This window comes from Hibiscus syriacus, unplaced genomic scaffold (genome assembly GCF_006381635.1).
Source record: "Hibiscus syriacus cultivar Baekdansim isolate YM2019G1 unplaced genomic scaffold, ASM638163v2 tig00113725_pilon, whole genome shotgun sequence".
Taxonomy (NCBI): domain Eukaryota; kingdom Viridiplantae; phylum Streptophyta; class Magnoliopsida; order Malvales; family Malvaceae; genus Hibiscus; species Hibiscus syriacus.
The window spans coordinates 3,157,893-3,229,981 of NW_024063471.1; the positions used below are offsets into that span (position 1 = coordinate 3,157,893).

General features: G+C 34.3%; 1 protein-coding gene across 1 annotated transcript; it reads left to right on the forward strand.

Moving 5' to 3' along the window:
• Positions 1-30,926: 30,926 nt before the first annotated feature.
• LOC120187572 lies at positions 30,927-33,466 on the forward strand. The gene is made up of 4 exons (XM_039191269.1): positions 30,927-30,950; positions 31,658-32,402; positions 32,512-33,016; positions 33,116-33,466. The coding sequence occupies exons 2-4, from the start codon at positions 32,241-32,243 to the stop codon at positions 33,145-33,147; spliced, it is 699 nt and encodes a 232-aa protein (XP_039047200.1). The 5' UTR covers positions 30,927-30,950; positions 31,658-32,240; the 3' UTR covers positions 33,148-33,466.
• The last annotated feature ends 38,623 nt before the right edge of the window (positions 33,467-72,089 follow it).

Sequence of the window (72,089 nt, forward strand, 5' to 3'; positions counted from 1 at the left end):
CTTGCGTAGTCAGAACTATGACCTTGATGTCCCATTTTGTCTTGGATAAAACCAATTTTCTTTGTTTGGACTTGTGAGAAATTCCATAAAGCTTTCATCTTTGAAAAGAGAATCTATCATCTGACTCAGCAGGGATTAATTAGAGAAGAGTCTGTTCTGATTTGACTCTTGAAACATATCACAGGAAGATTTTTCCAATTCCTTTCATGTCTCCACATATATCAAATCTCGAATAAGGCAACTTAGACCAATATCATGTTGAGATGCTTAACAACAACCTGTAATTCAACCTTAGTTGACCCCACTATTTCTTATTGTTAAAATTTCAACTTTCCCTTGGAAGAAATCTTCATATATCTCACTTTTAATCTTGGGGTTGAAGAAGACAAACTTCATCTTGGATCAATAAATGGAAACCATATGAAACATTGGTTCAGCATCAGAATAGCAGTTCGTAAAACATTTAACAGTGCATTCATCCTTTCCTGTGGCTTCTGCTCAGATGTTCGTAAAATTTGACAACACATCATTTTTTGTAGCTTCTGCTCAGATGTTCTCAATCATTGAATCTCTTGCCTAGTGTTCAAAGCTTTTGAATGATGTCACAAGACCATTTGAGAACAAAAATCAGTGGGGATTCAAGTGTAATGTTGGTATGATCAAAAAGTTGGTCAAATTCACAAGATATGCTGGTGTCGATTGAATAGGAGACACTGATCTTGATATCATCTCGGGCAAGGGCAAGTGTAATACTGATCACGTTTTCTTCTGTAATGAGCATTGTAGAAAGTAGAAACACTTCAGCTATAGGATCCATGTATAGAAAGATATCCGTGGATTTCTTGCTGCTGGGGATGAAACGTACATGATAAAACCCAAATAGATAAAATTCAGTTCAACCTGGCTGGCAATGATAACCCCAATAATAGCGTAAATAACAGTAATGTAAGTGAGTCGAGTCTCCCTTTCCAATGTCATCAAGTAAGTAAAAAAATTGATGTGAAAAACAGCTTCATAATCCCAACAGTATGGTTGAAACTAACTGTCAGGAACCTCAAAGAAATATTTTCAATTATCACTGATACAGGGAATGCAAAATTCAAAGCTGAGATCTTGAGGAACTGAACCCTGGATTGAGTAGCCTCCTGGGGATCATTTTTATTCATGCAACTATGATGTAGCTTAACAAAGATCGCGCTATCATGGGACACATGGTTTTAAGAAGATTGGTATTTGAAACCATACTTGCTGAATAAATATTTGTTCAACAACAGGACCCTAATGCAACTGCCTGATGAACGAAGCAATTATGTGTAGTCAGCTCAACTGTCACTGTTTCATCATTTCATTCTTCATATCTTTGTCTCATTAGAAATATTGTTCAAATCAATGATCTCGACACAGGATGATATGGGCCTTCAACATGCCCCAACATTGGCTAATACAAGTGTCCAAATGCATCAACAGTCCTGATTCTGATTGAAAAGGGTTTTCAGCATGCCTCAATATTTGCTTCTTGTTAATCTGAGTCTTCAAAATACCCCACATGGATCTGTCTGAAGTGAGCTTTAAAATGCCCCAATATTTGCTGATACAGATGTTAAAAGTGTGCTCAATATTACTTCTTGTTGAGATGAGCCTCCAAGAATGCCCAAATATTCATATTGTTGTGAGCCTTCAAAATGCCCCAATATTCTATTTCTGGTTGAAATGGGCCCTCAAGATGTCCCTCTAGATTTATCTTATTCACTCTCAATCTCTGTTTGACTGGAATATCATGATCCCCACGAGGTCCAATTTTGACAATGAATTGTTATAGGTACTTGTAGCTTTATTCGTGCCCCAAATCTATTTATCTTGAATACTCTCATTCTGGTGTCACTAAACAGTAGTGTTATCAAGTAACTGAAATTCTCTTCATGTTATCACAAAACTTAGAAGTATTCAATCATTCTAACAGAAACGTCTGAGATATGTGTCTTCTGAATGAGGACCATTTTCTGTATCTGGAGGGATTTAGTCAGACAGTGCAGTAAAAATAGCTTGGTAATCCGTTCCAAGCTGACACAGTGGCTTATCATCTTTCAGTGAAGGCCATATCTGAAATATACTTTTCTGTGGGAGAGAAACCAATTTATGCAAACAATAATCTGATGCAATGGCAAGACTACATATACAATGGTACAAGCTCATCAAAATCTGCACCCATGCAACATGTTGATTCTGATAACAACTCATCTGATTATGAAGCGATCTTTCAGGATGATTTCACATATATTGATATCTTCTGATATCGAGGAAATCATGAATTCTGATTCTGATGAGGAGAGTAAACTGTTATACTTGACAAAAATGGGATTCTCAGAGGCTGAAGCTTCAATAACCATGGAGAGATGTGGTTCAGATTCATCAATTACAAAATTGACAGATTTTATATGTGCTGATCAAATGGCTAAGGTTACTGACGCACTTCTTATGGTAGAAGATAGGAAGCCATTATGCAATGATCCCAATTACAAACAAAGGCGAAACTTGGGCTATGATTTGTGGAAAAAGAAGAAGCAGAGGACTTGAAAAGAAGCTTCTTAATGAAGATGATCATGCAGTTCATCTTTCAATTCCAATGATAGGTTCTGGGGTTCCTACCAAATTAGATCAGATAACTCAAAGACACTTCCAGAAGATGCTATTGGGCTCCTTGTTTCTACCATGAGCAAATTCATCTTTCAAATCCAATGATTGGTTTTTTGGGGTTCATACCAAACCAGATCAGATAACTCAAAGAACACTTCCAGAAGATGCTATTGAGTCTTCTTATTTCTACTTTGAGCACATGGCACTTGCTCCAGTTAATGTTTGGACTGAAATATCACAGTACTTATTTGATGTAGAGCCAGAATTTATAGATTCGAAGCATTTTCATGCTATTACACTGAAAATGGCTATATTCATAATTCTGCCAATTGAGAATAGATTTTCTTTTATTCTACTTCCTCCATGTGCTGATGCTTTTCCATTGACAAAGAAATGATGGTCTTCCTGGGATCCAAGAACAAAGTTGAACTGTTTATAAACATGTACAGGAAGTGCCAAATTGACAGAAAGGATCTGTAAGGCTCTTGAAGCTTATGACAATGAAACACCTTCGAGTGTCCAGAAGTATGTTCTTGATGAGTGCTTGAAAATGGAATCTGGTATGGATTAGAAGGAATAAAGTTGTTCCACTTGAACCTGATGAGGTGGAAATACTTCTAGGTTTCCCTAAAAACTATACATGAGGAGCTGCTAGAAACTGTTCTCTGGTGATATCAATGTCCTGTCTCTTGTCTCTGGATCAATGATACAGAATTGCATTTTATTGTCTTGGCATACCTTTGAAAACAGATGTGCAAGAACTGAATGATGATCGGTTGGAGCAATTGATGAGTATTTGTCGAATTCGACCTTGTTGTCGTGACATCCAGTGTAACAACCTTACTGGAAGAAATAAACATCATCAGGATGAAATAGAAGATTTTTGCTGGTGCATTTTCTTGCAGTGACTACCACAATGACTGTCTCTTCTGCTGCTCCAAAATACACACTGTCTTATCCCACTCTTCCCTAACCATGGAAAGGTTTATTTGATGGTAAAACTGGTTATCTCAACTTTTGGAATCCTGTACGGCATACAAATGTAGAATTTGTTACAATGTCTTATTCTGTGCCATAAGTCCTCAAATTCAAATTCAGCAATCTTCTGAAGGACATAATGGGTATCCTCTTAACAAAGAAAGTGATCGGCATAGAAGAAGTATCAATGATAGATCAAGACTTGAGCCAACATCACGGTATAACCAGAGTGCAAGTATTGACTTGTTCATTCCCATAATACATCTTACTGGGACCTATATCTCTGTGATGTAATCTGCCAGAAACATGGATTAATGGCTAGGGAAAGTAATTTGTCTGGTGATGCTTATCGACCTCAACATGAGATAAACGATAATCTTTCTTGATGAGCTACTAATAATGTGATAGGGGATGTCACAAGTTTAATTCCCCAGACTTTCTGGCTTCTTGGACCATTTGCCTTCAAAAATGTGAAGTGCTTCATTCCTCTGGCCTTGTTTATTTTATTTTATTTTTTTACAACCGAGGTAGAATAAACAACAATTGCTTCAAGGACCTTTCTCATTTGAGACTGCCAGGTTTGAAAATGTTTTTTTCCTCCTTTGTTTATTGAAGAATGAAAGAATTTTGCAAAGTATTACCCCTTTCAGGTTCACAATATAATCAAATTATAAATAATAAGTTTAATGAATATCAAATAAATCAACTACACTTTTAAATCATTCAAAAATCATAGTCCTATGGCAAGTGTCAAAACTATTGACTGATTTAAGGTGTAGGTGGATTCTGGTAAAGTAGGTTTTTTCAAGTTGGTTCAGTATGTCGCTTCGGGCTTCCACTAACTTGAAGAAAAGGTTGTTATGCTCATCTTGTAGAGATGCTTCTCGTTTCCAAAATATCATGAACGTCTTTGGGATGTGCGGTGCTCCTTTTAATAGCTTAAAATCATCTCTTATGTCATTTGTTGCACCATTCAATATTCGAGCCGCCTTTTCAGGTTTTCAACTCGAATCCTCCTTTGGTTCTAAGATGTTATTTAAAAATTTATATCTTGAACCCTCCTTTTATCATTTTCATATTACATTAAAGATTTTAAAAACCAATTTTTGCAAATAAAAATCAATCTTGAGAGGCGGAATGAATTCTAAAGATATTCTCTTTTACTTAGAAATCCATGTATGATTAAAATGGACTTTTCAGGTACGTAACGTAGGCCATGGCTTATGGTTACGAAAGAAAGGGATAAAAAGGCCCAAATAAGTGTTTAAGGGTAATCAAACCAAGGATCAATTCATTCTGATGCCATCAATCTTGCCTTGCTTAACTTGGATCTTCTTTGCTGGGGAATTTTCCATCAACTGGATCCCTCTAGACTGCCAAATTTTGGATTCATTTCCATTTTCTCATATCTCCAGCATTTCTTACTCTTCTTGTTCGTACTTGATCAACCTTGTAACTTGAGGCTCAATAAGTCACCCATCTTGATTCAATTTTCCTTCTTTTTTTTTCTTTCTTTTTTTTTTCTTTCTTTGCTGGATGATTATAATACTTCAATTGCTTTGAGCACCTCCTTTTCCTTTTGCATTTTGGAGGTTTTCCATTATTCTTGATTGGATTGATCTTCAAGCACTCTTGCCCCCCAATGTAGAGGGTGATCCTTGGTTATGGTGGAATTAGAAGAAACATTATTCAGGCTCAAATGGGGACAACCAAGGATATATATATATATATATTAAAGGATAAATGAAACAATGCCGTTCATTATCTCATACACAGAAACCTTTGTAAAAAGAGGTATCCACAGGGGGATGAATATTCAAGATTAACTTTATTTACATGAAAAAATGTAATTAATGCATGATATATTTATTTCAATCAATCACTTTCCCCTTCTTCTTTGAGTATTCCCTAATCACTCGAAATTATCATCAATGAGTTGGTCCTTGATGCCTCATCTCGTCTCTTCTTACAGTAAAATTCACGAATAGTTGAAAGTTTGGTTTTTTTGAGGTTTTTTGGTTTATGATGGTTTTGTATTTGGAAGGACAAATGTGTGATTTATAAAGTCATGTATATGGTGGAAGTTAGTATCATCAATCAATCGACTCTACCCGAGAAGGTAAACATCTAGAGTTTGTGTCTCAAAACAGGTAGAGACATTACTTCAGAGTCTCAGATAAATGCAGTGTCAGGATTTGGTTTTGGTAAGGGTCGAGTAATTGGTGTTGGATGGGATATGGAAGATATAATTTTATCACTTGCCAATAAATCTATAACTCTTGATAAATTAAAATAATATTTAATCTACTTGAGACTCAATAATCTCAAGATTAAAACTTGATTCCTTGCTCATAACCTTACTAAGCAACACACATTTATTTATTGCACAAAAAGCGGAGAAAGGAACAAAAAACAAGTTCAAACAAGATGCTGAAAATAGAAAGGTACTACAGTGGTAGATAACACTTCCCTTGTTCATGCATCATCACTCCTTTAATGTCGGGTGTATACTTGGACCAGGGTCATTGTCTTTATTTGCCCCCCAATTTTTTCATTTCTTGTGTCAGGACTCTTTTGTCAACAAGCATCTCTATTTCTTTCAACAGTGCCTACAATTGCCTGTAGAATGCCCTTTACCCCCAAGTGGAAATTACAAACACTATCTTGATCATAGCTATGAGCAGAAGGGTTTGATGTCACTTTAGTTGGTCTTGGTGTGATGTATTGACCTTTAACCAAATGAGGATACAAGTCTGAAATGGAAGTTTGGAATACTTCCAAAGTTTGTCTTGATCGCATGACTTTCTTTGGTCGATCCGAACAGTTACTTGCTCTTTTTCTTTGCAGTTGCGGGGATTCTGGATGCGACATACATTTACATCATCAGCTTTTGTTTTCTGATCAGTTGGGCTCCTGGATTTGACTTTTGAATTTTCTTCACTGATTACATTCTTAATTAAATTTCCAGTTGTCACAAGATTCTCGAATTCAGTTGTCGGATTTACCTGCATTAACTCGAAGAAAGGCGCTGGAAGGGAATCACGAAACATACGTGATCTCTTCTTCTAACATGGGAGGTTGAACTTGTGCTACCACTCCTCTCCATCTTAAGGCAATTCTTGAAATCTTTCATTGGTTTTCTTTTACTCTTCGAAGATCCATACGTGTTGGAGCTAAGCCTTTAACATACGATATTGTCTCAAAAATGCATCAGCTAGATCTACCCATCTCTTGATCGTTCTTGGTCAACTGATTGTACCAGACTACTGTGGGCTAACAAGACTATCATGGAAAGGTGAATTAACAATCATCAGAATTTAATATCCTCCCATTTTTCTGCAAAACATTCTTAGGTGGATTAGGGGACAACTTGTGCCATCATATTTATCAAAATCAGGCATTTTGAATTCATGGGGAATAATCAAATCTGGAACCAAGCTAAGCTCTCTTGCTTCTAATTCTTTGTGGGAAGTATCAACACATTTCATATTTTTGATTGATTCATCCATCTTCTTGAATCTTTCCTCATATTGCGAATAATGAACAAGGCTATTCTTTGGGTTCAATTGGGATGCCCCAGAGGGTTTTACCATTTTCAACTCTTCAATCTGACAGTATGGTTTCTCTTTAGCAGTTATCTCTTCTTTATCAGATTCTATTCCCTGAATAATTTGATCTGATCCATCTGGTACTAAATCTAACGCTTCTTTCCTTGTATCCCGAGGTAACCCTGTCAATTGTTCTGGCCACTGGTCTTGTAGTCCCTCATAAGATTGCTCCATTGTTTTCATGATGTTGGTAAAGTAAAATGAATGATGACCTTGGTTTTACTGTTACAAACCTTTCATTAATTACTTACATGTTTTATTTAATGTATACAGTAAAAAAATGTAATGTAATGCGAAAATGCATAATTCCAAAATAAAATGCAAACTGTGCAATTCAAAGGCAACAAAAAGTATGAATGCAAAATGGAAATGCAATGTAAAAAATAAGAATAAGAATGTAATGCATTTATGAAAGGTGTTACTCAAGAGTGATCATTTAGAACAGATTTCATTGAACACAAAAGCTTCAGTACATCGAACAAAACTTTTACATGTAGGGGACAACTTTTAGTCCTAACTTCAACAAAACTTTACATATAGGGAATAACTTTCCCATTTTCTTTTCTAAAACCAAGTTAGTTTATCAGCTTATGGACCATATTGCTTGTCTGGACTGCAGCTTCTTCCATGACATTCTGGTTTTCTTTCCTCTCCTATGTCAATTCTCGGAGTTGCTCATTTTCCCTTGTGAGAGAACATTTGTTCAAAAAATTTTTGGACAGGATCTTTATGTATGTTGCAACTTTTTTTCAGTTTGGTGACCCCTGCTATCCACTCTTCTGGGGTTTCCTATGCCATATTTTGAAAGGCTTGACTGACCTTCTGGAAATCTCATGTATGGTTTTCATTTTGGTGCTCAATTTATCGTTTTCAATCTTTAATTATGTATTTGAGCTTTAAACCTCGCAAATCTTCTTCTCTCTGGGCCCCTACTGATACCTTACCTTTGAATACTTTTGGTATTAATCTAGCAGGACCTTTGGTTATCAAAACTAGTCGATCATCTACCATAAATTGTAAGTTCCATGATCCAAAAGACTTTGGACTCGACGTTTAAAGGCAAGACAATTCTCGATGGTATGTCCTTGAGCTCTGGCATGATATTCACAATGAACGTTGATATCATACCAATTTGGATACGGAGGTTGGAACGGTTTTATATAATATGGATCCACTTCTCGTGCTTCAAGTAGCTTTTCATACAACTCTTTATATGATATGGGGATAGTATCAAGATGAGAACCATCTTTTGTCTTGGATTGAACCTGAGTTTTAGATGTTGGGAGCAGACCAAACTTTGATGATTTCTGATTACATGATTTCTTCTCTTCTCTGGGAGCTTGTACGGTTGTCACCATTTCTTTGGTATCTCCATACGATTGTGAATACGAATGATACTGTCTGTATTTCTCTAATTGGTTAGGAATCGAAATCCCTTGCGTATCTGAAACTGCAGAGTTAGGTTCATTGAGCTCTCTCTCTTTCTGTGCTGGAATCTCTTTTCCTTTGGCCAACATAGATATTCTATCCATCATCTTGGACATCTGCTCTCTTATTTCTCGTATCTCCTCTTGCTCCTTAATGGTCATACGATCTTTGGGTGCATAGCTTGCTTCTATCCTCGGAGTTTCCTCAGAATGTCTTTCTTTGGCCGCATCATTTTGTTTGATCATAAAACTTTTTGTCCATTTACGATTTCTTTCCAATATGATGAACAGTCTTTCAAGTAACACCTTTTGGTTATGCTATGATCATGCAATGCAAACAAAAGAAATGAGAAAAAATAAAATAGTTAGTACTAACTAATGAAAAAAATCTATCTATCAAGGTATAAATCTTAACCTCATGCTTTCTAGTTCCATGCTTTGTTTGGAAAATTTAACCTAACCGCATGATTTTTAGTTCGTAGGCATTTATTCAGAAAAAATAATAAATTAAAAAATTAAAAGCTAAAGCTTATTTCTCCTTAGTGTATACCTAATGACAAAATTTCGGCATTGTTTCAGATCGGGAGAGTTTCTAGGGTTTATTATATGTAGGTTTTCAGTTCTAGGAGTAAAGGTACTCGAATTGTCCTTGTTGATGCCCCCTTGGGCTGTCAAACCCTCAATCCTAGTCCATTACAGATTTAAACGGATCGAGTTCAATTCGAGGGGACACATTTCTCTGTATCTGACACGGAGAATAAATTCTCACGAAGACATAGAGCATATGAACCCCGAAAGTTACTTGCTAGGTCTGACACAGAGAATAAATTCTCACGAAGACGTCGCTTTCACTCCCACTTAAAAGGGACAAACTCAATTATAGAGCTTTATGTTATGCAATGCAAGTGTTGTGTGTGAGGAGAAATATTCAAACCTCTAACAGAAAAATAAAATAATTAATACCTGAATAAAAAAACAATATTAATATAAAAATAATAAAAATTTGAAAGAAAAGAATTAAAAATTAAATAAATGAATTTTTCATTTCTAATTAATAGAGACAATTTATAATTGATTTTAAAGTTTGACTATCCCCAGCAGAGTCGCCAAGCTGTCGTAACCGGTTTTCGTCCGGTCACGAAATATTTATTACTTGGCGGGAAAAATGATATGAATAAATGGTTTTGAAAATAATTTGGGAGTCGCCATCGGCCTTTTGGGTCAGGTAGGTCGAATACCTAAAAATTATCTTTTAACAGAGTTTTTAAGAAAACATCAGTTAAAAGACGAACTGATCTGCGTTTATAACCAAAAATTCGTTCTTTTTAATAATAAAAAGGGATTCGTGGTCGGTTACGTTTAAGGAAGGATTAGCACCCCTACAACGCCCAAAATTGGTACTTTTTAATTATAAATTGTCTCTATTATTGGAAATTTAAAAATTCAAAGATATATTTAATTCATAATTCTATTGTTTCAAATAATTTTAAGAAAATATAATATACATAAATATATTTACTTATTTAGAAATATCAGAAAAGGGCTTCTAGGTACTTTAAGACAGCTCTTTTCTTTAATATTTAAAAATAAATATCAAAAACCTTTTATTTTAATATAGTAAGAGATTTATTTATTCAAAAATATCAGAAAAGAGCTTCTAGGTACCTTAAGACAACTTTTTCTTTGATATTAAAATAAATAAATATCAAAATATGATTATTTTCTTAAAAGTAATTAAAATTAAATTTAAATAGGAAAATAGAATAAATAAATAAATATATATATTTATAAGACATATATATTGACATAATTAATAAAAAAATAATAATAATAGTAATGATAATTAAAATATATGAACATAAATATAAAGGTAACATATGATTAAATAATGTTTAAATACAATTAAAACATGGTATGAAAAAAATAAAAAATAATAAAGCTTGTAAATGAAAATATTAAACTTAGGGACTAAATTATATCTAATAAAATTAAATACCTAATTCATAATTAATTATTTAAAATTATAGGGATTAAACATGCTATTTTCCTTATTTATTAATTTGGTGACTAAAATATAATTATAAAAAAATTTGAATAACAGATTAAAATAAATTAAAAATATACTCGGGATTAAAATATGATTTATTAAAACTAAAGGACTAAATACGTATTTATCCTAAAATATTATTTAATAGAAAGGACTAAAATAAATAAATCTAAAATTAAAGAACCAAATTATAAAGATCTAAAATTGGGTTCAGTGACTAAAATAAAGTTTACAAATTCAGAGGACTGCGGAAAGGATTTAACCTTTACCAAATTACACAGGTCCTCCCTTAAACGACGTCGTTTAAGAGAGGGTATAAATACCCTAGGCTGGCTGGCCCGAAGGGCCACCAATTTCTCCTTTCTTTCTTCTCTCTCTCAAACTGAGAGAGAGATTTCTCTCTCGCCTCTCTCTAGGTTTCCTCACCGGAGGGAAACCGGCAGCCATAGGCCACCGTACTCCGCCGCCGGCCAACCGCCACGGCCACCGTAACGGTGGTCGGAATTCACCAAAACACCCCCAAAGCGTAGATCTAAATGCCCGAAGATTTTGGTCTTTGTTTTCCCTAAAAGACTCCTAATCGGAGTAAATCTACGAAAATACCTTCGGTATTTCTGTTCTCCGGCGATGTTTAGTGCTTCCGACGGTGGTCAAGGCTCCAAGGGTAAGTTTCTTTTCTTTCTTTGTTTTCTATTTTTTTTTCTGGTTGTTGGTTGCTGTTCGTATCTGTTGCCCCTTTTTTATATTTTTTTTCGTCTCTTTTCTCTGTTGCTGTCCGTTTGTGTTCTTCTCCTCCTCCTCTTTTTTCTTGCAGGGGACGGTGGCTTTTATAGCCACCACGGTGATGGCTTCAGACCGGTCCAAAGATGAAAGGCCCGGTGAGTCACCATAGCTATGGTGGTGACTCACCATAGGGCTCGACGTGGACGGCTGTTATTGTGGCAGCAGAGCTTCTGGAGTCTTCTGTTGGTGTCGTCGTGGTACTGGTGTGTCGACAATGGCGGTGGAGGCGTCGGCAGTGGGGCATTGGACCATCTGGCAGTGAAGCGGCGGTTGGAAGCTTAGAGATAGCTGAGGCGGCGCCGCGTGATTGCCCTAGGGTATCATACCCTAGGGTTTTTTTGTCTGGAAACATCAGGACCGTTGGATCTTGGTCAGATCCAACGGCTGTGAGCAATGGCGGCTGGGGCATGAGATCAGAAACCCTAGTTGGGTTTTAGGGTTTGTAAAATGGGCCTCCGGGTCCTTTGGGCTTGTAATAATTATTTAATAATAATATACTAATAATAATATTTAATAATAATAATAATAATAAATTTAATAATAATAATAAATTTAAATGAAAAAATGATGTCTACATCAACTATTAACTGTAAAACTAGAAGCAAAGAACATCGAGAAAGCTCAATCCCAAAGTAGAACAATGGCATCACAAAGCAATATCCATGTTTTTCTTAAACAAAATTGTTTCTAATTTCCAACAAAAATTACAATCAGACACCTTCCAAACAGACAAAAACAACTAGTTTTGACAGGATTAAACCCAAATTATATTTTAATTCATTCTCCTAATTAACTCATTGATGTAATTCTCACGTTTGCCGGCATCTCCTCCTTCGACATAGTGGTTCCTCTTCTTCTTTAGACCACCCAATGGTGCCTTGAGCTAGAATGGCCAAAGGAAGTTGTTGGCCTCCTCAAAAAAGGTCCCACAGTCATTATCTCGTGGATGAGATCTTCTACACAAATGATGCCAAATTTGCCCAGAGCTTGATGACCAAATTTCTATTTCAAGCATCAAGAATTCAAGCATGTAAAGAAAAAAAGTGAAGGCATAACTCATGCTTGAATAACATCAAGATAAAGAAGAAGCTCAGTGATTTATCATGCATATTCCACAAATAATGCATTGTAGCATGTTGTGCCCAGTTGATTTTGAAAATATTATGTAACTTCAAGACAAGATACTTAACTGCTTCAAATAAATCAAAGTCCAATACTCCTAGAATGAAATCAATAATCCAAGGCTAGATCAAACGCTGCCAATAAAAAATCGACAGAGATAAGAGAAAATATTGCAGAAAAGGTAACATCCGCCTAACACCAAACTAGCTAAAATTCAACAGCAATGAAGAGCCAAAAGTTCTTGAAATGAACAAATACAAGCAAATCTTTCAGCTAAGTGAAACAAATTGATTGCAACTTAGATGCCAAATGACACACAAGTGGAGACACACATCTATGACATAAATTCTCTGCAACAACATCATGCATGATGTTTCTGTGCCGTTTATTAAAAATACTCGAAATTGATTTTGTCCTATTGATCAAAATTCAATAGCAATGAAGAGCCAAAAGTTCTTGAAATGAACAAGATACATGCAAATCTTTCAGTTAAGTGAAACAAAGTGATTGCAACTTAGATGCCAAAGGACACACTAGAGGAGACATACATCTATAATATAAAATTCTCTTCAACAACATCATGCATGATGTTTTTGTGTCGTTTATTAAAAATACTTGAAATCGATTCTCTTAGAAGATCTATAATATGAGGAATTCAGATTGGATCTGATCATTGTGTTGCAATGATCTTTTGTGGTAGACCCATAAAAATTCCAAGTGTTCCCCCTAGTGGGGTGATGCCAGTTGTTGGCACTTATCAACTGATGATAATATTTATTTTCACTTCACATAGAATTGAAATAAAGGTTCATAGTCTTATAAGTATATGCCCGAAATTCTTGTACTCCGGCTCAGGGATGGATTGAGGAAGCGGTTGGTGTAGTTGTCTTTTTAAAATTTTATATTATTATATATTATATATTTTAGATTTTTATTTGTATTTTATATTAATAATATGTATTGATCTCCCTTAAATTTTATAATTTAATCCCTATTTCGGCTGACAACTCAGTGTTAACCGGCACACTGCTTACAAACTGGAACGAAAATGATAGTTTTTGGGGCATAGTTGGAGCTAGCTTACCTGGTTAATTGCCTCTTCTAAGGCCTCACCAAAATGGAAAATATGGCCATATTAGTTCGAGTTTTGTGTTGTTCCAAGGACCCAATAAATAGCAGGGTTTTACGTATGAAAATTAAAAAGTTAACTTTTAGCAGAAAAAGGGCGGGTGATTTTGAAGAGTGATAATGATGGGAAATAAGGCTAAGCTAGAGTGGTCTCCACAAGGTCACTCTCTCTCTATCCATGATACAGACGGGAGAAAAGGACCTTCTTTATGGCATTTGGAGAAAGAAAAGAAATGGCTCAAGAGATAGTGGATGAACACAATACCAGAACAAGATAAATAGCCATAATTTCCACAAACAAATCTCAAAGACAAATTAATGAAGTAAACTCTTCCAGAACAGGATAAATAGCCATAATTTCCACAAACAAATCTCAAAGACAAATTAATGAAGTGAACTCTTATGTCAAACACAAGAAAAAAGAATTTCTTATAACAATAAACACACCAAATAAAAGATCCCAATATCCATACATAAAAGCTTAAATCAGAAGAACAAGATGACCTAATCAAAATTCATCTACCAGCAAGACTAGCAGCTCAATAAAACATGATCATACTGAGATCATTCAAGAACAAAAACAGAATTACATAGATATGCAGGTCAAACTATATTTCCAAGGCAAAAAAAGAGAGAAAGTTGACCAGATTATGTGAGAAACTCAGGGAAGAAAAATCGGAAAAGATCACTGAAAATTCAGAGGAAAATTCTTTACAATAAATAAAACTCATCAGACACTTATTGAAACGAAAGAAAACCTATTAAGTCGAAGCATCCATGGATATAAAGACAATAAAGGAAACCTTTCAGCAGACGGATCCTTAAATTTGGTCTTAAATGCATAACTTAAGTTTGTTTCACCACCAAACATAAAAGATAAAATAAATTATAGAAGAAAATTTCATAAAATAGTTAAAGAAAAAAGTACCCATCAAAACCATCAATTATAACTAAGTTCAAGCCAAATAACAACATGCTTCAAGCAAGCCCAGACTAGCAAATCAGCTAAGGATGAAGATAAACAAATAAAAAGAAAAACCCATAGAGCAAAACAATTGATCATCAATAAGGGAGAAAACCCAAGAACAAAATTGAATGATAATCAGAAAATGAACAAATATTGGGGAAGATGACTTGACCTGCAAAGGCTAGACAGATGCATAAGGAATTATCGGAAAGAACAATTAAGAAGAGAGAGAGAGGGAGAGCTCAAAGTCCATGCAAGAAGGTGAGAGTATTATGCTTCTTTATTTATGTGTTAGTTGTAGGTTGTTGCCCAAAACTTACTCGTCAAATCATGATTTTTTTGGTTAATTCATTTCTGTTTTCATTAATACAAAGGAAATTGAAGAACGATTACCTTTTTCCTTAAAATTTCCAAGTATGAAACAGAGAAGAAACATCAAAGAAATTGAAGATTAAACAAAGAAAAGTATATATGTAAACTCACATACTTGCTTATCGCTTTCAGCTTTTCAGGGGAGCACCGACGGAAGGCGGACGTAAATCACGCAGGTAGGAATTTCACAGAATCAGCCGGAATGAAGGGAGAAGGCTATTTTAGACAAGAGGATGGGAATAATGAAATACCTAAGGGAGATGGGGATAGATATTCCCGGGAAAACAGTAAAAATATTTACTGTTGGTATTACTTTTTAATCGGCAATTGGTAATGTGTTCCAATCCAAACGTGGGTATATTCACCTGGGAAAAAAATATTCCTCCCAAGAATGAATTATACCCTGAACCAAACGGGGCCTAACTACTATCCTTAAACTTGGTTGGAGCACTAGCATCTATGTCTTGTGGGAAGAACTCAACCGAAGAATTTTCAAAGGATGCTCCAGAACGGAAGATGAAATCCTTAGTAGCATCAAAGAATTTGTAGGAATTAAACTAAGGGGGGAAAATATAAATAGGCTTGATAGTGTTAACTCCAACCTTTGTATTTCATGGGGTATAGATTAAATTGATCGCTTATTTTTTTGTAATTAGGTTGTATATTATTTAGTGTGATCGGTGATTGTTTTGTAGCAGACAATGCTTCTTTAGGTAATAAAAATGAATTATCCAAAAACAACAACACTTCAATTGTTCTTAATATTATTAATTTTAATTAGAACTAATATCTTAAAGAACCACCATTAACTTTATTCCTTCGTTAGATTGGTCAATAATTCATTAATCATTCGTTGTTAAAGAATAATTGTTATACATATAGTTTCAAAGTCTTGCACAAACGATTGTAGAATATTTGATCGTTCATTATTAAATGAATAAGAATCTAACTTAGTGAAAGTTTCATTCGCATGCTTGATTAACTTGGGTTGAGTATTGATGTAGAGGAGGGAAATTATCAAAATTTACCTGTTGATCTAAATCCAACGGCTGATCCCTTGGTTCTATAATGAAAACGGTTGTTCCAAATCATTACGGGAGACAGAAATAGAGTTTGACTGGGAAAATAAGTGGAGAGGATCGAAAAAGAAGTGAGGAACCCACACGAAATAAAAATAAAAAGTATAGCTCAAGATTTCCAATAATAAATCGACACCTGTACTTGAATACCGTCATCTTCATCAAATTCACTGAATTCACTGACTTCTTCTGTTTTTTTCGTCTGTCGTTTGCCTTGGGTATTAAAAAAACGGATTTTTTTTGTTCTCGGCGGCGAAATAATAATACAAACAAAACTCTTTTGACTTTTAAGAAGGGAGCTGATATTCTCGGATATTTTTGTGTCAGCATCCAAGAAAGTGAAAAAAGAGTTCGAGATGGTATTTTTCTCATGCATTTTTGTTGTGGCTGATGTTTGGTTGGAAAGAAAATTTGGGTTTTCGTTTGTTTTTTTTTCCTGAGAAAGTGAGCAGGTAAAGTGTCGTTCTCAGTGTGGTTATTATAGTTCTAAAAATGGGGTGGGTATAATTAGTGCAAAAGCTGAGTATACTAAATAAATGGTTGTTGCGGCCGTTGGGATCTCTCAGAAAACTGAGAGCGATGTTGTTTGGTTTGCTATAGTAAATAGTAACAGATTGAGGCGGTGTTTTCAGCTTTGACACTTTCTATTACGTATTCTCTTCTCTTTTTTACGATAATTACAACTTTTTTTCATTTATATTTTATATATTCTTTGCTCTTTAATTCGTTGTTAAAAAGGCCTCTTTGAAAACACTCAAAGCTTCTTCAACGTTTTTAAAGCTTGTTTATTCCTAGTCAGGTAACTTAGAATTAAAGAAAAATATTCTTCCTTTATTATTTCCTTTGCTTCCTTTAGAACCCTTAAACTCTAAAGGCTCTTCCTTTGTTTTCTGAATTTCTCTTGGCTCTTTTGCAGTGAAGACTGGTGAAAATTGTAACACCCCAATTTAGGGGCTAAATTTAAGAAATTATAAAATGGTGAATTTAATTGGTATTTGGAAGAAATTTGGGGATTAAATTGTAAGATTTCAAAGATGGCAGACCGTTTTAAGAAGTGCATGAAGTTCAGTGACTAAACTCTTGGTTTAGCCATTTTTAATTATGAGATGTTATAAACCCCCAGACTCTCATGTTTCTGGAAAATTTTCCAGTTTTCCTCTCCCGTTCTCCCTACTTCGAACTCCGATCTACTCGTCGTCCGACCTCCAAACGACGAGCCAAAACCACCATCGTGTTCGTTGTCAACCGATGAACAAAACCCCTCAAACCTTTCGTCGTGAATCATCACCGTTCGTCGTGAATTTCAGTCAGAAGTATCGTCGGTAATAACTCGGTTTTAGTTGGCTTTTCATCGATTCACGACGATCGGGTCATCCGTTTACGACACCTCCCGCACCATCGTGTTCGTTGCATCGTTCCGAGTTTGCCGGTGTCATCCTTGGTCTCCGTCCACGGCGGCGCGTGAGGAGGTGAAGCGGTCAAAGTTTCCGATTCGTTGAAATCGAGCTCTCCGCCGTTCAAAATTGTGAACCGAGCTTTGTAAGTATCTCGAAATTGCTCAAAATAATTTTTAGAAATTTTTCCGGGATTTTAGCACTGTTCACGCGCCCCCACGCGCCGCCACTGCGCGTGGGGAAGGAAAAGGTGACCGGTTTGACCGGTTTTGGAACTGTTTTGACCGGTTTGACCGGTCACGACCCGACCCGACCCGTTGACCCGACCCGACCCGTTTACCCGACCCATTGACTCGACCCGTTGACCCGTTGACCGTTGACCGGCGTTGACCACTGTTGACCAAAACTTTGACCGGCTTTGATCGGGCATTAAACGACCTTTGACTTCAACCGAGTATACCTATCCTGATATTTGTCGACGTTCCAAATCTGATTCCGTTGTCCGTTTTTCGAAATTCAAACCCGAAGGTCTTGAAATTGCCGGTCAAACCCATTGACTTTGATTTTGACCGAAAATTCCAAATTTCTGAAAAGTCATATTTTATGCTTTCGACGTCCTGAATCCGAATCCGAAGTCCGTTTCGCCAAATTCGAACCCGGTAAGCCGTCTTTCACTAATTTATCACCCTATTCGATCCGTTTATCGTATTTAAGCTCCGTTTCTGATATAATTTATGTTGATATGTATCTGAGGAATTATTGGAAGTTGAATTGAAGATCAAAGACGTTCGAATGGAATTTTTATGGTCGATCAATAGTGCACGGAAATTGAGGTAATACTTTACTATCTCTTTATGCTTTATGGAACATGTTGGTATTGATAAATGCATGAATGGAAATGTTTGGTCTCATATGTGTAATTAATGAAGATCTACACTAGGTACGAATACGGTAGAAAGTAGATAACTGAATATGGCTCAGATGACTATTATAAGAAATTGGAGGACGGTTTGAATTAAATTACAAGTTCTGGAATTAAGTAATAAAAGAATTAACCATGGATTGTAGATTATAATTTATCTCATTAAAGGTACTTAGATGATAAATTAAGAGAATATTTCGATTAGGGAAAATTACGAAATTACCCTTATGTTGGAAAATGATAAGAATTGTCTCTGGAAGTGGATTAATAAATCTGAAAAGAATTATTGATCTGCTAAAACTATTGATGTGCATAAGAAATGTTAGTTTTACTTGGAAATTATGGAGAACCGGTTTTTAACCCCAAGAAGGTTTATGCAAGATACTAGAAGTGTGTTAAGGGAATTATTTCAAGATCAGAGATTGTTCAAGAAAGCAATTAATCATAGGATCTCTAAATTATATTATTTTCGTTAAGAGCTAATATCGAACTTATCTGGCTAAGAAATTACGGAAATGCCTTAAGAGGTAGAATAGTCTGAGATGACTCTGAATGAGAAAATACTTAGAGGATTCGTACTTAACTCGAATAAGTACAGATTTAATTGTTAAGATCCCGACTTAGTGCAGGAAAATTTATGATATTCCGTTTGTAAAGTCTGAGAAGACACTTGACCTGAAATATTCGAATAATGAGTAAATACTGGAAGAGTAATTTATCGGGGGTATTCTGCTGTCAGAATTGTTCGAAAGGACTGAAGTAAATGATAAGATTGAATTAAATAATAAGATCGGATGGAAGGAAAAGATTGAAATACCGTAGATCTATAAAATGACCAAAATACCCCTGTAATGGAAATGACCCAAGAATATCACCAAGCTCAGGAATGATTGAATATCCTCGAGTTCTGAAATGAATGGAATAAAACTGAACATCAAAATTACCAAAATAACCTTATGGCCTAAATTAAGTAACTGTCTTGGATTAATTAAGGAATCCAAGTAAGCATAGGTATTGGACTACCTTTAAAGGTAATGGAAAATAATTTAAGTGAGTAGATCAACCCTAAAGCTATGTCAATACCTGAATGGCATAGATATTACTGGAACATATGTTCGTCTTCTCAAGTTTGGCTCGATGATGAATCTTGGAAGTATTCAGTTCAGCTCAGATCTAGATCGTATTCAGTACTAAGAATTGGACGTTTGTTCAACAATCAACCACGAAGACCAAATTGAATGGGATGGAAGTACAACATGTATCTGAAATTCAGGAACGTTTGAATTACTCTGGAAAATTCTGAAGTAACTGGAATGGAGATGACTGCTAAATGAAATAGGTAACCTCAATGACTGAGGATTTAGTAAGTGATTTGGATAAGTCTGGAAACTCTGATGAGTTTACGTAGTGTACAATTACAATGGGTTATGAACAAATTAATCAAGTACGTCAACATTTCATGATATTGTGGAAGCGTGGAAATGAAATAAAGTCATTGGAAGATTTATTTAGCGATAATTCCGAAAATGGTCTACGGACAAGAATTTGTGGTATTAAAGAGTAAATACCCTAGAAGGAAAATGAATTGACCAGTCGACATAGATTGTTAAGGTTCTGAATCTTCGTTCTCAAGTTGTTCGATTATCCGATCAATCGACATGGATGTAAAGGATTCTGAATACCCTTCTGATTACGTACAGCTTCTGAAAACTGTCCGAATAAGATAATATCCTGATAATTCACATTCTGAATAACTGATGATTCTGTCAGTTAATGAACTCTTTCAAATAGTGATTCTAAATTCTGATATCCTATCGGTATACTGAATATTCATGTTTCTCTACCTGTTAAGATTATCCAATACCTCTGAATAATATCTGTAAACTCTGGTGTGTTCCCTAATCATATAAATATTTTATCTGATTTCCGACTTGAATTCTGTTATGATCCTGACCTGGATTCTGATCTGATATTGACATGGATTCTGATTTGATACATGACCTGGATTCTGATATGATACTTGACTTGAATTATGTTTTGAATTTTGATATATCCGTTTACGGACGGAACATGTTTTATTGGGGGGTATTGTTGGAGGGAGATTACTTGGAGGTTCCTCGGCTGTGTGCTCAGGGCCTTACTTACCGGTTCCTCGGCTGTGTGCTCAGGGCCTTACTGTTAGTGACGGGGTTGTATGGTTCTGGGGAACCTACACATTTTGTTCGTGACGGATGGGGGTATATATATATATGTTTTAAAAAGATCTGAAAAGTTACATGGTTTTTTTTGGAACACACTAGAAAACCTATTCTGATCTCCTGAACTCAGTCATCCGAAATATTTCTCTGAAACGAAAGCTCATTGTCCGTTACCACCTGAAATATCAGTAGGATCTCTGCTCAACATAAAAATCTGTAAATATCTGAACCAATAAGGAAAATATGTTTATCTGTATCTGCACGTTTTTCAGCATCATCTGGTAGTTCTGTATTACTGAGCTTTCCAAAGCTCACTCTATTACTCACCTTTTCAGGTTAAAAGAATTGTACCAGTGCATCTATCGACTTCAGTAAGGGAGTTCTTCCGGTGTTGTTGCAGAGTATGGTACATGTGATTAGGGGGCATGTAATTGTATTTTGATTTATATACGAGTCTGGAAATCTTTTTTATTTTTAAATAGTGACAACTGATTTTATAAGTTACATGTTTCAATAAAAGTTTTAAAATTTCCGCTATTTTTACAGTGGGTCGCTCCGGTGGCCCTAATGTGACTTCTCGGATCAGATCGGGCTACCCGCATCTGTCTAGGGGTTACATTTAGTGGTATCAGAGCTATGGTTTGAGTCAAAAATTTCAAGTTAGACAGGCCGGTCGAATGTCAAAATATTTCTGATCAGTACATGCCTCTAGATTGCAATCGTACCTCTCTAAGCCGGAACTCCAGAGCTGAGTCCCTATCTGTAACGAGTAAACCAAAGTTTCTATTTGTTAAGGCTATACTTGTAAAAAAAAGAACATCAGTAACATCTGTCTAAACGTTGTAAAGTACCTCACGAGCTATGTGAAAGTTATTCATCTGAGAAATTCTGACCCGACTCCAAAAATGAAATTGGGATATGCTGCTGCTCTATGAGCCTATTCACGTAACCAAGGCTGAATTGATTTCACAAGGATAAAGTTGTTTTGATTATTTACTTAGACTGAGGGAGAATTCTGATGAGATTGATTACTCGAGGAAATTTTCGTTCGGATTCTTTTATTGAAATGAGAGAGAGTTTTGATAAGAATGTATACTCAACTGGTTAAGGATTAGTGGAGAATCCGTATTTCTATAAAAGCTACTCGAAGATATGGAAGAGTTGATGGAAGTTTCATTTATGCAATTATGTGACATGAATGAATTTCGAGGACGAAATTCTTTTAAGGAGGGGAGAATTGTAACACCCCAATTTAGGGGCTAAATTTAAGAAATTATAAAATGGTGAATTTAATTGGTATTTGGAAGAAATTTGGGTATTAAATTGTAAGATTTCAAAGATGGCAGACCGTTTTAAGAAGTGCATGAAGTTCAGTGGCTAAACTCTTGGTTTAGCCATTTTTAATTATGAGATGTTATAAACCCCCAGACTCCCGTATGTTTCTGGAAAATTTTCCAGTTTTCCTCTCCCGTTCTCCCTACTTCGAACTCCGATCTACTCGCCGTCCGACCTCCAAACGACGAGCCAAAACCACCATCGTGTTCGTTTTCAACCGATGAACAAAACCCCTCAAACCTTTCGTCGTGAATCATCACCGTTCGTCGTGAATTTCAGTCAGAAGTATCGTCGGTAATAACTCGGTTTTAGTTGGTTTTTCATCGATTCACGACGATCGGGTCATCCGTTTACGACACCTCCCGCACCATCGTGTTCGTTGCATCGTTCCGAGTTTACCGGTGTCATCCTTGGTCTCTGTCCACGGCGGCGCGTGAGGAGGTGAAGCGGTCAAAGTTTCCGATTCGTTGAAATCGAGCTCTCTGCCGTTCAAAATTGTGAACCGAGCTTTGTAAGTATCTCGAAATCGCTCAAAATAATTTTTAGAAATTTTTCCGGGATTTTAGCACTGTTCACGCGCCCCCACGCGCCTCCACTGCGCGTGGGGAAGGAAAAGGTGACCGGTTTGACCGGTTTTGGAACTGTTTTGACCGGTTTGACCGGTCACGACCCGACCCGACCCGTTGACCCGACCCGACCCGTTTACCCGACCCGTTGACCCGTTGACCGTTGACCGGCGTTGACCACTGTTGACCAAAACTTTGACCGGCTTTGATCGGGCATTAAACGACCTTTGACTTCAACCGAGTATACCTATCCTGACATTTGTCGACGTTCCAAATCTGATTCCGTTGTCCGTTTTTCGAAATTCAAACCCGAAGGTCTTGAAATTGCCGGTCAAACCCGTTGACTTTGATTTTGACCGAAAATTCCAAATTTCTAAAAAGTCATATTTTATGCTTTCGACGTCCTGAATCCGAATCCGAAGTCTGTTTCGCCAAATTCGAACCCGGTAAGCCGTCTTTCACTAATTTATCACCCTATTCGATCCGTTTATCGTAATTAAGCTCCGTTTCTGATATAATTTATGTTGATATGTATCTGAGGAATTATTGGAAGTTGAATTGAAGATCAAAGACGTTCGAATGGAATTTTTATGGTCGATCAATAGTGCACGGAAATTGAGGTAATACTTTACTACCTCTTTATGCTTTATGGAACATGTTGGTATTGATAAATGCATGAATGGAAATGTTTGGTCTCATATGTGTAATTAATGAAGATCTACACTAGGTACGAATACGGTAGAAAGTAGATAACTGAATATGGCTCAGATGACTATTATAAGAAATTGGAGGACGGTTTGAATTAAATTACAAGTTCTGGAATTAAGTAATAAAAGAATTAACCATGGATTGTAGATTATAATTTATCTCATTAAAGGTACTTAGATGATAAATTAAGAGAATATTTCGATTAGGGAAAATTACGAAATTACCCTTATGTTGGAAAATGATAAGAATTGTCTCTGGAAGTGGATTAATAAATCTGAAAAGAATTATTGATCTGCTAAAACTATTGATGTGCATAAGAAATGTTAGTTTTACTTGGAAATTATGGAGAACCGGTTTTTAACCCCAAGAAGGTTTATGCAAGATACTAGAAGTGTGTTAAGGGAATTATTTCAAGATCAGAGATTGTTCAAGAAAGCAATTAATCATAGGATCTCTAAATTATATTATTTTCGTTAAGAGCTAATATCGAACTTATCTGGCTAAGAAATTACGGAAATGCCTTAAGAGGTAGAATAGTCTGAGATGACTCTGAATGAGAAAATACTTAGAGGATTCGTACTTAACTCGAATAAGTACAGATTTAATTGTTAAGATCCCGACTTAGTGCAGGAAAATTTATGATATTCCGTTTGTAAAGTCTGAGAAGACACTTGACCTGAAAATATTCGAATAATGAGTAAATACTGGAAGAGTAATTTATCGGGGGTATTCTGCTGTCAGAATTGTTCGAAAGGACTGAAGTAAATGATAAGATTGAATTAAATAATAAGATCGGATGGAAGGAAAAGATTGAAATACCGTAGATCTATAAAATGACCAAAATACCCCTGTAATGGAAATGACCCAAGAATATTACCAAGCTCAGGAATGATTGAATATCCTCGAGTTCTGAAATGAATGGAATAAAACTGAACATCAAAATTACCAAAATAACCTTATGGCCTAAATTAAGTAAATGTCTTGGATTAATTAAGGAATCCAAGTAAGCATAGGTATTGGACTACCTTTAAAAGTAATGGAAAATAATTTAAGTGAGTAGATCAACCCTAAAGCTATGTCAATACCTGAATGGCATAGATATTACTGGAACATATGTTCGTCTTCTCAAGTTTGGCTCGATGATGAATCTTGGAAGTATTCAGTTCAGCTCAGATCTAGATCGTATTCAGTACTAAGAATTGGACGTTAGTTCAACAATCAACCACGAAGACCAAATTGAATGGGATAGAAGTACACCATGTATCTGAAATTCAGGAACGTTTGAATTACTCTGGAAAATTCTGAAGTAACTGGAATGGAGATGACTGCTAAATGAAATAGGTAACCTCAATGACTGAGGATTTAGTAAGTGATTTGGATAAGTCTGGAAACTCTGATGAGTTTACGTAGTGTACAATTACAATGGGTTATGAACAAATTAATCAAGTACGTCAACATTTCATGATATTATGGAAGCGTGGAAATGAAATAAAGTCATTGGAAGATTTATTCAGCGATAATTTCGAAAATGGTCTACGGACAAGAATTTGTGGTATTAAAGAGTAAATACCCTAGAAGGAAAATGAATTGACCAGTCGACATAGATTGTTAAGGTTCTGAATCTTCGTTCTCAAGTTGTTCGATTATCCGATCAATCGACATGGATGTAAAGGATTCTGAATACCCTTCTGATTCCGTACAGCTTCTGAAAACTGTCCGAATAAGATAATATCCTGATAATTCACATTCTGAATAACTGATGATTCTGTCAGTTAATGAACTCTTTCAAATAGTGATTCTAAATTCTGATATCCTATCGGTATACTGAATATTCATGTTTCTCTACCTGTTAAGATTATCCAATACCTCTGAATAATATCTGTAAACTCTGGTGTGTTCCCTAATCATATAAATATTTTATCTGATTTCTGACTTGAATTCTGTTATGATCCTGACCTGGATTCTGATCTGATATTGACATGGATTCTGATCTGATACATGACCTGGATTCTGATATGATACTTGACTTGAATTATGTTTTGAATTTTGATATATCCGTTTACGGACGGAACATGTTTTATTGGGGGGTATTGTTGGAGGGAGATTACTTGGAGGTTCCTCAGCTGTGTGCTCAGGGCCTTACTTACCGGTTCCTCGGCTGTGTGCTCAGGGCCTTACTGTTAGTGACGGGGTTGTATGGTTCTGGGGAACCTACACATTTTGTTCGTGACGGATGGGGGTATATATATATATGTTTTAAAAAGATCTGAAAAGTTACATGGTTTTTTTTGGAACACACTAGAAAACCTATTCTGATCTCCTGAACTCAGTCATCCGAAATATTTCTCTGAAACAAAAGCTCATTGTCCGTTACCACCTGAAATATCAGTAGGATCTCTGCTCAACATAAAAATCTGTAAATATCTGAACCAATAAGGAAAATATGTTTATCTGTATCTGCACGTTTTTCAGCATCATCTGGTAGTTCTGTATTACTGAGCTTTCCAAAGCTCACTCTATTACTCACCTTTTCAGGTTAAAAGAATTATACCAGTGCATCTATCGACTTCAGTAAGGGAGTTCTTCCGGTGTTGTTGCAGAGTATGGTACATGTGATTAGGGGGCATGTAATTGTATTTTGATTTATATACGAGTCTGGAAATCTGTTTTATTTTTAAATAGTGACAACTGATTTTATAAGTTACATGTTTCAATAAATGTTTTAAAATTTCCGCTATTTTTACAGTGGGTCGCTCCGGTGGCCCTAATGTGACTTCCCGGATCGGATCGGGCTACCCGCATCGGTCTAGGGGTTACATTTAGTGGTATCAGAGCTATGGTTTGAGTCAAAAATTTCAAGTTAGACCGGCCGGTCGAATGTCAAAATATTTCTGATCAGTACATGCCTCTAGATTGCAATCGTACCTCTCTAAGCCGGAACTCCAGAGCTGAGTCCCTATCTGTAACGAGTAAACCAAAGTTTCTATTTGTTAAGGCTATACTTGTAAAAAAAGAACATCAGTAACATCTGTCTAAACGTTGTAAAGTACCTCACGAGCTATGTGAGAGTTATTCATCTGAGAAATTCTGACCCGACTCTAAAAATGAAATTGGGATATGCTGCTGCTCTATGAGCCTATTCACGTAACCAAGGCTGAATTGATTTCACAAGGATAAAGTTGTTTTGATTATTTACTTAGACTGAGGGAGAATTCTGATGAGATTGATTACTCGAGGAAATTTTCGTTCGGATTCTTTTATTGAAATGAGAGAGAGTTTTGATAAGAATGTATACTCAACTGGTTAAGGATTAGTGGAGAATCCGTATTTCTATAAAAGCTACTCGAAGATATGGAAGAGTTGATGGAAGTTTCATTTATGCAATTATGTGACATGAATGAATTTCGAGGACGAAATTCTTTTAAGGAGGGGAGAATTGTAACACCCCAATTTAGGGGCTAAATTTAAGAAATTATAAAATGGTGAATTTAATTGGTATTTGGAAGAAATTTGGGGATTAAATTGTAAGATTTCAAAGATGGCAGACCGTTTTAAGAAGTGCATGAAGTTCAGTGGCCAAACTCTTGGTTTAGCCATTTTTAATTATGAGATGTTATAAACCCCAGACTCCCGTATGTTTCTGGAAAATTTTCCAGTTTTCCTCTCCCGTTCTCCCTACTTCGAACTCTGATCTACTCGCCGTCCGACCTCCAAACGACGAGCCAAAACCACCATCGTGTTCGTTGTCAACCGATGAACAAAACCCCTCAAACCTTTCGTCGTGAATCATCACCGTTCGTCGTGAATTTCAGTCAGAAGTATCGTCGGTAATAACTCGGTTTTAGTTGGTTTTTCATCGATTCACGACGATCGGGTCATCCGTTTACGACGCCTCCCGCACCATCGTGTTCGTTGCATCGTTCCGAGTTTGCCGGTGTCATCCTTGGTCTCCGTCCACGGCGGCGCGTGAGGAGGTGAAGCGGTCAAAGTTTCCGATTCGTTGAAATCGAGCTCTCCGCCGTTCAAAATTGTGAACCGAGCTTTGTAAGTATCTCGAAATCGCTCAAAATAATTTTTAGAAATTTTTCTGGGATTTTAGCACTGTTCACGCGCCCCCACGCGCCGCCACTGCGCGTGGGGATGGAAAAAGTGACCGGTTTGACCGGTTTTGGAACTGTTTTGACCGGTTTGACCGGTCACGACCCGACCCGACCCGTTGACCCGACCCGACCCGTTTACTCGACCCATTGACTCGACCCGTTGACCCGTTGACCGTTGACCGGCGTTGACCACTGTTGACCAAAACTTTGACCGGCTTTGATCGGGCATTAAACGACCTTTGACTTCAACCGAGTATACCTATCCTGACATTTGTCGACGTTCCAAATCTGATTCCGTTGTCCGCTTTTCGAAATTCAAACCCGAAGGTCTTGAAATTGCCGGTCAAACCCATTGACTTTGATTTTGACCGAAAATTCCAAATTTCTGAAAAGTCATATTTTATGCTTTCGACGTCCTGAATCCGAATCCGAAGTCCGTTTCGCCAAATTCGAACCCGGTAAGCCGTCTTTCACTAATTTATCACCCTATTCGATCCGTTTATCGTATTTAAGCTCCGTTTCTGATATAATTTATGTTGATATGTATTTGAGGAATTATTGGAAGTTGAATTGAAGATCAAAGACGTTCGAATGGAATTTTTATGGTCGATCAATAGTGCACGGAAATTGAGGTAATACTTTACTACCTCTTTATGCTTTATGGAACATGTTGGTATTGATAAATGCATGAATGGAAATGTTTGGTCTCATATGTGTAATTAATGAAGATCTACACTAGGTACGAATACGGTAGAAAGTAGATAACTGAATATGGCTCAGATGACTATTATAAGAAATTGGAGGACGGTTTGAATTAAATTACAAGTTCTGGAATTAAGTAATAAAAGAATTAACCATGGATTGTAGATTATAATTTATCTCATTAAAGGTACTTAGATGATAAATTAAGAGAATATTTCGATTAGGGAAAATTACGAAATTACCCTTATGTTGGAAAATGATAAGAATTGTCTCTGGAAGTGGATTAATAAATCTGAAAAGAATTATTGATCTGCTAAAACTATTGATGTGCATAAGAAATGTTAGTTTTACTTGGAAATTATGGAGAACCGGTTTTTAACCCCAAGAAGGTTTATGCAAGATACTAGAAGTGTGTTAAGGGAATTATTTCAAGATCAGAGATTGTTCAAGAAAGCAATTAATCATAGGATCTCTAAATTATATTATTTTCGTTAAGAGCTAATATCGAACTTATCTGGCTAAGAAATTACGGAAATGCCTTAAGAGGTAGAATAGTCTGAGATGACTCTGAATGAGAAAATACTTAGAGGATTCGTACTTAACTCGAATAAGTACGGATTTAATTGTTAAGATCCCGACTTAGTGCAGGAAAATTTATGATATTCAGTTTGTAAAGTCTGAGAAGACACTTGACCTGAAAATATTCGAATAATGAGTAAATACTGGAAGAGTAATTTATCGGGGGTATTCTGCTGTCAGAATTGTTCGAAAGGACTGAAGTAAATGATAAGATTGAATTAAATAATAAGATCGGATGGAAGGAAAAGATTGAAATACCGTAGATCTATAAAATGACCAAAATACCCCTGTAATGGAAATGACCCAAGAATATCACCAAGCTCAGGAATGATTGAATATCCTCGAGTTCTGAAATGAATGGAATAAAACTGAACATCAAAATTACCAAAATAACCTTATGGCCTAAATTAAGTAAATGTCTTGGATTAATTAAGGAATCCAAGTAAGCATAGGTATTGGACTACCTTTAAAGGTAATGGAAAATAATTTAAGTGAGTAGATCAACCCTAAAGCTATGTCAATACCTGAATGGCATAGATATTACTGGAACATATGTTCGTCTTCTCAAGTTTGGCTCGATGATGAATCTTGGAAGTATTCAGTTCAGCTCAAATCTAGATCGTATTCAGTACTAAGAATTGGACGTTTGTTCAACAATCAACCACGAAGACCAAATTGAATGGGATGGAAGTACAACATGTATCTGAAATTCAGGAACGTTTGAATTACTCTGGAAAATTCTGAAGTAACTGGAATGGAGATGACTGCTAAATGAAATAGGTAACCTCAATGACTGAGGATTTAGTAAGTGATTTGGATAAGTCTGGAAACTCTGATTAGTTTACGTAGTGTACAATTACAATGGGTTATGAACAAATTAATCAAGTACGTCAACATTTCATGATATTGTGGAAGCGTGGAAATGAAATAAAGTCATTGGAAGATTTATTCAGCGATAATTCCGAAAATGGTCTACGGACAAGAATTTGTGGTATTAAAGAGTAAATACCCTAGAAGGAAAATGAATTGACCAGTCGACATAGATTGTTAAGGTTCTGAATCTTCGTTCTCAAGTTGTTCGATTATCCGATCAATCGACATGGATGTAAAGGATTCTGAATACCCTTCTGATTACGTACAGCTTCTGAAAACTGTCCGAATAAGATAATATCCTGATAATTCACATTCTGAATAATTGATGATTCTGTCAGTTAATGAACTCTTTCAAATAGTGATTCTAAATTCTGATATCCTATCGGTATACTGAATATTCATGTTTCTCTACCTGTTAAGATTATCCAATACCTCTGAATAATATCTGTAAACTCTGGTGTGTTCCCTAATCATATAAATATTTTATCTGATTTCCGACTTGAATTCTGTTATGATCCTGACCTGGATTCTGATCTGATATTGACATGGATTCTGATTTGATACATGACCTGGATTCTGATATGATACTTGACTTGAATTATGTTTTGAATTTTGATATATCCGTTTACGAACGGAACATGTTTTATTGGGGGGTATTGTTGGAGGGAGATTACTTGGAGGTTCCTCAGCTGTGTGCTCAGGGCCTTACTTACCGGTTCCTCGGCTGTGTGCTCAGGGCCTTACTGTTAGTGACGGGGTTGTATGGTTCTGGGGAACCTACACATTTTGTTCGTGACGGATGGGGGTATATATATATATATGTTTTAAAAAGATCTGAAAAGTTACATGGTTTTTTTTGGAACACACTAGAAAACCTATTCTGATCTCCTGAACTCAGTCATCCGAAATATTTCTCTGAAACGAAAGCTCATTATCCGTTACCACCTGAAATATCAGTAGGATCTCTGCTCAACATAAAAATCTGTAAATATCTGAACCAATAAGGAAAATATGTTTATCTGTATCTGCACGTTTTTCAGCATCATCTGGTAGTTCTGTATTACTGAGCTTTCCAAAGCTCACTCTATTACTCACCTTTTCAGGTTAAAAGAATTGTACCAGTGCATCTATCGACTTCAGTAAGGGAGTTCTTCCGGTGTTGTTGCAGAGTATGGTACATGTGATTAGGGGGCATGTAATTGTATTTTGATTTATATACGAGTCTGGAAATCTGTTTTATTTTTAAATAGTGACAACTGATTTTATAAGTTATATGTTTCAATAAAAGTTTTAAAATTTCCGCTATTTTTACAGTGGGTCGCTCCGGTGGCCCTAATGTGACTTCTCGGATCGGATCGGGCTACCCGCATCGTTTTAGGGGTTACAAAAATTCATGTTTTGAATCGAAGAGGAGAAAGGGGGGAAAGGGTATAGATTATAATTAATTTTTAATGTTTTCTTTTGTAATATTGTTTCTGTTTGTTGGGATCTGCTTTTTAGATCTTTGACATTCTCTCCTTTTGGTTTTTACTGCAGCTTTTTTCGTGTATTTGGAGTTAAATAAATCTTAGATTTTTCTGATAAACAATTATAGTGGACTAGATCTGGTTAAAGTTGAAAAAAACACACGGGAAAAGGGTTTGTTTTGGGGGTTTTGAATCAGCTTTAAACTTTTGAGTCATAATTAGTGGTTGTGATAATCTTTTTTTAAAAGTTCAAAACTTCTCTGTCTTGTCTTTTTGTATGATGAGGACTGGCTAAAAGAAGAGTCCCCCATGAACTAAATGATTTTGGTTCATGGTGCAATTTCTTTGTGTGTATTGCTTTTTTTCACTTTATTGTTGTGTTTAATTGGGTATCATTAGCACTTTTTAGGGTTCTGTTTGTGGTCCATATACTTGGAATTTTCTTTGTTTTCTAAGCTAATGAAATGAGCTTGAATTGCATACATGGTTTGTTCTGATCTGGTTTATCACACCTTCAGCACTTTGTCTTAGCAAAATCTTGTTATTCTGTCCTTTTCAAGCGAATTCAAGTTTACTATGTTAATCACGTCATTTCATCCTTTTTGAGCAAATTTGTGTTTAATATACGAGGATTAATTGTTTTGATTGAATGTTTTAATGTACTTGCAGGTACTGAACAAGTGCTATGACATTCACTCTTGGCTTACATAAAACCTTTGGTGAACAAAGAAAATTCTCTGGATTTGAATGGACTAAAAAGAAGAGGGAACTGTGAAGGAAGACCGGAATTGTGTCGTACACGTTAAAGACATTCTATTGTTCTATGAGGGAAACTGAATATGGATTCGTTTCAGGACTCAGTTTTTTATTTGGATAAAAGCTTGATGGGGTGTAATTTGCCAGAATTGGTAGTTTGTTATAAGGAGAATGGATATCATGTTATCAAAGATATTTATTATAAGGACAAGTTCTTGTTCGACAGTGGCACAGATGAGAGGTTTCTGCCTTCTGAAAAGGATCTAGATGCTAAACTAATGAAAGAGAAGCTGGAAATGGATATGTCCATAAACAATGTTCTGCACTTCCGGAAGAAAATCAACCTGGCAAGGATATCGACAATGAATGGGGTTCGAAGAAAAAACTTGATGCTGATACATGTATACAGGATGTTTCCTTACTAGAAGAAAATACCGAGTCTAATGAGGGGCTTCCGAATCAGTGTGATTCTAAGGATTTGATTTTGTCAAGGGAAATGAAGCATGATGCGATGATGCAAGTGAGTACGGATGATGTCTCCAAAGAGTTGTGTGCCCTTGGACTGGGAGAGTTAACTATGTTGGAAATGAACTCGGTGAAAACTGAATCCGTGTGTTCCGACTGCAAAAGTGATGGAACTGAACAACAGTCATTTCAGGTAAACTTGTCTTGGTAAAAGTTGCTAAAATGTCAATGTTTTATTATACCGAAATAAGATGGTTTACATATTTGGAAGTACCATGATATGTTTTTTATTTTGTATGTAGAACTCTAGCGGAAAGGTAGTCACGGGGACACCGCCTTTGGTTTCTGCAGTTGAAGAATCAAACAATAGCAGTGAGGAGGCGATTCTATCAGCTTCTGCTTTGGTTTCTGCAGCTGAAGAATCTGACCCTGGGAAAGGGGAAGCTACTTTGATCAGTTCCATCCCGGCCTCCATTTCCGAGGAATCAAGCAGCAGCTGCATTGCTAATGAGGTATCCAATGATCGCAGACTGGAGGGTGGAAGGATCACGAGTCACTTTGACTCTTCTGCTCCAACCAACTGCAAAGACGAGTGTCGCCACGTTCTTGATAGTGAATCGAAGCCTGAAGATAGAGTTGATCAACCTTTTTCGAACAATCTTCAACGGGGAAATGGAGAGTCTAGTTTCTCTCTTGCAGGGCCCGTAACCGGTCTTATAACTTACTCCGGACCAATAGCATATTCAGGCAATCTCTCCCTCAGATCAGATGCAGTACAGCAAGCACTCGTTCTTTTGCCTTCCCTATGTAATTTTTACCAGCAAACTATCCATTTCTTGCACTTTACTTCTCCTTTGCATACAATTCATAATTAATCATTAGTTGCTTGCTTGTTCATTCCTGCAGATTGCAGACTGAATGGGATGCAAGTCCGGTAAGAATGGCTAAAGCCGACAGGAGACGTTACGGGAAGCATCGGTGTTGGAGGCAGGGCATCCTTTGTTGTAGGTTCTGAAAAGTTCTATTCAAATCATAGATTATACAAATCTATTATTCTTAACAAGTTACATAGATCAAGATCATCTTATTTTCTCTCACACCGAGTAATGCCCAGTTGTTTAAGATGGTATGATGCTTGGAGTTTCGATCTCATTCACGTAACTTGAGCTGTAAGCTATGCCCTAGAGTTTTCTCATATATTTGTAGCTTTTGTTTTTGGTTTCACTTTCTTTGCTAATAATGTCATGTTCAGTTCTATCAGATAAAGGTCATAATTTTTAATCTTTTTTTCCAGCCATTTACCCAGATTTTTCTTGTTCATAAAATCTCAGCTCATATGCTATATCAATTCGGCTACAAGAAAAAAATTTGCTTTGTTCGTGTTATAGAATTGAAACTCAAGTGACATGAGATAATGCGGGGATGTCTAAGGAAGAACATCCTAATATAAGGCTAAGAAAAGGCGTTACCAAAAAATGTTAATATTTTTTAACATTTCCGGTATAGCACTACCTAAAATGTTATTTTTTATCGAAAATATTAATATTGATCGCTACCTAAAATATTTTTTTACCGAAAATGTTAATATCGGAAATATTCATTTTAGGTAGCGAAATTAACATTTTCAGTAAAAAAAATAATATTTTAGTGTTTTACCGGAGGTATTAAAAAATATTAATATTTTTGATAGTGTATTTCCTTAGTCTTATATAATGCTTGCAGTGTCATACTGTTTATTTCATGATATTTTGATCTTGCTTTTGCCCATTCAAGGGCTGGATTTGTAGTTAAATGTCAAGCTGCGATATGCTTGGAATTTATGTTGTGGGTATATATATAAAATAAAAAACGGAGAACTCGTATATAAAACAATACAGCTCTTTTATTTATTATCTATCATGTAAATATAAAAATTAATAATAATTTGAAACTAAAGATGTTAAAAGTTAGATGTTAATAAAAATAATAAATAGTATAATTCTATTCTTATGCCAAATAATTATTTGGTTTTTTGTTATTTTTGGACCCATTAAAATTTAAACATATAAAAGTCAATTAAACGATAAAATATCTCTGAAAGCAATAATAGTCTTATGCTCCATTATTACGTTCTATGCATATATGAACATTTCAAGAAAGTTGTATTTTGATAAGGAGGGTAAACAAAATCAGAAGTGAAGAAAAACGAATTTTTTTATCGATCTTTTTAATTTACTAGTTATGGATAAACTTATACTCTTTAAATATTTAAAATTTTACATTTTATTATATGTCTTGCTTAGATTATTCTTGTGATATTTTTAATTCAAGTTGTAGACACTAATTTTTCAGTTTACTTTTATTATTATTTATTATTATTATTATAAATATTATTATTGTTATTATTATTATTAAATAAAATAAATATTACAAATTACAATTAGACCCAAAAGGTCCAGATACAAATCTCTGAGCCCATTTACACCAGGAGGCCCAAAACCGGAACCTAGTTCAAGCCCAAACATGGAGGCCCAGTTCTGGCCCAATATTGGAACCCTAAACCAGATTAAGGTTTGTGCCTCATTCCAGCAGCCGCCTTGCTTCTCAGCCGTTGGATCTAACTTAGATCCAACGGTCCAGATGGTTCCAGCAGGAAACCCTAGGGTGATGATACCCTAGGGACACGTCCCAGCCGCCGCTGTAGCTTCCAGAAGACTACACGGCGCTGCTTCAGCTTCCAGCCGCCCCACGTCGACACTGTTGTTGCCACGACACCAGCCTCGCCGACACTCCAGAACGTCACGAAGCCACCCACGTTGAGCCCTATGGTGAGTCACCACCATAGCTATGGTGACTCACTGGTGACTCACCGGGCCTTTCATCCTTTGGACCGGTCTGAAGCCATCACCGGTGGTGGCTATAAAAGCCACCGTCCCCTGCAAAAAAAAAGAGCCACGGAGAGCAACGGAGAACAAGAGACTACAACAACGACGAACAAACAAAAAAGGAGAGAAAACAACAATAACCCAGCAACCTCAAATAGTAAGGAAAAGACAGAGAGAAGAAATACTTATCGAGGGAGCCTCGATCATCACCGGAAGCCAAAATAGCCAGGAAACAAGAAAATACCGAAGGTATTTTCTTAGATCTGCTCCAAACATGAGCTATTTAGGAGAAAGGAACACCGGAACCGTCATTAGGACGGTCCGATCTATACTTTGGTAGGAAAAAAAAAATTTCGGCCACCGGATGTGGTGGCCGGCAGTGGGATTTACGGCGGCAGACGACTGCCGGCTGATGATCGGCTTCCCTCTGGTGAGGGAAGCTAGAGAGAGGCGAGAGAATTCTTTTCTCTCTCAGTTAGAGAGAGAAGAGAAAGGAAAGAAATGAAGATGCTGGCCTTTCGGGCCAGCCGTTTGGGAATATATACCCCTTCCCAAACGACGTCGTTTAGGGGAAGGGTATATCCGTAATTTCCGTTTGGCTAAACCCTTTCCGCAGCCATCTTAATTTTGTAACATTCCATTTTAGTCACTAAAATAAAATTCTAAATATTTTAATTTGATCTTCTAATTTTGTTTATCTTATAATTTAATCACTAATCTGTTTATATAAATATTTTAGGAAAATTACGTATTTAGTCCGTTAATTTTAATAATTAATATTTTAATCCTGAGTACATATTTTTAATTTATTTTAATCTGATATTCGAATTTAATATAATTTTATTTTAGTCACCAAATTAATAAATGGATAAAATAACATGTTTAATCCCTGTAATTTTAAATAATTAATTATAAATTAAGTATTTAATTTTATTAGATTATAATTTAGTCACTAATTTTAAATATTTTCATTTATTATAAAGTTTTATTGCTCTAATTGTATTTTTTTATTTATGTTTTAATTTTACTTGTTTATATATTTAAATATTATTTTTATTATTATTATATAGTCATATAAATATATATATAATAAATAATAATTTATATTAAATCTTAATTTGATTTTACATAAATTATTTTTATCATAGTTTAATATTTATTTATTTTTCAATATCAAAGAAAATGGCAGTCTTAATACAACTGGATGTCCTATTCTGGTATTTTAAAATTAAATATTATAAAAAATTATAATTTATTTTTTAAATTATTATAATATTTATTAATATCAAAGAAAATAGCTGTCTTAAGGCACCTAGAAGTCCTTTTCTAATATTTCTAAATAAATAAATATTTTATTTATAAATATATATAAATTATTTTTTTCTCATAATTATAATTTTGAAATAATAGGATTATAAATTAAATATATTTTGAATTTTTAAATTTCTAATAATAGAGACAATTTATAATTAAAAAGTACCAATTTTGGGCGTTGTAGGGGTGCTAATCCTTCCCTAAACGTAACCGACCACGAATCCCTTTTTATTATTAAAAGAAAGAATTTTTGGTTATAAACGCAGATCAGTTCATCTTTTAACTAATGTTTTCTTAAAAACTCTGTTAAAAGATAATTTTTAGGTATTCGACCTACCTGACCCAAAAGGTCAATGGCGACTCCCAAATTATTTTCAAAACCATTTATTCACATCACTTTTCCTGCCAAATAAAAAATTTCATGCCCGGACGAAAACCGGTTACGACAGCTTGGCGACTCCGCTGGGGATGTGTCAAACTTTAAAATTAATTATAAATTGTCTCTATTAATTAGAAATTAAAAAATTCATTTATTTAATTTTTAATTCTTTTCTTTCAATTTTTTTATTACTTATTATTTTTATATTAATATTTTTTTTATTCAGGTATTAATTATTTTATTTGTTTGTTAGAGGTTTGAATATTTCTCCTCACACACAACACTTGCATAACATAAAGCTCTATAATTGAGTTTGTCCCTTTTAAGTGGGAGTGAAAGCGACGTCTTCGTGAGAATTTATTCTCCGTGTCAGACCTAGCAAGTAACTTTCGGGGTTCATATACTCTATGTCTTCGTGAGAATTTATTCTCCGTGTTAGTCATAGAGAAATGTATCCCCTCGAATTGAACTCAATCCATTTTAGTCTATAGTGGACTAGGATTGAGGGTTGGCAGCCTAAGGGGGCACTAACAAGGACAATTCGAGTACCTTTTCTCCTAGAACTGAAACTCTGCATATAATAAACCCTAGAAATTCACCTGATCTAAGACAGTACTGAACCTCTGTTCATAGGTGTATACAAAGGAGAAATAAGCTCTAGCTTTTAATTTATTTTATTTCATTTTCTTTTTCCTGAATAAATGCATGCGAACTAGAAATCATGCAGTTAGGTTAATTTTTTCCAAACAAAGCATGAAACTAGAAAGCATGAGGTTAAGATTTATACCTTGATAGATAGATTTTTTTATTAGTTGGTACTAACTATTCTATTTTTTCTTATTTTTTCATGCATGTTACATTGCTCTAATCTTTCATATTGATTTCTTTTGTTTACATTGCATTATCATGGCATAACCAGAAGGTGTTTACTTGAAAGACTGTTCATCATGTTGGAAAGAAATCGTAAATGGACAAAAAGTTTTATGATCAAACAAAATATGATGCGGCCAAAGAAAGACATCTTGAGGAAACTCCAAGGATAGAAGCAAGCAAAGCACACAGAGATCCTGTTATATTAATACCAAAAGTATTACACAAGGATCCTACCAGATTGATACCAAAAGCAGTCTATGGTAAGAACATCAGTCAGGGTATTCAAAGTAGTGGAGGTTTTTATGAAGCTCAAGCATGTTATATGAAGGACTTGAACGACCAAAACAAGAAATTAAGCACAGAAATGAAAACCATGCATGAAGATTTTCAGAAGATCAGTCAAACCTTTCAAAATGCTGGCCTAGGAAGTACCCCGGAAGAATGGATCACAGGGGTCACCAAGCTAAAAAAGAGCTGCAACATATATGAAGATCTTGTTCAAGAACTTCTTGGACAGAAAGGTTGTCTTACAAGGGAAAATGAGCAACTCCGAGAAGTGACACAGAAGATGAAGGAGAATGTCATGGAAGAAGTTGCAGTCCAGACAAGGAATATAAGCTGATAGACTAATTTGGCTTTGGAGAAATTAGGAATAAAATATATCCCTATATGTAAAGTTTTGTTTAATACACGGAGACTTTTGTGTTCAATGAAATCTGTTCTAAGATGATCACTCTTGAGTAACACCTTTTCATACATGCATTTTCAGTTTGCATCTTTGCATTTTTCATTTTTGCATTCATACTTTTATGTCTGCCTTTGAATTGCACATTTTGCATTCTTATTTTTCCATTTATGCATTTTTCACATTTTTATTTAAGTATTGTTATGTACTTTAATTATAAAAACATGTAAATAATTCATGAAAGGTTTCTGTAACAGTAAAAAAACCGAGATCATCCATTTATTTTACTGTACCTTCATCATGAAAACAATGGAGCAATCTTATGAGGGACTACAAGATAAGTGGCCAGAACAATTGACAGGGTTACCTCGGGATACAAGGAAAGAAGCGTCAGATTCAATAACAGATGAATCAAATCAAGTTATTCAGTGTGTGGCATCTGATAAAGAAGAGATAATTGATAAAGAGCAACCATGCTGTCAGATTAAAGAGTTGAGAATGATAGCAAACCCTGGGGCATCCCAATTTAACCCAAAGAATAGCCTCATTCATTATTCACAAAAATGAGGAGAGAGTCAAGAGGACAGATAAAGCAATCAGAAACATGAAGGATGTTAGTGCCCACCACAAAGAATTAGAAGCAAGAGAGCTCAGTTTGGTTCCAGATTTGATTATTTCCCATAAATTCAAAATGCCTGATTTTGAGAAATATGATGGTACCAGTTGTCCCTTAATCCATTTGAGAATGTTTTACAGAAAAATGGAAGGATATTTAAGTTCTGATGATCTGTTAATTCACTCTTTCCATGATAGCCTTGTTGGCCCAACAGTAGTCTGGTACAATCAGTTGACCCAAGAACAGATCAAGATATGGGTAGATCTAGCTGATGCATTTTTGGGACAATATCGGTATGTTAAAGGCTTAGCTCTAACACGTATGGATCTTCGAAGAGTAAAGAAGAAAACCAATGAAAGATTTCAAGAATATGCCTTAAGATGGAGAGGAGTGGCAGCACAAGTTCAACCTCCCATATTAGAAGAAGAAATATCACGTATGTTTCGTGATTCCCTTCCAGCGCCTTTCTTCGAGTTAATGCAGGCAAATCCGACGAAGGAATTCGAGAATCTTGTGACAAGTGGAGATTTAATTGAGAATGTAATCAGTGAAGAAAACTCAAAAGTCACATCTAAGAGCCCGACGGATCAAAAAGTGGAAGCTGATGATGTAAATGAGTGTCGCATCCAGAATCTCCGCAACTGCAAAAGAAAAAGATCAAATAGTTGTTCGGATCGACCAAAGAAAGTCACACGATCAACTTTGGAAGTGTTCCAAACTTCCATTTCAGACTTATACCCTCATTTGGTTAAAGGTCAGTACATCACACCAAGACCAATGAAAATGTCACCAAACCCTTCTGCTCATAGTTATGATCAAAGTAGTGTTTGTGATTTTCACTTGGGAGTATTTGGGCATTCCACGAGCAATTGTAGACAACTGTTGAAAGAAATAGAGATGCTTGTTGATAAAAGAGTCTTGACACAAGAAATGATAAAAAAAAAATGGGGGTCAAATGAAGACAATGACTCTGATCTTATTACACACCCGACATTAAAGGAGTGATGATGCATAAACAAGTGGAAGTGTTATCTACCACTGTAGTACCTTTCTATTTTCAGCATCTTGTTTGAACTTGTTTTTTTGTTCCTTTCTCCGCTTTTTGTGCAATAAATAAATGTGTGTTGCTTTTATGGTTATGAGCAAGGAATCAAGTTTTAATCTTGAGATTATTGAGTATCAAGTAGATTAAATATTCTTTTAATTTTTCAAGAGTTATAGATCTATTGGCAAGTGATAAAATTATATCTTCAATATCCCATCCAATGCCAATTACTCGACCCTTACCAAAACCAAATCCTGACACTACATTTATCTGAGACTTTGAAGTAATGTCTCTACCTGTTTTTGAGACACCTACTCCAGATGTTTACCTTTTCGGGTAGAGTTAATTGATGATACTACATTCCACTACATATACGACTTCAAAAGTCACACATTGGTCCTTCCAAACACAAAACCATCATAAACCAAAAGACCTCAAAAGAACCAAACTTTCAATTATCCGTGAATCTTACTACAAGAAGAGACGAGATGAGGCATCATGGACTAACTTATTGAAGATAATTGGAGCATACTCAGAGAAGAAAAAATGATTGATTGAAATAAATATATCATGCATTAATTACATTTTTTCATGTAAGTAAAGTTAATCTTGAATATTCATCCCCCTGGAGATATCTCTTGTTACAAGGACTTCCATGAGATGACTGAACTTCGCGCACAGATCAAACATGCCAACTCAGTGTCATATCGCCTAAAGATGAATGGGGCATTTGCAGGAGCAAATAAGAACATTAAGAAGATCATTACAAAGACCATTGAAGCTTATAAGGATTAGCACAAGAAGCTACCTTTTGCCTTATATGCATATTGAATTACTGTGCGAACATCTATTGGGGCAACACCTTATTGTTTAGTCTATGGGATGGTAGTAGTATTACCAATTGAAGTTGAGATCCCATTATTTTGTATCCTCAAGGAGGAAAAATTGGAGAATACTGAATGTATCCAATTTCGATTTGATCAATTAAACCTTATTGATAAAGACCAATAGAAAGCTATATGCCATGGGCAGATGTATCAGAAATAGACGATGAAAGATCACGAACAGAAATCTGAGAGAGTTCCAAAAGGGTGATCTAATGCTGAAAATGATCTTTCTTGTACATAAAGATTTCCGTGGGAAATAGAGGCCTTTTTCTGAGAAGTGTTGATCTTGGCAAAAATGGATAGGAAAGTTCTGAGAAACCAAATAAACTCGGATTTGTCAAGAGATATTATGCTCGAAGAAGAAAAATGACAAAAGGAAAAGGAGGTGTTCAAAGCAATTGAAGTCTTATACTCCTCCAGCAAAGACATCAAAGAAAGAAAAACAAAGAAGGAAAACAAAGAAAAAAAAGAAAAAGAAAAAAGAAAAAAGAAAAAAAAACTTGAAAAAAAATTGAATCAAGATGGGTGACTCATGGAGCCTCAAGTTACAAGATGGATCAAAGATCCATATTCAACAAGAAGAGCAAGAAATGATGAAGATATGAGAAAATTGAAATGAACCCAAAATTTGGCAGTCTAGAGGGATCCAGATGATGGAAAAATCCCCAGCAAGGCAGATCCAAGTCAAACAAAGCAAGATTGAAGGCATCTAAAGAGAATATCTTCAGAATTCATTCCGCCTCTCAAGATTGATTTTTATTTGCAAAAATTGGTTTTTTAAAATCTTTAATGCATGATATAAAAAATGATAAAGGGGGTTCAAGATGTAAATTTTTAAATAACATCTTGAAAACCAAAGGAGGATTCGAGTTGAAAACCTAAAAAAGGCGGCTCGAATATTGAATGGTGCAACAATGACATAAGAGACGATCTTAAACTCTTAATGAGGCACCGCAAATCCCAAAGACGTTCCTGAGATTTTGGAAACAAGAAGCATCTTTACAAGATGAGCATAACAACCATTTCTTCAAGTTAGTGGAAGCCCGAAGCGACATACTGAACCAACTTGAAAGAACCTACTTTACCAGAATCAACCTACACCCTAAAACAGTCAATAATTTTGACACTTGCCATAGGACTATGATTTTTGAATGATTTAAAAGTGTAGTTGATTTATTTGATATTCATTAAATTTATTAAATTCATTGTTTATGATTTGATTCTATTGTGAACCTAAGAAGGGCAATACTTTACAAAATTCTTTCATTCTTCAATAAAGAAAGGAGAAAAAACATTTTCAAACAGGACAGTCTCAAATGAGGAAGGTCTTTGAAGCAATTGTTGCATATTCTACCTCTGTTGTAGAAAAAGAATGAACGAGGCCATAATGATGAAGCATTTCACTTTCTTGAAAGCAAATGGTCCAAGAAGCCAGAAAGTCTGGAGAATTGAACTTGTAACGCTCGCCGGTGACATTATTAGCAATCTATCAAGAAAGATTATCACTTATCTCATACTAAGGGCGATAAGAATCACCAGACAAATTATTTTCCCCAGCCATCAATTCATATTCTCTAGAAGATTACATCATAGAGATATAAGGCCCAATAAGATGTATTATGGGAATGAACAAGTTCACCACCTGCACTCTGGTTATACTGTAATGTTGGCTCAAGTCTTGATACATCATTGCTACTTCTTCCATGCCGATCATTTTCTTTGTCAAGATTATATCCATTATGCCCTTCAGAAGATTGCTGAATTTGAGATTGAGAACTTATGGCACAGAATAAGACATTGAAACAGATTCTACATTTGTATGCCTTTCATATTGGGTAACATTGGTTACATGATTCCAAAAGATGAGATAACTAGTTCTACTATCAGCCAAACTTTTCCATGGTTCAGGATGATTGGGATATTGCAGTACATATTTTGGAGTAACAGAAGAGACAGTTGTCATAGCAGTCATTGCAAGAAAATACACCAACAAAAGTCTTCTAGTCATCACAATGATGTTTATTTCTTCCAGTAAGGTTGTTACGCTGGATGCCACTGACAACAAGGTCGAATTCGACAAAATTACTCATCCATTGCTCCAACTGATTATCATTCAGTTCTTGCACATCTGTTTACAAAGATATGCCAAGACAGTAGAAGGCGACCTTTGCATCACTGATCCCAGAAAGAGACAGGACATTGATATCACTGGGAACATATCTCTAGCAGATCCTCCTCCTCGTGTATAGTTTTTAGGGAAACCTAAAAGCATTTCCACCTCATCAAGTTCAAATGGAGTAACTTTATTCCTTCCAACCCATACCAGATTCCATTTTCAGCACTCATCAAGAACATACTTCTGGACACTCGAAGGTGGCTCATTGTCACAAGCTTTAAGAACTTTGCGGATCATTTCTGTCAATTTGGCACTTCCTTTATATGTTTGTAAACATTTCAACTTTGTTCTTGGATCCTAGGAATGCCATCATTTCTTTGTCAATGGAAAATATCATGTATAGTGCGTGGAGAAAACAAGATAAGAGGAAATATGTTCTCAATTGGCAGATTATGAATATAGCCTATTTTCAGTGTAACAGCATGAAAATGCTTCGAATCTACGAATTCTGGCTCTACATCGAATAAGTACTGTGATATCCCAGTCCAAACATTAACTGGAGCAAGTGCCACGTTCTCATAGTAGAAATAAGGAGACCCAATAGCTCTTCTGGAAGTGTTCTTTGAGTTATCTGATCTGATTTGGTATGAACCCCAAAACCAATCATTGGATTTGAAAGATGAATTTGCTCATAGTAGAAATAAGGAGACCCAATAGCATCTTCTGGAAGTGTTCTTTGGGTTATCTGATCTGGTTCGGTAGGAACCCCAGAACCAATCATTGGAATTGAAAGATGAACTGCATGATCGTCTTCATTAAGAAGCTTCTTTTCAAGCTTCCTCTGCTTCTCCCTTTTCAAAAATCATAGCCCAAGTTTCGCCTTTGCTTGTAATTGGGGTCATTGTATAATGAATTCCTACCTTCTACTGGAAGAAGTACGTCAGCAGCCTTAGCCATTTGATCAGCACATATAAAATCTGTCAACTCTGCAATTGATGAATCTGGACCACATCTCTCCATGGTTATTGAAGCCTCAACTTCTGAGTACCCCATTTTCGTCAAGAATAACAGTTTATTCTCCTCATCAGAATCAGAATTCAGGATTTCCGGGATCTACAACAAAAGTTACAGTGCATTACAAACTCATTACACCCACATGATGAATTTACCATAGAAATTTTTTTTTATTCAAACTCATCACGTCGAGGTAATAAGTTCTAAAAAAATATAATTTTTTACTAGAGTTTTGTACATTAAAGTGATAAGTTCCAATAAAAATATATTTTATTAGAGCTTGTCATGTCCACATTATGAGTTTAAATTACTATAATAAATGTAGTAGTTTTCCAAATAAAATATCTAATGTTGTATTGGATATGTCATGTCATCCTTCATATCATTAGTCATTATTGACCGTCACATCAATACCGTGAATCGATATGTTAGTAATGCAACGATTAATGATGAAAAATATTAGTCAAAATGTCATATTGGATTTATTTCTTAGGTAAGAGGAAACTCACTCTTGGTTGACATAAACCAATTTTACCCAGAAGTGTGTCTCAACGGATTCACCAAACTAGTTTCATGTCTACATATAAATAAATGATTTATTCTTTAATTTAAATTTTGATTTTGATTTAAATTTTACTTTATTTGATCCAATAATAATATAAATTTATTTTATTATTGTTTTACTGATTTATATTTTTTCGAATTAATGTTTTGTCTAATATGAGGTGGATTGTATAACTCTATAGCTGTTGCTGGATTGCCTTCTTATCTGGCCCGTTCTTTCTTTGCATGGTTAGTTAGCCTAATTAGTGATTGTTGCTTCCTGGTCTGTTCTTTCATTGTATTTCTCATCAAAACGGCACCGTTAGTCTCAATAAATTTTTTCTTCTAATTGTTTAATTAAAAAATCTTTGAATCCTTATTTTTTCCCCTGAAATCCCTAAACCCCCCATTCCCCCCTTTTATCCTCTTTCGGCCATAACAATATATTAGTTAATTCCGAAATTATCTAATTTATTTTTGCTAAATGTAGAATGTTTTATCATTTTTTTCATTTCCGTTGAACTTTGAAGGTGTGTTTTGCACATACAAAAATCTCCAAGAACAAGCAAGAATTTCAAGACTAATTATGTGTTGAGCTATTTACCCATTATTTTTCTTGGTGGGAAAAAAATTTAGACAACATAAAGGAATTTGAGACCCTTGTATTTTTAAAAAAAAAAAATCAATATGACTCTTGAATTATTTTTCACTCAATGTGGCCTTCTAACTCATGAAATAAACTTAATGTGACTATTTAACCAACGTTTTTCATCATTAACCGTTACATTACTAACATATTGGTTCACGACATTGACGTGGCAGTCCATAATGATTAATGATATGGAGGATGGCATAACATATTCGTTTACTTGTCTTGTTCGATGGCCAAATTAGTTTTTTTTTAAGTTCAGATGCTTATTTATTTTAAAATATATATATATATAATTTATTTAAATTATTAAACCAATTAAATATATATTAAAAATTAAAAGAAATGAAACATATATCATAAACTATAAAATAATAGCTTATAAGTTATTAAAACATAAAAATATTTTTAAAAAGATATACATGTAACATATAGTTATATTATCAACACTTACATAAAGTATTCTTGCTAGATTAATCGAGACTTATAAATTTTGTATTTAATATAATTAGGAAAAATAATAACTTTTTTTGTACATAAAAGTTTATGATAGGGGTGGCTCCCCCAATCCAATGTCAGGGCATACCTAAGATTCAATTGATATTTACATAAGAATTTATAGATTGTCCACCCAGAGTGACGGTGGTAGGATTTGAACTTGGCCTTACAAGCTCAAATTCCTAAATCTTAACCACTTATACCCCAACCACTTGTACCAACATTCGTTGGTAAAAAATAATAAGTTTTTTTTTATCAATACACACATTTTTAATCATGCTTCGAATAATCTAGTTAGAGTACAAAATTTTTAAATATCGACTAATCATTCATAGTACTTTGTATAAGTGTTGATGATATGAGTCATATAGCCATATGTTAGATGTAGGGGTGTGTAAATTTGGATATCAAATCCGGTTCGATCAAAAAATTTCGGATATCTAAAATAGTGATCTTTATCCAATCCGATTAAAAAAAATCGGATATCTGAATCCAAATATAAAATTTACAAAAAAAATATTTTATATGTTATATTTTGTGATCTAATGTAACTTATTCAATATATCTACTATATTATATGCATATTTTATTACTCACAAACAATAAATAATTAAATAGTTTTAATTTTTATTGGGTTAAAGCTTTAATGAGTCAGTGAGTTACTCATTTATTGGGCTAAAGGGTATCTACAATCTAGAAGCCCATTTTTTGGATTTTTGAATGATGCTAAATTGGTATTTATCCGATACTATTATCCAAATTTTTTTCAAATATCCAATCCAAATTATTCAAAAAAAATGGATTAGAAATCTAAATTTTTGGATCGGATCACCGGTTCATCAGATTGAATCGATCGGATCGGATTTTTTTCACACCCCTAATTAGATGTACATATTATTTATAATATATTTTTTTTAATAATTTATGTTTTATCTTGCTTATGATATATCTTTATTTTTTAATTTTTCAATAGTATTTTTAATATATATTTATTTTTAGTATTTTAATTTTAATTTTTTAATATTTTATATTTAATTTTTTGAATATTTAAATATTTTATAGTTAAATTTTTAATTTTGAAATAAATTTTATATATTTTTTAAAAAATAAATAAGCCCCTAAATTAAAAAAATAATTTGGCCCTTGAATAAGATTAAGAAAATAAATTTTCCATGTCTTCCACCATGTCAACAACCATCGTGGATCACTACGTAAGCACTGTAATAGTAACAAATAAAAAAATGTTGGTTAAATGGTCATATTGGATTTATTTTTTGAATTAGAGGGTCACATTGGTTGAAAATGTAATTCGATGACCAAATTATTTTTTTAAAAAAGTACGAGGGCCTCAAATGCCTTTTTACCAAAAAATTAATATCATTTATCACTCGCTTTTATGTTTAAACATTTAAAAATAATAATTATTGATTAAAACATGTAGAAATAAGTATTTGTTTTATTTTAAAATGTATAATTAATTTTAAATTTTATCTAAATATAAATTGCTCAAAACAATTATACAATTAATGCACTGAATAAACTATTGAAAACATAAATTTAACAAGGAGATACAACTGGAAATCACATGGAATCCCTTTCTTTTCATGTTATCTCTCCTAATGCGAAGCACTAAAATAATGTTTTAAATACATTATTAATGTTGTTTTTGGTTATGATAAGTATGACAAAGAAGAAAGACACCATTCTTGAAACAAAATAATAATTTTCGATTTTTGATTCTTCATAGTAAAAAGGAAGAGTTTTTCTAATGTAAAACAACAATCTGATTTAAAAAAGAATCGAGAAGTGCCACTTGGGGCAAAATCAAACTCAATTTCCCTCGAATTTATTACACAAATATTAAATTTTATCGATCAAAATCTTTTTTTAACCAAAGAAACACCCGTCTTTTTATTGAAATAAAAGTCAATGGACCAAAGTCTTGGAACAAACTAAAATAATGTGTCCGATTAAGCACAAGAATAAAGAACAAACAAACTCAAAGAACAATAAAGAGAAAGAAAATCTTGAAATAAAAAAAAAAAAAAAACAAAGTAAAGTTGAAAATGAAAGGCCCTTCATCTTCTCTGAATCAAAACCCAAAGAGAAAACGTTGAAATCTCAGGCCGATCAGAGAAGCGGAGAGAAAATATGATTGAACCTCACACACCACAGCAAATCTAGCCAGAAACACGAAACTAAGAAATCTGTTGATTCTCGTCCATCGTCAGCCACTAACAGGTGTGCTGCCTAATTGCCAGCTCTAGGAATGAAATTAAACGAGCATGCATCAAAAGCCTCAACACGTCTTTGAGCCTCCCAAATGAGAGCTCTGACTTACGAATAATCAAAAGTCGGGGAGGAGAGAATTGAGATTACAGATCTGGAATCTCCCTCAATTATCACCTCTCGAAAGCCCAAATCCACGACAAAAGAGACTGCATGAATCATCGCCATAGCTTCAGCCAAAAATGGCGAGGTAACTCTTCGTTGTAATCGTCTACATGCACCCATTATTTGGCATGCACTATTTCTTATTATAACACCTGATCGAGCTATTTTGTGAACTTACGAGAAACTGGCATCGAAATTAACCTTCATTGTAGAACCGATAGGCAGACTCTAGCAAACAAAAGGAGACTGGGAGGGACCTTGAGTACGGTCACAGGCAGTGGAGAACTCAACACAGTGAGCACGAATAAAGGTAATGGTTTCATCCATTATCGTTTGTTTACCTTCATGATATTGTAAATTTTGATAGTACCATAGTGCCCACATCGTTACCAAAATTTTCGTGTGTTTGTGCGATTCTCCATGTGATAAAACCCATTCAAGCCAGTCGGGGAGCTCCACTGTATTCATTTGCTCAGACCAATCTATGTTCAAACCCGCCCATACACCTTTTGCCAATCGACAATCTGTAATAACATGGGTAGAAGTTTCGACTAAATATGTACAGTTAGGACAAAATGGATCATTTACCAATCATTTGATATGTAAATTATGTTACGTCGAAACGAAGTTTAAGACAAATTTCCATGCTTGTACCTTGATTTTACGTTGGCAAGCTCTAGCCCAGATTTTGTTGTATGCATGACTAAATTGTGAATTACTCTCGTCCTGTAAAAGCATTCGATATCCACTACGCACATTGTACAAACCTGTTTTCTCACCACACCACACCCTTTTATCTTCTTGAAGGAAACTTGACAATGGGATCCCCAAGATCAAATCTACTTCCTCAATTGAGAATGACGAGAGAACAACATTCTCCCTCCAATAGTGCAACCCACTATCGATTCCAGAGCAAATATTCTCGGGGATGTTATCAAGTGTGACCGATTACTAGGAAGCCAAAAATTGTTCCAAATGAAGATAGAAGTTCCGGAGCCTACTTTCCATCGTAATCCATTTTTTATAAAACCTCGAGCACTCCAAATACTAAGCCAAATGTATGAGGGCTGGCTACCAAGTCGAGCACTAAGAAAGTCACCGTGAGGATATTATTTCGCTCTCAAAACTCCACTTACCAAAGAAGTCAGGTGATGAGAGTTTAATATTGCATATTTTTATTATTATTTACCTATCATTTATTGCTTGGATATTAGTAATTTATATTTATTTTGAGTTTATTTTGAACAAGAGATTCATTGGATTAATTAGCCTAAAAACTAGTAGATTACGAAGGTCCATTTAGTATATTATAGAAGACAAGTAGAACATCCTTGAATATTTAATTTGAAATATACCTAGGACAAGGTTATCTATAAGATGAAGAAATCAACTAGAAGACTTAGATATTTATAAACCTTTTTAATTTAGGATTTTAGTTTGATTATTCTATTATTATTTTATTTAAGAATTAGTTATTTTATTAAAACTCTTATTAGGATTTTTAGTTTGATTATTTTAGGAATTAGTTATTTTATTTGCTTAGAACTCTTGGATTATAAATACCACTTAGGTTCAATAGTTGAAACTCATATTTGAATTTATTTTTCTTGGTTATTTATTGAAGTTCTAATTTTCTTCCATCTCCATCTTTCTTTCTTTATTTATTTTCTTTCATTATTTTGTTTTCACAATGTTAAGCATGATCCAATCCATGCTTAGCTAAACTTCTACTTAGACAAAGGTTTTTGTGAAACTCAATTCCATTCGTGAGAATTGAATCTTGATCTTTATACCTTCAAATCATATTCTTGATTCTCTAGAAACTAGGAGTGGCAATCGATCATTCTCTTAAAAGTTATTACATCTTCAGCTCAAAAGGTGCATATTGATTTGAAGACTATTTTGATTGAAGTTTGGAAGTCGGAACAGTTGGTCGTAATTCAGTTTCTTGTGAACAAACTTAACGGCAATCCGTTAAGAGGAATCAAGATTGAGTTTGATTCTTGGTGAGAAGCTATAACTCGAGTCAAGCTTTTCCAGAATTTAAAGTTATTTTGGATCGTGGCTAGACCAACAAAGATCATATTTCGGAGATAGACTTTGAAATTTTGATTAACGGGAGAGAAAAATTAGCTGCAGGGTTTGGGCCTGTTGACTGTAACCAGCATACGCAGGGATTACTTCCCATTACAGACGCACATATGTTCACTGCATCTGAAGACTTTTTCAACTATGTATTTATTTATTTATTTATTTATTTATTTATTTATACATGCATTGCATTTTATCTTCATTTGTAATTTTTTTTTTTGAATGCCGGAGGTCTTCCACAGAAGCTTCTCTCAACCTGGCGTTGGGGACAGCCTACTACCCTACCTCCCCCTTACCCCATTGCATATGGGAATAGGGTTTGGTTGTTGTTGTTGTTGTTGACTGTAACCAGCATACATCACAAAGGGAAAATTTATATTTCGATGATCGATTGAAATTTAGACTAAGCAAAACATGAGGTTATATCTTCTTTATTGAATTCTTCTACTTTATCTACTTTATTTATTTTCTCATTATTCTTTTTTATTCAATATTTACTTATTTATTTTTTTCATTTTTTTCATTAATTTTAAATCCCCTTTTTATTTTTTGCAGTTGATTCAATCATAGAAACAAAATTATCAAACCTTTTTAGTCTCTGTGGATCGACCTTACTTCTCAATACTACTTTATTTATTTATTTATTTGAGAATAAGGAATTATTTTTATTTGGCAAATTCGACGCTTGTGAAATTGGCATCATTATCGGTGACTTCGACAAATTTACTAATATTGTTTATTGTTTTGATTCACGAACAGGAAAAATCCAGGCAAACTAGTAGATTGAGTACCTGAAATCGAAGCAATGGCCTAAAGAATACACGCATATAGACTACGAGAAAGGCAACAACAACAACAAAATCAAAACAATTCGAACTAAATTTGGAGATACCTTTTGACGCATAAAACTTCTCTCACACCGAATAAGACTTCAAAGAACCAATTCCAATTGATCAATAGACAATCCGAGAATAAGCTGCGGTAACTGTCGATCCAACACCATTATGCATCGCATTGCCTCATGGAGATACATCGTTTAAGCTCAAGACAGTTAATTCATTTTCTCCCTACCTTTAATAGATTATTAAGTGACAATCTGCATAAGCATCTCACCGAATTTCACATGGTTTGCTCTAGCATGAAACCATAGGGAGTATCTTAGCATTAGATTAAACTTCATGCTTTATCATTTTCCTTAGCCGTTTTTGCTAAGGATTGGTTATTTTATTTACCAAAAAATTTTTTTACTACGTGGACTGATATGACTCGATTTTTCTTGATAGGTTCTTTCCTGTGGTGAAAGCAAGTGAATTAAGGAGAAGCATCTTAGGAGTTCACCAGAAAGATAACGAGTCACTATATGATTATTGGGAACGGTTCAAGAAATTATGCGCTAGCTGATCGCAACAAGGATTAACTGAACAAACTCTTCTCCAGTACTTCTATGAAGGCTTATTTCCCATGGAGATGAAGATAATTGACATAGAAAGTGGATGAGCTCTCGTCAATATGACTCCCACCGCGTCCAGAAATCTATGGCTTCCAACTCTCAATATTTTCGTCCATCTAGTGAATCCTCACGACAGGTTCACGAGATAAGTACTTTTTCTCTAAAGGATAAAATTGATAAGTTAACTAATATGGTTCAATCTCTCATTACAGGTAAAATAGGATCAACAAGGCTATGTGGAATATGCAAGATGTTGAATAAACCCCACGGATAGTTGTATGATGCTTCAAGAAGATACTACAGCTCATGCAGATGCAATGGGAAATTTTCCAGGATCTCCTTAAAGATCCTATAATCCTCACACCAATACCTACAATACGGGATGGCGAGATCACCTGGATTTTAATTATGGGCAGAATCCGAGACCAAATCAAGCATATCACCGAGACCATCTCTACCTCAACAGTATCAATCGAAAAAATGATCCTTAGTGTCGATTTCTAAATGTTTGGTGATATCCCAGGAGAAATTTCAAGTTAGGACTGAAGCTAATTTTCAAGAGCTCGACAAGCAGATGAGTCAACTAGCTCAAGCTGTGAGTCGATTGGAATCCCAAGGAAAATTACCTTCTCAAACTGAGCCAAATTCAATGTAAAACATCATCGCCATTACCCTTTCAAGTGGCACCATCGTTGAAACTAACCCACAAAAAGTAGTTGACGTAAAGACCCATGAGAAGAAGAAAGATTCAAAAGTTAATGCGTCATCTTCTATACCATCATCCTATGTCGTTCCACCTCCTTTTTCGTTGAGATTAGTTAAGCATGATAAAGAATCCGAGGAAAAGGAAATACTTTATGTATTTTGGAAGGTTGAGATAAATATACCCATCCTTGATGTTATCAAAAAGGTTCCACGGTATGCTAGATTTTTTAAGGATCTTTGCACAAATAAAAGGAAGCTTACCAGTAATGAAAAGATAAACTTAGGTGAAAATATTTATTCTATCTTTCAACATAAAATTCCACCTAACTACAAGAATCAAGGTATGTTTGTTATTCCTTTTAAAACTGGTAAGGTAGGTGTAAAACAAGTTATTCGTGATTTGGGTGCTTTAATAAATGTTATGCCTCTTTCGATATATAACTTACTTAGTGTCGAGCCTTCAAAGGAAACATATGTAACAATCCAGCTCGTTGATAGATCCGTGGTGTATCCTGAAGGGATTCTTGAAAATATGTTGGTAAAGTTAAACGATTTATTTTTCAAGCAAATTTTTACGTAATTAACATGGAATATGATTATTCCAATAACTCTTCTGAAATTATACTCGGAATACTATTCCTAAGCACGACTAACACTAAAATTGATATTAGAAGCGGAACTCTCGCCATGGAGTTTGACGGTGAAGTGGTGAAATTTGATGTTTATAAGGAAATGAAGCATCCTAACTCTGTGGCTAATGTTAGCTTTGTCAATATAATTGATCCTTTTAAACATAATCTTTTTTTATGAGTTGTACAGGAATTCAAAGATTGAAATAAGGCAAAAAACGTGGATATCGCTTTTAGCGTGGACTCGCGATCATTTAACAAAGAGCTAAGTAAACATTTAAATTTGATGCCTACTCAATTTACATTTTTCCATCTATTTTGCAGGCATTAAAGTTGGAATTAAAATCACTTTTCAGAACTTTTGAATAACACTTTTTTAGGTGAAGGAGATAATTTATCTATTTTAGATAAAGTTCCAAAGCTGAAAATGATCCGAAGAAAAGCCTATGAGAATGAAAGAAGGAAAAACTTCTATGATCGAAGAATTTATCATAACAAATTTCTTAGTTGGAAAAAGCATATGAAGCATCTCTCGCGGAACATGTAGTCTGAATCAGGTTGTCTAGCTAACGACATTAAACAAAAACACTCTAATGGGAGACAACCCATTTTATTATTATTTTATTTTTGGAATTTATTTTTCTTTATATTTTTTTAGGTACACCAGGTATTTTTCTAATCGAGATCAAAATTATGGACATGATGTTGATTCGAATAAAGGTCAATATTCCTATACCACCGGACAGCCCACCGATGCTAGACATGGAGAGTATTTCTATCCCTTCTCCTTTACTTTATTTATTTTGTATTGGGACAATACTCCTTAAGTGAGGAGGTAGAGTGAGAATTTCACATTATTTATTCATGTTGGTTTGATGGGGTATCTCGATTTTTATTACTATTGATTGCCTTCGTTGACTTGTTAATTTTGTCATGATCTCTTGTTTTGAAGCTTGAGTTGATCTTGTTATGCATGAATAATTGATTTGAGTTAATGAAATAATTTGATGAATGCTTTTAACCTTGTGGTATAATTGTTTGTGTTGCTTAAATATGAGCTTGTGCTAGTTTTACTAGTGATTGATGTTATCTTCATGTGTGTAACTTTGTGAGGCGATTGTGAGTGGTAGATCGTTTGAATGTGGTCCGATTGGAGAACCAAGGTGTAACACCTATTCCCTATATACGCCTCCGTACACGAGTCATAGATGTCACATGACTTTTAAAACATTTTCGTACTTGAAAACCAGTAAAATTTTGTTCCTTTAAATAAACAGTTTAATAATATAGTTTATAAAATATTCTTCAAATACATATATATAAAATAACGTTTAAAATCCATCAAACAGTAGTTTAAGTTCAAAAGTAATATAATACTACAACCAAATACCAAGTATCTTATCAGAGCATCACAACATATCTAAGTACATGCCAACTAGTAATATCAAAATAAACATCTAGAGATGGCATACTATTACTAATGAGGCAACCCTTGACATATGATATCAACTATATTCCTCACTCTGATTTGTACAATAAACCTACGCGTAAAAATCATCACACACTAAGTATTCACTTAGTGAGACATAATAAAACAAATAAGACATTTTAAAAACATGAGCAAATCATTACAAGATCAAAATACAATTTATCGTATAAAATACATAAACACATAAAAGATCACTTGATAAGCCAAGTTTCCATCAAATAACTTGTGAAACAATATTTAGTATGCCCAACATACTTATCAATCGATATATTCAAAAGTATTCATTCATAGCCCAATGTATGTCAAATGAGAATGCAAGGTACATGAGTTGCACATAAGTGCTAAACGAAAGTATAGGTACTATAGTAATAGTGACACTATACTAATATATCGAAATGGTAATTCAAAAATTCATTATGAATACCATGCATGCACACATAGTGCCGAAAGTAAACTAAGGTACTGATACGAAAATGCAATGTATGCATTAAATAAAATAGATCGATAACCATTATACTCCAAGTATGTCAAAATGCATCTATAACTCTCAAAGCACATACAATAGGCCTTTAAATCAAATTCACAGATTAAAAAGTTATTCTAAAATATCGATAACTGTTAAAATAATATAAAAGTTCATTCATCTATTTTATGGCAGTTCATACCCTAAAATCACCATAAACCATTTTCATAAACCTTATGAAAATATTTCAAAATACAATAAAACATGCTTTTATAAAAAACATTCAAGGTTGACTCATCGCAAAGTTGTCCTCATGTCATATAAGTACATAATAAATGCACTCACCTGGTATGCCTCACTATAACGCCTTACTATCGAAATATGATTATTCTTGAACTTTTTCATTGCCTTTCTCTTTTCTCGTATGACGAGTTTGATCACGATCTACACGAGCATCCATATAAAACATTTACAAATATAAAATACATATTAGTATTCTTACTAACATTTCATACTTAATAATAATACTCCAAAAGTACTATTATTTTAGAATTTATCTAAAATTCATCTTAACTTTTCCTTTTTATTCATATTGGGCTCTTGTCATTAATTCTTCAATTCAAAGCCCAAATAATCCCAATATTTTCCAACATTAAACTTTCAGCCCAAATACCTTAACAATGCCATATTTACCATTTAATCCACTAATTATCTCAATGTTTACCATTTAACACTCAAACTTTTCAACTTTCTAAAATGGCTAAATTTCACATTCTAACTTCAATTTCAGTCCCAAATAGAAATTTACATCATAGTAAAACAATTATTGAACAATTATACAATAACCCATAATTTGTTTATAATTACCAATTTGGTCCCTAACTTTCACAAAATTATATATTGGCCCAAAAAAATTTCTAAGGCTTGTAGAACCTTTCTAATATCATTTCTAAGCCACATGAAATTTTTCAAAATTCCCCCAACATCTTCCTCAAGGTCGATTGGTTTATGTACCCAAGACTAGGTTTTCTTGATTTTACTCGATTTTGATTCGATTCGATTCAAGCATGAAATCAACCTCGATTCAACTATATAAAATCTCTAAAATCAAATCCATAATAAAATTTCATCATAACATAAACTTCCTCCAAGATTAGGGTTAGGTCGAAATTACTCATAGCTCATATAGGCATGTATGATTGATTTTAATCATAAATAATGCTTGGAATTGATTCTACAACCTAAAAAACATCAAAACTCTTTATCAATTCCATAAAACCTAATGTTAACATAAACCCTAGAATTTGGGATCTTTGAACAAAACCAAATTAGCAAGCAATAATGATACCAAATGATAACGTTTTTCGAATAAAATAATTTTCTTTTTCACGGCATGATCCAAAATCCAAAGAAAATTGCTCAAAATGAGAAATAAATTTTCTCTTGCCTTGATAGGGGGTGCACGACAAAGGGGCTGAAAATGGCTAAGTTTTTCATGAAATTTCTAATGAATTTCATGTTAATTTTCCTTATATTAAGCTTAAATAAATTAAAATTTCATTTAATGTAAATATTCATTTTACCATTAATGAAACTTGATATTTACAACAATACCAAGCCAAATAACCTTATCATCTTTCCAAAGTCAAAGATGAACAAAATATTTTACCCTTTTCCAATTTTACCAAGTAACTTTCAGAAAAATTGCAATCTTGCCACTTTGAACCAACAGTCTAAATTAAATATGGAAATAAGTTCTCAAATCTAATAGTCCACATTATTTTCCAACATTTTAAAATGTGGAAATAATATTTTTTTAATTTATCATTCTTCAATTTTCCCCAAAATTTATATTCGATTCGATTTACGGATTATTGTCGACCCTTTCTAGTTTGCAACATAAATTCTGAATCAAGAATTTGATTTCAATAAAACCCTATATATAAAGTAAACTATCAATTTATGGAATAAAAATTATTTTTTAGAAAATTACCACTTAGGTCCCTAAATTTTCTCAATTTTATACTTTGGCCACTAAACTTCCAAAACATACATTTTAGTCACTAACCAAAATTTGGGGTATTACAACTCTCCCCTTAAGAAAAATATTTCTCAAATTTTAGTACATACCTGAAGCAAAAAAGTCCGAATATTATCTTTTCATGTCCTCTTCTTTTTCCCCGGTCGCTTACTCGACTATATGATTCCGCAAAGAACTTTGACCAAAGGAATCATCTTGTTATGTAGTTCTTTGGCTTCTCAAGAAAAAATCTCAATCAGTTCCTCTTTATAGGTCAAATATTGTCGAATCTCTATTTCCTCCAGGGTAATAATATGCGACGGATCTTATCGATACTTCTTGAGCATCGACACGTGAAAAACATTATGGATTTTGTAGATTTCATGAGACAATGCTAACTGATAAGCCACTGGTCTAACTTCAAAATCTCATAAGGTCCAATAAATCTCGGACTCAACTTTCTTTTACATCCAAATCACAACACTTTCTTCCAAGGCGATACCTTGAGAAATACTTTATCACCCACTTGATATTCAATCTCTTTTCTCTTTAAGTCTGCATAAGACTTTTGTCGTTCGGAAGTTATCTTGAGATTATCTTGAATGATCCCCACTTTATCTTTCATTTCTTTCATCAAATCAGGGCCAACTAGATCTCGACCCTTAAGCTTGAACCGATTTAACAGTGTTCGGCACTTTCCCCCATAAATGTGTTTTATACGGAGCAATCTTGATGCTCGAATGATATATGATGTTATAAGAAAATTATGCTAAAGAAAAATACTTTTCTAATGATCTCTTGAATTCGATCACACACTCCCTTAGTATATCTTCCAATATCTGAATGGTCCACTCTGACTGACCATCCGTCTGTGAGTGATAGGCCGTACTAAAATTCAATGGAGTACCCAAGGCCTCGTGCAAGGAGTTCCAGAATCTAAAATTAAACCTTGGATCATTGTTTGATACTATCGACATAGACACTCCATGAATCCAATTTATCTCTTTTATGTATAACTCGGTATATTTATCCACCGAGTAATCTGTCCGAACTAAAATAAAGTGAGTTGTCTTGGTTAATCTATCAATAATCACCCAAATGGAGTCTTTCTTGTTGGGTGTCAATGGTGACCCTGAAATAAAATCCATAGTGACTCGTTCCCACTTTCATTCAGGAGTGGATATCGGTTGTAGCAATCCGGAAGGCACTTGATGCTCAGATTTCACTTGTTGGCATGATAGACACTTTGCCACAAATTTCGTAATGGCACTTTTCATGTCAGGCCACTAATATCGACTCTTTATGTCTTGATACATCTTATTTCCACCTAGATGCATAGTTAAAGGACTATAATGTGCCTCATAAAGAATATCTTTCTTCGGTTCTTCATTAACTGGAATGAAAAGTCTTCCACGATAATATAAACATCCATCAGTCCTGACCTCAAAGTCTTTAGTCTTGCCTTTTTTTCTACTTGTGCAATTTGCCAAACACTTTTCATTTTTTCCTTGCAACTCTTTTATCCGGTCCAAAAGCATCAGCTTTAACTTTAACTCAATAATCAAGGCATCGTCTTCCTTTAAAGATAAACATGTATCCAAAACTCGCAAAGTTGTAAAAGTTTCTCGGCTAAGTGCATCAACAACCACATTAGCCTTTCCTGGATGATAGTCAAAGATCACATCATACTCCTTTAAAAGCTCTATCAATCTTATATGTCTCAAGTTTATCTCTTTTTGAGTCAACAATTACTTTAGGTTTTTGTGATCCATATAAATATAAAACCACTCACCATACAGATAATGGAGCCAAATCTTTAAAGAAAATATAATCGTTGCCAACTCTAAATCATGCGTCGGGTAATTACTATCGTGAGTCTTTAATTGCCTCTAGGCATAGGCCACAACCTTACCTTCTTGCATAAGCACACATCTCAAGCCGTTATGAGTTGCTCACTAAAAATCACACAATCTTTATCATACTCAGGTTGTACAAGCACTGCTTCCTATGTTAAAATCTTCTTTAACATTTTAAAACTCTCTAGGTACTTCTTGTCCAAACAAAAAACACATATTTCCTTAAAAGCTTGGTTAGCGGATGCTATCATCAAAAGGTTCTTCACAAACCTTCAATAATAACCAGTAAGTCCCAAGAAACTTCAAATTTTTGAGATGTTCTTTTGGGGTTTCTAATCCACTATAGTATGAATTTTCTTGTGGTCTACCCTTATGCCATCTGTTAAAACAACATAGCCAAGAAAAACAACTTCTGTTAACCAGAATTCATATTTTGACAGTTTGGCATACTACTTTTTCTTTCAAAGAGTCACCAAAATTTGATTCAAATAAAGATGAAACACTCGATTAATCAAATCCATAAATGCTGTAAGAGCATTAGTCAAACCAAATGGCATCACCACAACTTGTAGTGTCCATACCACGTCCGAAAAGATGTCTTAGGAATATCCTCCTCTTTAATCCTCAATTGATGATATCCAGACCGAAGATCAATCTTAGAGAACACTGTTGCACCTCCCAATTGATCATACAGACCATCAATTCTCAGAAATGGATAATTATTCTTATTGTCACTTTATTCAACCGTTGATAATCTATACATAACCACATAGATTCATCTTTTTTTTTGCTAACAGCACAGGTACCCCAAGGTGAAAAACTCGGTCTGATAAACCTTGATCAAGCACCCTTATAACTGAGCCTTTAGTTGTCTTAACTCAGTTAGACTCATTTGATACGAAACCATAGAAACAGGCTCAATACCCTAATAACCATCAACCTTGAATTCCACCTCTTGATCTGGTGATAACCCTGGTTATCTGAAAAACATATGGAAATTCCCAAGCTGTGGGAATATCATAAAATTTTATTTCAGATACTTGAGTATCTATCACATTAACTAAAAAAGCTATACATCCTTCTAACATCATTTTCTTCGCAATCATTGCTAAAATCAAATTGGGCAATGATTTTTCTTTTTCATGAATCACTATAATTTCCAAATCCTCTGCATCTTTATGAAATAATCGCTTCTTGCGACAATCAACCTAACCATAAAGCAAAGACAACCAACTCATGCCCAATATGATCTTAAACTCATCAAATGATAATTCCATCAGATTCACCAGGAATATAGCCCCTTGAATCTTTATCGGACATTTACTACATGTATGACTCACACTTGCACCCATGACCCATAAGGTTTATCGCTGTCATATCACTTGAGATCAAGCCGAATAGAATACCTCTATTTTAGAATTCCTTATTTCATTCTTGAGGTAATCCGTATAACTTTTCCATATCCATTGAAAATATTCTCGAGCAGTTGAAACAATTTTCATCTCAACTAATCTTAATGTCCACATAACTTAATAAGAAGACTTGACAACTTTGTAGTAAGAACTTCATAGCAATTAATGATAAAATCACACTAGTAAACAAATTTAATCTTTTTCCTACCATTACGAACTTGAAACTTTTCAAGTTCTTGAAAATCAACCACAATCTAAGCGCTAATTCATTGTAGAATGGAAGGGGTAGACAATCAATTTCACAAATTTAACATATACACTCATTCAAACTCATTTTAAAACCTTTATAATGATAACATAATTATCATCTAATTCACTAATAACTTAACTTTCTTTAAACTTTTACCGGACAACTTACTTACCGTTTACTTATTTCCTCTAACTCAAATCAACATTTCTTTAAGCAACTTAATGCTTAATTTAAATATTCCTCAAATATTTAAAATTTCCGATAAAAACCTCAAAGTCATCAGTTGATTCAGTAATCTCCTCAGGATCCTCATCCGATTCAACTTCTCTTATAATCCCTTTAAACTTTTTAATGGATTCCTCTAATGCAGTAACTTCATTAAATGATGGGGCATTTCTTTCACATAATAGTGGAAAATCCCTTACAGCTCCAACTCTTCTAAGGCGTGAAATTGAAGTCATGTCGGATCTTTTTGGGTTGATTTCAATCTCGACCTTCCTTTCAATATTATCAACTTTCTTACCTTTATCCTTAGTTTCTGACATCTAACACAACACGCATAGTAACAACTTAAGTTAGTGAGAAGTGACATTAATCATATCATATTTACACCATATCAGTAACTTTGACATCCTAGTGGCATGTACACACTTGTTACATAGAATACACTCATTTTTGCCCGAGTATCGGCTAAATATGTAGCTCTAATACCAATTAATGTTACACACATTCCCCATATATGCCCTCGTACACGAGTCATATATGTCACATGACTTTTAAAATATTTGTGTACTTGAAAACCAGTAAAATTTTATTCCTTTAAATAAACGTTTTAATAATAGTTTATAAAATAATATTTAAATCAATCAAACAGTAGTTTAACTTCAAACATAATATAATACTACAACCAAATACCAAGTATTTTATCAGAGCATCACAACATATATAAGTACATGTCAACTAGTAATATCAAAATAAACATCTAGAGACGGCATACTGTTACTGATGAGGCAACCCTTGACAGATGATATCAGTTGCACTCCTTACTCCGATTCGTACACTAAACCTACACGTGAAAGTTTTCACACGCTAAGTATTCACTTAGTGAGGCATAATAAAACAAATAAGGCATTTTAGAAACATGAGTAAACCATTATAAGATCAAAGTATGATTTATCATATAAAATATATAAACGCATAAAAGCTGACTTGATAAACTAAGTTTCTTTCAAATAACATGCGAAACAATATTTAGTATGCCCAGCATACCTATCAATTGATATATTCAAAAGTATTATTCATAGCCCAATGTATGTCAAATGAGAATGCAATGTACATGAGTTACACATAAGTACTAAACTAAAATATAGGTATTGTAGTAACAGTGACACTATACTAATATATCAAAATGGTAATTCACAAACTCATTATGAATATTATGCATGCACACATAGTGCCGAAAGTACACAAAGGTACTGATACGAAAATGCAACGTATGCATTAAACAAAATCGATCGATAACCATCATACTCCAAGTATGTCAAATGCACCTATGACTCTCAATGCACATACAATAGGCCTTTAAATCAAATTCACAGATTAAAGAGTTATTCTAAAACATCGATAGCTGTTATAATAATATAAAAGTTCATCCATCTATTTTATGGCAATTAATACCCTAAAATCACCATAAATCATTTTCATAAACCTTATGAAAATTTTTCAAAATACGGTAAAACATTCTTTTATAAAAAAAACATTCAAGGTTGACTCATCACAATTCATACTCATATCATATAAGTACATAATAAATGCACTCACCTAGTATGTCTTACTATTATGCCTTACTATCGAAATCTGATTATTCTTGAACTTTTTCCTTGCCTTTTGCTTTGCTCGTATCACGAGTTTGATCACGATCTATACGAACATCCATATAAAGCATATACAAATATAAAATACATGATAATATTCTTACTGAAATTTCATACTTAATAATAATACTCCAAAATTAATATTATTTTTGAATTCTTCTAAAATTCATCTTAACTTTTCCTTTTTATTCATATTGGGCTCTTCTCATTAATTATTCAATTTAAGGCCCAAATAAGCCCAATATTTTCCAGCATTAAACTTTCAGCCCAAATACCTCAACAATGCCATATTTACCATTTAATCCACTAATGTTCTCAATGTTTACCATTTAGCACTCAAACTTTGTTAACTTTCCGAAATGGCTACATTTCACATTCTAACTTCAATTTTAGTCCCCCAAATAGAAATTTACAACATAGTACAACAACTATTGAACAATTTTACAATAAACCATCACTTTTTCATAATTACTTATTTGGTCCCCCAACTTTCACAAAATTACATATATGCCCAAAAAAATTTCTAAGCCTTTTAGAACCTTTCTAATATAATTTCTAAGCCACATGAAATTTTTTAAAATTTCCCCCATCACTTTCCTCAAGTCCGAATGGTTAATGTACCCAAGACTAGGGTTTTCATGATTTTACTCTAATTTGATTATTCAAGCATGAAATCAACCTCGATTCAACCTTATACAATCTATAAAATAAAATCCCTAATCAAATTTCATCATAACATAAACTTCCTCCAAGATTAGTGTTAGGCCAAAATTATCATAGCTCATATAGGCATGTATAGTTGATTTTAATCATAAATCATGCTTGGAAATGATTCTACAACCTTAAAAACGTCAAAATCTTTCATCAATTCCGTAAACCTTAATATGAACATAAACCCTATAATTAGGGATCTTTGAACACAAACCAAATTAGCAAGCAATAATGGTACCAAATGATAGCGTTTTTCAAATGTAATAATTTTTTATTTCATGACATGATCTAAAATCCAAAGGAAATTTCTCTAAAATGAGAAAGAAATATTGTCTTACCTTTCTAGGGGGTGCACGACCAAGGGGCTGAAAATGGCTAAGTTTTTCATGAAATTTCTAATGAATTTCATGTTAATTTACCTTATATTAAGCTTAAATGAATCCATTTTACCATTAATGAAACTTGATATTTACAATAATACCAAGCCACATAACCTTATCATCTTTCCAAAGTCAAAGATGAACAAAATATTTTACCATTTTCCAATTTTACCAAGCAACTTTTCTAAAATTACAGTCTTGCCACTTTGATTCATCAGTCCAAATTAAACATGGAAATAAGTTCTCAAATCCAATAGTCCATATTATTTTCCATCATTTTAACATGTTGAAATAATATTTTTAAGTCTAATTTATCATCTTTAAATTTTCCCCAAAATTTCTATTCGATTCGATTTACCTATTCCTTACCGTACTTTAACCATTTCTAGTTTTCAACATAAATTCCATATCAAGAATTTGATTTCAATAAAACCCCACTCTCAAAATTAAACTATCTATTTATGGAATAAATATTATTTTTGGGAAAATTACCACTTAGGTCCCTAAAGTTTTCCTAATTTTATATTTTGGCCACTAAACTTTCAAAATTACATTTTGGTCGCTAATCGAAATTTGGAGTATTACACAGGGCAAGGTTCTTGGGTTGTCATCTCATTTCTAGTTTAAATATTCGATGACGAGTCGATATTACAGAGTTAAAAAAATAAAGAGAAGCGTAAAAATGAATAAATTTAAAAAAATGAAAGAAAAAATAAGCGATTGAAAAAAAAAGAGTGAGTGATATAAAGGGGAGGAAAATAAAACTTACACTCCGCCAATCGCTTATTGTGAGGAAACTAAATTTGGTTTGATTTTGTCTCATAAATAAATAACAAAAACTTTGCATATCTACTTCTTATTCATTTGGTTAATAGTTGTTTATTGGATTATCTTGCCACTTTTGTTTAATTATCTTTTCTGAATTCTTCAATCCATGCATGTACTTGGGATTTTACATAAACTTTCGAGTGAATCTTTGGTGAATGATAGAAATTGGAATTGATGTATGTTTGAGTACAAACATTGAATAAGTGAGGGGGAATTTGATGAGAGTTTATTATTACGTATTTTTATTATTATTTACCTCTCATTTATCGTTTGGATATTACTGATTTATCTTTATTTTGAGTTTATTTTGGATAAGAGCTTTATTGGATTAGTTAGCCTAAAAAATAGTAGATTTCGACGGTCTATTCAACATCTTATAGAAGACAAGCAAAACTTCTTTGAATATTTAATATGGAATTTACCTGGGACAAGGTTATCCAGAAATTAAGAAGAATTCAACTAGAAGACTTAAATATTTATCTTTTGTGATAAACCATTTTAATTTAGGGTTTTTAGTTTGATTATTTTATTTTTATTTTATTTAAGAATTAGTTATTTCATTAAAAATCTTATTAGGTTTTTAGTTTGATTATTTTAGGAATTAGTTATTTTTTTGCTTAGAACTCTTGGGTTAAAAATACCCCTTAAGTTCATGAGTTGAAGCTTAGATCGAAATTTATTTTCCTTCCTTATTTATTTAGGTTATACTTTTCTTTCATCTCCATCTTTCTTTCATCTTCATATTTCTTTATTTATTTTCTATCATTATTTTCTTTTCACAATGCTAAGCATGATCCAATCCATGCTTGGCTAAACTTCTACTTAGCCAATGGTTTTTGCGAAACTCAATTTCATTCGTGAGAATTGAATCTTGATCTTCATACCTTCAAATTGTATTCTTAATTCTCTGGAAACTGGGAGTGGCAATCAGTTATTCTCTTAAAAGTTATTACATCTTCAACTCAAAATATTCATGTTGATTTGAAGATTAGTTTGCTTGAAGTTTGGAAGTCAAAATGGTTGGTCGTAATTTGGCTTCCTGTGAACAAACTTAGTGGCAATCCATTAAGAGGAATCAAGATCGAGTTTAATTCTCGGTGAGATGCTATAACTCGAGTTCGGATTTTCCAGAATTTAAAGTTATTTTGGATCTAACAACGATAGACGTAGCTAGACCAACAATGATCAGATTTCGGAGATGGAAATTTTGATTAACCGGAGAGAAGAGTTAGCTACAGGGGTTAGACCCTGTTAACCGTAATCGGGATACATCACGAAGGGAAAATTTTACTTCAATGATTGGTCGAAATTGAGGCTAAGCAAAACTTGAGGCTATATCATCTTTATTAAATTTTACTTTATCTACTTTATTTATTTTCTCATTATTATTTTTTATTCAGTATTTATTTATTTATTTTATTCATTTATTTTCATTAATTTTTAATTCCTTTTTTAATTTTCTTGAATTTGATTCAATCCGAGAAATAGCATTATCAAATTTCCTTAGTGAGACTAAGTAAAACTTGAGGCTATATCATCTTTATTAAATTCTAATTTTTCTACTTTATTTATTTTCTCATTATTAATTTTTATTCAATATTTATTTATTTATTTATTTTATTCATTTATTTTTATTAATTTTTAATTCCCTTTTTATTTTCTTACAGTTAATTTAATCCGAGAAACAACAATATCAACCTTCCTTAGTCCTTGTGACTCGATCCTACTTCTCTATACTACTTTTTTTATTTGAGAATTACCAATTATTTTTATTTGGCAAATACGACGCTTGTCATCAGGTTTGTGATGAGGCGTTATTTTTGCTTTGTCAACAAAGCAATATTGAATTTTGCTAAATCCAGAAATCCAAGCCCCTAGACTCTTTCAACGTGCATAAAAGCTTCCATGCACACCAATGAATCCCTCGCTTTTGTTCTGACTTTTGCCACCAAAATCTAGCCATTATTCCTTCAAGCTCCGAACACAAACTTTTCGGCAAAAGGAAAACGTTCATCGCATATAGTGGAATAGCTTGAAGCATCGATTTGATGAAAACTTTTTTCCCACCTTCAACAGTTGTGAATTCTAGCAAGGAACTTATTTTTGAGATGAACAAACGCTCCCCTTTCATTCCTCCCTACAATAGCCAGAAGCCCCAAATATTTTTCTAGGTTGGAGGTACTTTCCACTTCCAAAATACGCCTATCATCTGTTTGGTTACCATCAACCATATTAGAGCTAAAAAAGAGTCCTAAATTGTCAAAGTTTCACTTGACCTCAGCTCTCACCTTATATTCGTAACAAATCTTTGAGGTGAGAAGCGACCATAGACGTAGACTCCTCAAAAATGATATCGTCATCAGCAAAAAACAAGTATGATATCATAGGCGCATAACGATTGATTCGAACACCTTTCACAGCTCCTGAAGCCGTAGCTTGACGTAACAAAGAGGATAAGCCTTCACTGCATATTAAGAACAAATATGGACTCAGGGGATCACCCTATCGAAGTCCCCTCTGTGGTTCAAACTTTAGGCTACCACACCATTAACAATAACAAAATAAGAGACCGTACAAACACACCTCTCGATCACCTCTATCCAGCTTAATGAGAAACCCATGTGCAGCATAATCGCCCACACAAACTCCCACTCAACATGATAGTAAGCCTTGATCACGTCTAACTTGAGCACAAAAAAACCATGACTACCGTCGCTCTTACGAACAAATGATTGCAAAATCTCATAAGTTGTTATTATATTATCAGCTATCAACCTTCCAGGAATAAAAGCACTCTACGCTTCATCAATGTACAAATGTAACACATCCTGCAAGTAGTGAACAATCATCTTTGAAACAATCTTGAAAATAACATTGCAGAAGGTTATTAGTCGATATTGACTAAGCTTTTAGGGAGAGTCAACTTTCGGAATAAGGGTAATATGAGTGTGATTTACCTCTCTCATGTCACGCTGACTGTGAAGAAGACCAATACAATAATCAGCAACCTCGGAACTAATTAAGTGCCAAAATCTTTGATAGAAAAACGCACCAAGTCCATCCTCGCCTGAAGCTTTAAGAGGACACATCGATTTCATCGCTTTACAAACTTCCTCTTGCGTAAATTCCTTGGCTAAAGCATAATTAATGTTATGTGAAATACTCAAATTAATACCGCCCATGATTCTATCATCAACCAAACTAGAGTTAGACGTGAAAAGCTCTTGTAAATACTGTCGAGTCACTCTCTCCATACCCAATTCATCTTCAATTTGAGCCTCATCATCATATTCAAAGAAACATACACGATTACATCATCATCGTTGAGAAGCAAAATGATGGAAAAACCGTGTTGTTGTCTCAATTTTTCAACCAATTTTCCTGCACAAATTGCTCCAAATACAATTCTGCTTAATCAAATTCAGATTTAGATGATCATGTTCACAATTTCACCAAGTATATTATCAGTGGGAGTACGCTCTATCAGATCATCTAAACATTTTTGTAAATCCGTCTTGGTTAAACGCTTCTCTCAGTAAATATTTTTGAACAAAATATCTAACCCATGGCACATCCAACTAAGTTTGTTTGGTACTAAACCTTCCGCTTCTTGCCACAATCTGCAAACCTCATCCTTGCAAGTATCCTCTAATAACCAGGAAGCTTCAAACTTAAAGTGTTATATAAGCTTAACAGAGGTCATAGAGTCTGTCTCCAACAAAAGAGGACAATGGTTCGGAAATGTATGCTGGAGATCTACTAAGCTGAAAGAAGAAAAAGCAGTAACCCGTGCAGAATTAATTAGGCCTCTAACTAGTCTTTCACGAATATTCATCTCAACTCTTCTACCTCTCTCCCACGTGAACCAAACGCCTTCGTAACCCATATCAGATAAACCACAATCCTCCACGACACCTCTAAAAGCATCTATTTTACACTCGCTCCGAATCAAGCCTCCTTCCTTTTTTGAATGAGTAAAAGATTTCGTTAAAATCTCCAATAACTATTGAAGGTACAACTGACTCTGTATTTAACAATCGTAACAAACCCCAAGATTCATGTCTATGGGACTCCTCCGGTGCTCTTTAAAAACCAGTGCATCTCCATTGAAAGTTGTCTTTATCATCTTCAATAAAAACATCAGTATGACAAGAAGAATACGAGCATAAAGTTACCGTGCAATTAGATCGCCAAGCCATACAGAGTCCTCCTTTAGTACCAAGCGCATCAACTTTAATACCAGATTGGTAGCCACAACTTTTGCGAACTCTCTCCATCCTAGAACCATGTAGTTTTGTGTCCATCATGAAAACTATAGTGGGGTTAATGTCTAGCGAAAAATACCGGAGACAGCAAACTGTTCTAGGTTACCCCAAACATCGAACGTTCCAGCTCATGAATTTCATTGCGCCCGACAGATCTTATCCTTCAGGTCAACCGATAATGTAGAAAAAACAACGTTTGAAATGTTTTCCTTGTTACGGGTAATGATTGATGGAGTGCTATGTTGTCTCTTTGCTCCATCTTGTTTTGAGATTGGATTATCTTCTTCCGCAATCGCCATAACGACATCATCAAAAAAACTAGGACACGTCACACCCGAAAGTGCCTCTTTTAGTTCCAAAGCAGTGGTATACCCTCTGTTGTCTTAATTTTTTTGAGTAAAACCCCTCGGATTTACAGCTTGATTCCCCTCTGAGTTTCTTCATGTAACCAAGGAATGGGTGCGTAACTTCGTCATCTTGGTGGAGTCTTTAAAAAGGTATCCCACTCTAAGGTTAAATCCTTGCTCTACCTAAAGATACACAATGAACAGAAACCTTCCTCATGACCAAGCTTACCGCACATAAAGCAAAATATTTTCAGTTTCTCATACTGAAACGAAGCATTAAAAAATTTCCCGCCCAATAGTGCCTACTTCTTCTTCCTCTTCAGCGATTTTTGAACATCTATGCAAACCCGAAATCAGAGACTGCCCTTGTACCCCAGCGATACAGCTGTGACATCATACTCCAGTAACAAGACCACAAAGTTGTCTAACAATTTTACAACTTGTTCCGATATAAAGGCCACCGGCAAATCGTTAGCTAACACCAAAAAATCCATTGATTGTAGTTTTATCCCATCGGGTCCTCCTCTCTCTGTAGACGATGCAGAAGCAGCATATGTGAGTTGAAAAACCAAGGCCCTCCCTTTCAATCCGATTAACATAAACTTCATGGTATAGCCGAAACAAAAATTGTCCTTCACTCAATTCAGTTATAGAGATGCCCCTATCGGATGCCATACATTAGCCAACATCGTCTTCATCGCCAAAAAATTGATATTCCCTGATATAAGAAATCGCCCCACAAGACAAAAATCAAACGACATAAGAGGCACAATATTCGTTTAATCCAACGCCAAAGTCCCGTCCTTTTCATCCTCCAGATTTAAATTGTCTAGATATCTCTCTAGATCCCCCATACTAACCGAAGAAAAACACCAGAAACAAAAAAAATGAAAGATCAAAGATCACACCCAGAAGAATTGCCAAGACGATAAAGATAAAGCAAGCCACAAGGCTGAGAAAAACCCTAATCTTAGGGTATATATTTTTAATTTTATCGATCAAAACCTTTATATATTCAATAGAAAATATGTTAAATCTTCACGATAAAAAATAGAAGTAGATAAGAATCAATGATTTGTGACCCTACTCGATGGTTATACCATAAATAAACAACAATGATGTCATTTGGTTGGTGAGATTTCAGCACAAACGGTAAAATTGTTGGAATAATGCTTTGAAAAGAATAATTTATATAGGGTATTGAAAAAAATTAATTTTTCCAATTAAGAACAGATAATGCATGAGGAAAGTCGACCTAAGCATCTAAAGTCGGTCGGAAAAAATACCGTTTTCATGATCCAAAGTGTGGAACCGTGACTTTTCACCTTCAAAACCCCCAACTCCCAAACACTGTTGGGATGCAACACTTGAACAATGACCCTCTGATGGAAACACAAATCCAAGCCATGGGGCTTCAAAGTTGTATCCCCCGTGAAGTCGAGCCGATCATATCTGAAACCAATTACGACTTGCTTTAAGGTTGTGACCACGGACCAATTGCAATAAAAATATCAACGAAGCGAAAAATTGTTAGATATTTTGACCTTTAAAAAAAAAAAATAACTTTAGTGATCGAAAATGTCTTATAATATACGATTTTAATAAAAAAAAGATTTGATTTGCGAAAATGACCAACAAATTCGCAACGCGATCTCAAATTCGTAACGTGAACTCTAATTTCGCAACAGAGGTTTCAAAATCGTAATGCGATTTTTAAATTCGTAACGCTAATTACTGATATAGGTAAACAGTACTATCGTAACGCGAATAGTAAAATCGCAACGCGATTTTCAAATTCGCAATGCTAATTACTGATATAGGTAAACAGTATTATCGCAACGCGAAATTCGTAACGCTAATTACCGATATAAGTAAACAGTCAAAATGATTTTTTCTTTAAGAGGCGAGATTTTACATTTCGCAACACAAATTTGTCAAATTCGCAACTCAGTTTTCAAATTGGTGAATTCAGATTTTTGTTCGGATTTTTTCTACCGTGTTTACCTATTTCGGTAATTAAATTACGAAATTGGCGAATTCAATTTGTGAAAATAACGTTATGATAGTACTGTTTACCTATATCGGTAATTAGCGTTGCGAATTTAAAAATTCGCGTTACGATAGTACTATTTACCTAAATCGGTAATTAGCGTTGCGAGTTTACTATTCGCGTTGCGATTTTCCTATTCGTGTTGCGATAGTACTGTGTACCTATATCGGTAATTCGCGTTGCGATTTTTTTATTCGCGTTGCGATTTTGGAACCTGTGTTGTGAAATTAGAGTTCGCGTTGCGAATTTGTTGGTCATTTTCGCAAATCCAAAAAAAGTTGGTTAAAATCGTATATTATAAGGCATTTTCGGTCACTGAAATTATTTTCTCTTTCAAAAATATCAACTGTTTTGATCATTTTTACATTATTTATTTTATCCTAGTTTAAAAAATAATTTTGAAATTATTATTCTCACTCTTTTGGCGTTTATCCCGAAAAATCACCTTTTTCATTTAATATTCCCGATCAGGTATCGTTCAGACTATATTTTTCGATCTAACACTCTTTGTAGAAAGACGTGCCCCCTGTAGCACGCTTAATGCTGATTTGGCGCCGCGTGGGATAAGGCATGCCCCGTGAGGCGCGCCTTATGCTGGCATGGGATACACGTGTGTATAGCACGGCCCCTTGGGCGCGCCTTAGGCCACGTAGGGTATAGCACGGGACAGAGGTCGCGTCTTACCTGTGAATCTGACATAATTATATTTGACGTGGTCCTGGGGCCGCACTTTAGCTTTATCTGATATAATTATGTAAGGTGTGGTGCGTCTTGTATAATTATAATAACTTTTCTAGGCTATAAATACTCTTCCCCCCGGAACTCCTCACATATCCTCTCAACAGAAAAAAAATTAATACAACAATCCAACAATCTTCTCATATTTGATTCAGAAGTTCGTTCGATTTTTCGTTATAAGGTAATTTTGTTATAATTTTTTTTATTATATTTATTGTTTATTATGATTATATGAAAAAATATTATACTAATTGTTGTCAATTAATTTCTGTGTTTGTAAAATTGGAAAGCGGAAGCATACGTCGAAATAGTTTTACGGTGCAGGTAATAATATAAAATTATATTATTTAAATTATTTACGTTTATGTGTAAAAAATTTATTGTATTATATTTTCGTTCATATATTATTTATTTAATCAGGTTTGTTTCAGTTGGTTTTTTTGCA

Coding starts and splice junctions, on each gene's coding strand:
- LOC120187572 (XM_039191269.1), top strand. CDS start 32,241: ATGAAGCATGATGCGATGATGCAAGTGAGTACGGATGATGTCTCCAAA. Junction 32,403..32,511: donor CTGAACAACAGTCATTTCAG/GTAAACTTGTCT, acceptor TTTTGTATGTAG/AACTCTAGCGGAAAGGTAGT. Junction 33,017..33,115: donor CGTTCTTTTGCCTTCCCTAT/GTAATTTTTACC, acceptor TCATTCCTGCAG/ATTGCAGACTGAATGGGATG.